Here is a 72,089-nt window from a genome sequence, read left to right on the forward strand (position 1 = left end):
ATCAGCCAGGCATGAACCCAGGCTGGGAAGGCAAATGCAACGGGGCTTGTCAGAGGTGAGGAGTGGCACATTCCAGGTATCTGCCAGGTACATACCGGGTATTTGCTCGAATAAAGTGTGTCGGTGCAGTATAAGCCTGACCTGTCCTGGCATCAATATCTCAGCAGCGCCTCCAAATGTAACCCTTGTCCCCCCCCCTAGACTCAACTGATGTATCTAGGGTGCGTGAGGGCGGAATACATGGTGATGTTTGGTGCATACCTGTTGGTACAGGAGTGCCTGAGCTTCCCGCGATGTTATGGGGGAGACAGGACCAGGCTTCTGAGGTATTGGCCTCCATGTGGTCTTAATGTTGCAGCGCCTCCATCTCCTATAATTCCCAGGGATGTGGGAAGAGACCATTATAGAAGAACCCCCTTTGGTCCCGGGGTGAATACTCCAGAATCACTCGGCACAAGGTTGAAATCTCAGAGTCTTCATTGTACTCACTGTCGGCAGATCAGTAATAGCAGCACAGCACTACACGTACACGATATGCCTCCTCCTCCTCTCCCGCCAGATTGTTCTCCGCAGGATGATCTGAAGGGTATCTTTCTCCCTGCCTCCACCCGCAATCAAGGGCGCTATGGGTGGGGCTAGCTCTTCCCTCACCCCCTAAGTAGGGTGAGAGGCATGGATCCACCTCTAAACCACTAGGCCCTACTCCTCAGGAACATAGCAACACTCTCTCTGCTACTATCTGACTGTCCAGCAAGACACTCCAACCTTTCATCGGACCTCATGGACATCCCTCTCCTGACTCTCTACTCTCACTCCTGAACAACACTCTCTCTCTTAGACTTAGAACCGCTACTAAGTTTGGTCAGCCCCGCCCCTCATGACATCAACAAGATCTCCCCTCTGCACAGGCCAGCAGCAGAGACAGGCTTGTATTAATCAAGCAGGCAGGGCTTTGCAAGGGGAAAAACCCATGATTACTACTGGGGCCTGCCTTTAACAGGGCTTACCACAGTAGTAGGAAGATTTAGTAGCCCGTGCTGTTTACAGGGGGCTACATAATATTAGCAAATTTGCTTCTGTGCAGGAAGACTCACCTCTTGGTTACTGGGGAATATCAACAATATCAACAATGTTATCATTTGAGCCATGCCAATGCTCTGCAGCAATCACTGATTCACTCCTCGGTTTCAGGGACCTGAAACTAATGGTATAAAATCATATTCACATTCTGGAGTCTAGCACATGAAATTGTGTTTTAAATTGTAATCAGGGCTTAAGGAGAGGGGCAGGGAGACTTGTTTTGGTAATGGTTCAATTTTATTTTAAATTCAGAGAAGAGTAGAACAGCATGAACATTATGTAAATTCTATACAGTAAGTATGTGGATTACTGCTACCTCTGTATATTAGTTCTATGTACATATCAGATAGATGTGTGAGTAGCAATGTTGGTTATTACAGAATCTATTAAACACTTTATTACAGGTGATGTGGCACGTGACTATATAGCTAAAGGCTGCACCTCTCCCATGGCCTGTGATATCGGCTTCGGTGCAATGGCTGGAGTTGAAGAAATATTCCAGGTTTATTTCAACTGCACCTAATCACAAGGAACAAAACAAAATACAGGTATTTTTATAAGAACATTTGCAAACGATTAAATTACAATAAAAGGCAAATAACTCACTGTTATGTATTTTGCACCATTTCACTGTGTCACTGTTCTGGTTAGCTAGTCCCCATTTATTTTAGATACTCAATAAAAACTTTAATATTATCCTATATTTGCATAATTTCACAACTATAGCCTTTGTTGGGGCCATAATCTAGGCAGTTATTCCTGTTTCCAGTTACTGGTATCTAATACTTCTCCACACTTCTCCCTTCTTAATTCGATCCTGTTATTATTCATTGATAGAATTGTGAGGGCATTCTGTACAATTGCTTGGGGGCTTTATCCTACCTATTTTTCCCTAGAGAGATCCCTATGTGTGAACATGTGCATTCCAGAGGTGAGAAAGGTTTTAGGCAGGAGATGGCTTTTTACAGGTATACAAAAGGGATAGACCGAACTCCAGAGTCAGACAGCTGTCTAGTGAGAAATTATTGCTGAGATATAAGTAGAGGCAGAAGAGTGTATAGCCTTAAAAAAGGAGGATCATTTTGTAAGTAATACAGGATTTGATAGGAAGCCAGGAGAGGGATTTAAGAAGGAGAGACCCTGAGACAGATTTAGGAGAGTGTAATGGGATTCTAGCAGAAGAGTTTAGGATAATTGTAGGGGAGAAAGGTTAAAGGCAGGAAGGTCAAACAGTAGAAATTTATAATAGTCGATACGGGAGAGAATGAGGACCAGAGTTAGAGTTTTAGCAGTAGGGCAACAGAGGAAATGGCGTATCTTTGCAATGTTACAGAGGAAATTTGGACAGGTTTAAACTACAGTACATTATGAATATGAGATGAAAATGTGAGCAGAGAGAGACACAGGCACACAGTCTTAGGCAAAGAGGATTTAATGTGCTAAATATAGACCAACGTTTCGGCAGTATCACGCTGCCTTTGTCAAGGTGAGGTCTACACATAGTAAAAAAAACAATACATATTTATACACAGGCACTGACCCCATGCTGCTCAGATCACCAGGCTAGCTATCCAGGATGATATGGGGGAGAGACTTTCAGAGATTTTGGTCTGTACAGAAGGTGTAAGGCCAGGGGTTGAAAAGTAAATGTGTTTTGTGTCTTTAGCATAGAGGTGATATTTGAAAACAAGAGATGTGATAAGGTCACCTATAGAGAAAGTGTAAAGAAAAAAGAGAAGAGGTCCCAGGATAGACCCCTTAGGTACGCCCTCAGAAATATTGACAGAGGAGGCGGTGTTAGCAAACAAGACACTGAAAGTACGATGGGCGAGGTAAGAGGAGATCCAAGATAGGGATTTCTTATGGAATACAAGAGTTCAGAGAATGTGAAGGAGTAATATCAGCAGGAGGTCAGGAATTATAAGCAATGTTTAATGAGATTTGTCTTTGGAAGCATAGAGGTCATTCATTTTTTGATGGGGACAATTTGGCTGGAGTGAGAAATGCTGAAGCCAGATGGTAGAGGATCTAGGAGAGGTTATGAGGTGAGAAAACAGGGCATTCAATGAATTAAGAGACAAAAAACAGGAGGGAGACAGGACGATAGTTAAATAGGGTCGAGCTTGATGTTTTTGAGTAATGGTATAACTGTTGCATGCTTGAAAGAGGAGTTGAAAATATGTGTGACTATAGGGATTAGAGGTGGAGCTAGAGATTTGCGGAGGTGGGAAGGAAAGAGCAGGAGCTTTTCTCCAGAGGCATTCAGAAGAGCGAGTGCATGAACGGAGTATGGATTTATGGCAGTTTAGCCAAGGTCTGGGGTTAGAAGGGCAAGAATGGAAGAGAGCAAGAATAACATGTAGATGAAGATAGGAGAATAGCATATTGTGTGAGGTATATGTCAATGGGCATGCTACTGAACTGGCCTCTGTATTAAGGTACAGTAAGTGGTGCAATTCTGGGGCAAAAATACTGCACCATATGTGTCAAAGATCCCACTACTTATGTAAAGAAGGTGCAATATGAGAGTGTACTTTATACTGCACAAAATTAAATATACTGTACATTGGTTAAACCAGAAAATGCCAGGTGCCTGTGCTTCCAATATCAATGGAAACAGTGTCATTGTCCCAGAGAGATTAGAAGCACACTAGTGGCAAACAATAAAAAATATTTAACTGTACTGTATATACAGTACTTGTAGCCCCATATTGCATGGCTACTGTTTCTATAAGGGGGTTAACTGCCTTAAAGGGGTAACTGGAATGGATGAGTCAGGCTTTTTCCCCTCCCCTTTTATATGCCATGACCTGTGATGTCACCATAAGAATCACAGAGGTTATATATAGCCCCACCTTCTGTTCCGGAAGCAAGTTCTTCAAAGATTCAACCAGGGTCCTCACAGTAAGTCCTGTATATAGAGTCTCTATGTGTTAGTGGTATGTATTAAGCTAGTTATGTCTCCAATCACTGTTTTTTATTTTCCATGTAGTAATGTGCCCAATTATTAGAAAGCATCTTTTAAAGAATCACGAAGCCTAAGTTTGCAGATAAAGGATATAGCTGGTGTTCATACTTGTTCTCCCCAACCAGAAGGTTCAGAGAGCCACTGTCCTGTTCTCATAGGGTTTCCAATACTGCGATATGTGCTCCCATTTAATTGTCCAAATTAGCCAATTAATTTCTTGCATCACTGTCTGCAGAAGTTGCCCAACTTACTGTCTGTCCTCAGTGCTGCGTTCACGTGTGGCCGCCGGACCACTGTGCAGTTGTGTGCCATCATGGCCACAAAAATAGAAAGCCTGGGAGGGATAACTCTGTGGGGGTCCCCGCTTCAGAATTGGACCACTGCAGTGTTAATTCTACAAAGTCAGCCACCAGCCTGTAAGAGCTGCATAGAGTAGCCCCAAAGAGAAGCAGTCACTCTCTGTGTCTCCCTCCAGCAGCTCTTAAAGCAGCAATTCATACTTTAGGCTTTTTATTATTATTGTTAACATAGGATTGAAGCAGGGGGTCTCCAGAGCTGAACACCATTCATTTCAGACTCCCTGCTTCAAACCTATGTAAAAAAAATGATTACGTACCTCCATCAGCAGAAACAAGATTACCAGACTACCAGGGACCAATGTCAAATATCCATATTAGTCAAATGTGGCCAAAAGTAATGTTGATTAATAACCAAAAAAATAAACATGTTCCTGAAAGCTATTTCAGTAAGTCCTAATGTAACTGGTAATGAAGCCACTGTACAGTAGCTTCTCTGGGAAGGACCAAAGCCTAGCGGGAAAGGATTTCTCACAAGATTTTATTTTTGCAACATGTATTGAGTCCTGAAAGTATAAGTGCACAGTTTTTGGACGGCTGCTCAATAAAAACCTTTTCCTTTTATAAAAGCTCCTGGCCCCTATCTCTAATTTAACACTTTGATCCATGCCCGGCCAGCACTTCACAAAATTAGTTCACAAAATCTTTCTAATGTACAGTACAGAATACAAATGTTTGTGTGAGAAGCAATGTTGTTCTTACAGAATATTGAAACACTTTATTACAGATGGTGCGGAAGGCGACTATAGAGTAATAGGCGAACCATCTGCCATGTCCTGTGATCTGGGCTGCGGTGCCATCGTTGGAAAGGAAGGCATAGTCCATGTTGTTTTAAACTGTACCTAATTACAACGGAAAAAAAAGACATACAGGACGTTTTCTAAGGACCTTTGCCAACTAATAAATGACAATAAAACATTAATTAACATTATAACCGTGTCTTCTGAATAATATGTGATGTCACTTTTAATGTGACACAATCCTTTAGCATCTCCTAATATTTAACTGTATGATATGCAGGGAACATTTTATGATCAAATACAGCAAGATTTCCAAAAGGGAAAATACTCATTTAAGGATAAATAGTGAGTGTTTGTACATCTCAAAAATGCTGTTCATAAAAAGGTATATTCATCCACATCACACAAACACAAAGTAAAATAGGTATTTTCCTAATATCTTCCCCCGTGAAAATGCCCCAAATATTGTAGTAACATTAATGACATTTATCTCTTCACATGCTGTATAGATGAGTTTTGTGGGAAATATATAAGTCAATGAGTACTCTGTAAATATAAAAGTCCATATGAAGAATGGTGCTCAGGGGTACAGGGGCATGGAAAAAGTCACTAACAATAACATTTGATAATACATAAGTAATCTCAGGTGCTCCCTCATATCAGTAATGAGGATGAAAGGGTCATCTGTCTTGTAGATGGAGAATAGCGTCTACTGGAATTTATTGATTAAGTGCTGTGTTTTACCACCATGTGAGGCAACCAGATATTAGAGGGCAATAAACATCTTACATAGTGTGAGAATAATCCAGGACATGCAAAACAGAAAACCTTTACACCCAGAACAGTTCAGGGGAGTAAATCCCAAAGCACTCATCTCATATACTCCAGAGTCGTTCATGATGTTCGTAGTGGAGCACATTTGGGTGCAAAGTTGGTAGCTGGAGCAGTAAAAAGAGGAAGTTGTGCGGAGCACTTCCAGCCATAAATGAGGAGTAGAGAGGTGAACTCCAATAACAAATCTGATAACATGGATGAAAAAAGAAACACAAAGGTAAGTACCACCCACGCATTTCATGCATCCGCTCTTTATCCAGGTGTACAGACATGTAAAAAACGAGCACATATATAGTCTACATGTTGGTGACATCACGCACCAGCGTCGCACGACCGCCACATGCGCAGATGCCCCGCGATGACCATCATCAAACATTTGTGGCTTTGTTTAACTGAGCAATCATTCAAATAGACAGTATGAGAACTAAGGCTAGAAAGTTCTAAAATCATTCAAACAATAGTACAATATACAAATATCGCTATTGATTTGCATCTGGAAACTTAGACATTGTTAATTAATTTACAAAATGTGTCCCATAAAATAACACTAACAACATCACATAATCTATTGTATATTAATATATAAAATATATATCAAAAAGGAAAAGATAACATTATATATGTAGTCCGCCAATTGGCATGTTTATAATGGATGCATTATGTAGAAAGGTGGAATAATGTGATCAATTATGGGAACACCTTTCACACTGAGGGAGTAGGAGATGATACAGATAATCCCCCTGCCCATCCCCACCCACCACCTATTTCAACATACATTATACTGGGTATAGAACAGGACGAGTCCCATGTACTGTATGTGCTTCAAGATAAGATGCAATGCAGGTCATGTGGATATAATATGTGGTTGAAAGTAGAGGAACAAGGTGCAATCCATAAGTCCTAAAGTGGGAGTGATGCCAAAGCTGGGTAATAATAGAGGTACATGACAGGTCACCAATGTCCAGAATGCAGAGTAAGTGATAACAGAGGTCCGTCTGTGAGTGTCCCCGTCTGTGGAGCTATGAGAGCCTATCCTGCCTCTCCGTAATGATGAGTGAAAAACAAACTTATCAATAGTGGCGCTCAAATTATCAATGTGCAACAAATAATTAGTGCAATAGTGATAATCAGTGATACAAAATACAAACACATTTGATGGATGCGGCTGTGACCCAGTGTGGGATTGCTCTCTCCATCCCGTGTGAAATGGATGAAGAGTTGATCGTCGGGAAGCGCAAACATGTGGAAACAGAAAAAATATCCTGATGGTGCAATATTGTTATAATAAAGTGAATACGTTTGTTCTAGAATCGATGTGCAGAATACTCACAAATGTGAGAAGCGATATGTACACATAATGGTATCTTTGGATGATGATCCGCCAGTTGCGGTGTAGATGGGTAGATTCTTAGTGCGGATAAACACTCTGGTAACCTTAGTATTAGACAAAAGAGCCGAACATAGCGCAGACTGAATGCGAATTTTAGAAAAAGTAAGTATAATGCAATGCACTCACATGGTAAAAGATTGTAACAAGCATTTAGATCTCACAAATAGGATCTCGGCAGCAGGATCAGAAGTCTCTCTGCTTCCCCTGTGGGATGCCTGCGTCTCACGGATGCGTGTCAGCGAAACCGGAAATGACATCATCCAACTTCAGAGGTTCCGGTCTGCCGTGGGGTTGGTAGATCAGCGTCACTCTACGCGTTTCAGCGTCCTTGGTTTCAGCAGGAGTGACTCTGACTGGATCTTGGGAACTTAAATACTCTAACCTTAAATCTCATAGGTTACAAACTAATTAGGTGGTGGTGAGTATACTAATACAATGAGTGAGATAATTGGCCAAAAGCCGATCATGAGTTTAGATAATCTCTACATCAACACATACGTAGAGCTCAAATATAAACAGTTGACTTTTATTAAAAGCATAGTATCATGTTTAAAGTGATATGATACAGTAAATTTAAAAAAAGATTAAATAATATAATATCAATAGGCGAAAATATCTGGAAGGTATATACCTATTCTAACAATAAACTCTAGCTAGTACACATAGTAATATATCATGGGCAACATCTAGGAGAAGGACAAGAAAAGATATATGTGAGGTTATACAATCACCAGGAAGCATTATAGGAACGGCTTAATATCAAATTCTAAATTTAAGCCGGAGGGGGAAATAGTTTGGAGTTCGTACATCCAAAATGATTCTCTCTTAATTAGAGCTAAATTTCTATTGCCCCCTCTCCAGTAAGACATAACCTGTACCCTTGAAGGTTAGCTCATCTTGCCTGTAATATTTTAATATGTTCAACAAAGCATTCCATAATAATGTCATATTAATTTATTATCTCGTGTTGCTTCATATATGAAGTTCTGTTTGTGATGCTGCTCTTACACACTCCTCTAAATGAAACCATCCGTAATTGTGACTGTGATCTTTTGTCACTGTGGTTACTTGGTAGATATGCTAACGTTACTGGAACCGTGAGAGACATGCCAGCTACTGCATGTGGCATGCCAGATCCCATAATAACTTACAAGAGGCTTTCTTGAAGGGATATTCTATACATTGAAATTCTGAACATAGTACATTAGGTAAAAAAAAAAAAAAATACATACAGTTGTGTGAAAAAGAAAGAACACCCTCTTTGAATTCTATGGTTTTACATATCAGAACATAATAACAATCATCTGTTCCTTAGCAGGTCTAAAAATTAGTTAAATACAACCTCACATGAACAACAACACATGACATATATATATATACATATACATATATATATACAGTGCTTGAGAAATCACCCAAAAATCTACTCGCTGAACCAAAAAGTCTACTAGCCACCTAGCCCCACCCCCAGCCCCGCCTTTTAAAAGAGAAATTGAATAAATTGCTAGAAATAACTAATAACAAAATTCATTTTTTACATAACAGTTTATTTATTGTATTACATTTATTCTTTACTACAATTAGTCCTTGTTATAAAGTTACATGTGTGTGTGTAAATGTAAATGTCAGATGACCTCACTAATCTCATTGGGAGTGAAGGAGTTAAATGTCTGTGCATTACCATGATGTGTTTTCCCGTGCACCACCTTTGTTGTCCCCATTTTGCAGCCCATTCCCTGGCTGAAGTAATAGGGATATATACAAAACTGTAGTATTGTTTTTCAGACACAAGATGGCGTTGTGAGCGCTGAACCAATCGCTGATTGAAGATGCGTGGCTGTGTATGGGATGGCCGCTTTGAAGTATAGATATCCATTTCCAGGCACTAGACCTCGCAACCGCAAGGTCAATTGAATAAGTGTTTTGCTGTTAAACTAAAGTGGATACTGTCAAAATGTATCTCTCATCTTGTTAACATCCTGAGTTGAAAGGGAGAAAGTCTATTGACGTGGGAACCAGGTTAACCACGAAAACCACAATAGACACCTTTCAATTAAGTACGCTAACTCGAGAACCAAGTGGGCTAGCACTCTAATTTTTGGAGTGCAGCCCAGAATAAAGAAACCATGCACCTACATGTAAAGTTTCTTCCCGTAGCATAAGCAGAACATACTTTATTAATAAAATGTATTTTACTGTAAGTTTTAAATGGACAGGCAGGAAAGGTTTTTTTTCTGCAAACCCGGGAAAAATCCTTTAGTATGTAAATATGCTAAGGGTGAATGAGCTGAGGGTATTTTCCTCCCTGTACTTCAAAGAGCCCCTGTTAAGTGGGAGATTCTGAGTCTAGTGAAGTACAGGGTTGAAAAGCCTCAGAGATTCCAACTGTGAAAATGGCAGGGAAGTTGCCTAGTGCCCGATCCCGATACTCAGCATGAGCCATTGACACCTTGGGACCAAACCCTAGACTGAGGGTCGCCAAGTTAAGGGTTGACCCCCGGTATGGTAAACCGCATAGGTGTCAGGCTGACACATGCACTTTGCAAACCGGAAAGCTCTTTTTGCCCGTTCTGCACACTTCGGGCAGATCGGGGATTGGTGGGTTAAATGTTCCCACGGAGGGGATTGGGCATGCATGTTAGAGATAGGTCTGTAAACCCTATAAATCTGCCTGCCGAGCTATCCCTTGTGTTATTAATGACTTATCGAAGCTTTGCTCAAGATTCTGTTCAAGTACATTGGTAGCGGTTCCAGGATGCAAGGGGTTAACAACATCGTAACTATGTATTTACCCCTAATTCAGGAATTTGTTAGCCCTCGTGACTCCCGAACGAATTCTACTGAACAAGAACGAAATTATTTCATTTTGCGGAGATATTAGGTCGGCAACTTGCGACCTAGCCAGACGGACTTTAAATCAGAGACTTCGTTTCTCCCGCATTCGTTCAAAGGACAATTTATTTTGTTTCCCCATCCCAGTAAGTGTTGTATTAAGTGTATTCTGAGGTTGTCGTGTGTTTGTCTATTAAGGAAATAACTGACAATTAATTTTGCCCACCTTGTTGTGTTCAATCGAAAATCCCAAAAATAAAAAAGTTTTAATAAGCACTGGTCCACCGTGACGAGTACCTTCTACCTACCTGACCTCTCCTACCCTGACCCAGCTATATCACCTCCACTCTGTACACCAGACGTGGCTGCTCTTTTGTTGGTTGGTGGCTATCAACATCCCCACCTCAGCCTCGCGGTCCTGACTTGTTTGTGGTGAGCACTCGTCATACTGAGCTGTTTACCGAGAAGGGGGGGACATTTAAATGGCCGAGTGTGTGCGGGGCTACACTCTGAGGGGGGAAGTATGTAATGGAGTCCTGGGGTTAAAGTCCCTTTACAGGCCTATATACTGCACTGGTGTTGGGTTTCCTACCTGAAATGAGAGGCGGAGATAATTAAACTCCTAATTGAACAGGTATAAAAGGCAGGAAATGAGAACCTGTCACTGTCCCTGTTTGGAGTCTGTTATGAGGATCACAGACAGAGCTCCTGCCCACAGGGCTTCAGGCTGGTTGACCAGAAGATTTTGCCTGGCAACCATGAGAAACCCACAGCCTCACCGAGCAGAGAAGCCTGTACCAGAGATGGGCAAAATGACTTATTGTGAGCAACAAGACTTCAAAGCTTGCAGCTGGAGAAATCGGAGACGCCGGACCAGCATCAATAAGATAAGACTGTATACATTGTTCCCTTGTCTTGCTAATATTGTTTATATGTTTTGGATCGGTAACCAGTTTAGTTGGCCAGCTGTTTTTAGAAAGGGTCACAGTAATGTTTAGTTAGTCTCCTGAAAAGTGTAGGTGTTTATTTTATAATTTTATGTTTTGCCTTAAAGGGACAGTAGCCCAAATATTTTAGTTGTTTTTGTGGACAACAAAATCAATCAACATTTGGGACTCATGCCCCATAACTACACAACATTTGGCTTACCTTAAAAAGTGCACGTGTGGAATCTGATCTGACCTTTCTACTGCACCGACACACTTTATTCGAGCAAATAAGCAGTATGTACCTGGCAGATACCTGGAATGCACCGCTCCTCACCTCTGACAAGCCCCGTTGCGTTTGCCTTCCCAGCCTGGGTTCATGCCTGGCTGACGGGCGGCTGATCTGTTAAATGATAATGATTAGGATTTAATAGGCTGCAATGCTTCGCGTGTCTACCAGATGGCATAAATTCATGAATTGTAATGCAGTATATATATATATACTGTGCAGTATTGCAGCCAGCGGGAATAAAATGCTTCAATCCCTGCCTGGAAAATACCTCAATGCACTCGGGCAGAAAACAGTCATAAACCTCAATACACCCGGGTATACCCGAATTCGTGGGACTAGCCGAGCTCGAATAAAGTGTGTCGCCAGTGTACATCCCGCTTCGCCACACTATTGCAAATGTAAAAGCATGAATTGTCATCCTCAGGCCCATAGGACAGGAGTATTTCTCCCTAAGGGTAGAACAAACATATATTGTAATTAGTTCATTAGGCCATCTGAGATGCTAAAAACGTGGGCATAGATGCTTTGTTGATTCATATTCCCAAACCTTTTACTTATTATTAATTAAGACTGGAATATTTATGCTTGAAGACACTAACTGCCTCCCAGGGGATATTTAATAGTTCAACACTATCCAGGGAAACTATTTTGAATTGTCATTGACCTTGGATATGCACCCCTGCATTCATCGTGTTCATGTTTGTACCCCTTTATTTTAATAATGCCATTAAAATAATTTAAAGTTACTAACTTTACATACATAATTAGGGTATCTGAGTGCTCTCGCTATCTGGGATCTTTTACTTTGGTTCAAGTAAACATTCCAGGCCCTATCTACCACGCTGGCTGGTTTTTCCAGTTCCCAACCCCTAAACATATACCCCAATATTTAGGAACAATATTAAAGTCCTTACTGTATCTTTGTTTTGGGAAGCTCTGTTCCTAGAGAGAGTTCAGGAAATCCTTCTGGATAGGTGTTTGCACAGGACAGCTCTGTAGTTCGAGTCACCACCAACTATAAGCAGTAGCCCCCTTATCAAGCTGCCTGTCAGCAATATCAGCTTACCTCCTGATTGCCCAGGTAATTCTGACTTGGTGAACCTTCTTACTGCTGGATGCAAGACTCAGATGTATGTTTCCCAAACATAATTATCAGTACCTGACTTCAACCTTGGTGGTATGAACCCTCTGCTGGTAGCTCACTGTGTCATGCAGCGGCAGTGAGCATATTCAGGTTCATTGGTTGGTTATACTTTCTGAGCAGGTCCAGGAGTTTACTGTTTATGATTAGTAAAAGGATGTGACCATTTGTTACTTACCAAGGCATCTGTATTTATGTTGGTTGGTTATTAATTTGGATGGGCAAAAGTTGTGAGTACAGGCATCAAAAAAAGCCTGGAATGGACTATAGCCGAGTGTATAAGGGTCATGATATATGAGTTTAACTCACATAGGCTTCTAGAAGGGATTCCTGCTTTAACACAGGTTAAAACAGAGGGACAATGGTTACGTCTCAATGATCCTTTGGTGTATACAGGCTTCTAGTTCTTAATTAGTTTGGCTGGAACGGATATCAATATTTGCTTGTCTACATTGTTAGATGGATGAATATTGCATTGGTGTCTATGTAAAAGAATAAATGGCAAAAGCTATGAAGCAGATAGTGGCTCAAAGTTGAGGTCAAGTTAAAGGTGCCCTCAGTGATCATATGTAACTTTAGCATTGCTTTACAATTGCAAGTACAATACAGTTAGAAAAAAATTAACACCCATTGGTTGACTAACTTGCAAACTAACATTAGTATGTGCATTAAACATCACAAACTTCCAACCCCCATGGAGAATCCAGTATCATCCTCAGGCCCATAAGTCAGGTGCAGGGAGTGCATCACCTTAAGGGTGAACAAACATATATTGCAATTAGTTCATTTGGCCTTTTGAGATGTAAAAACGTGGGCTTAGATTCATTGTTGATTCATATTTCCTCAAACCTTTTGTTTATTGTTCATTAGGACAGGAAGGTGAAACAGTCTAGAATTAATAAAGGAATCGGGCAGATTGGCACATGATACTCGGCATGAGCTGCAAACTTGTTCCTACCACATCATCAACTGTATAAATTTCAGCTCTGGCACCTACAGGTACATTGTCCCAATTAAGAAAATATTTAATCAGAGTCTACAGAATCTAGCTCCAACTTTATTCATTATTACCAAGAAGTATTTTACCATTTCTCTCAGAAGCCCAGATCTACTAAACTTTAATAATTATATCTATGTGTGTTAATGGCACAAAAATAGTTAATTATCCTGGGGTATTTGCTAAAGATTTAACACTTATATAATGCTGCAACAGCTGTGGTAGAAAAGTGTGATACCTCCAACACCTCTCCCCCCCCCCCTCCCGCCACACACAATTTCATCACTAACAATAATTAATGAAGATTTTATGAGTTGTAAATATATTAAATATATATTTGTGTTTGTATTGCTATCGTTATTTAACGCTGAGTTACCTCAAAATTGGTGTATTCAAATGAGATTGAAAAACGCAACACACATACTGTCTGAACACGTAATCCACATTTTAACTGCCCTTACTGTAAAGAACTCTTTCCTTTGTTGCTGGTGAAATCTCCTTTCCTCCAACCTAAAGGTATGACCCTGTGTCCTTGGGATAAATAGTTATTTTGAAATCTCCTTGTACTGTCACCAAATATATTTTTCTAATGTAAATACATCTAATTTAGCTAGCCTCTCCTCATAAGTTAGATTGTCCATCCCCTTTATTAATTTGGTGGCTCTTCTCTGCACTCTCTCTTGTTCCATAATGTCCTTTCTAAGGAATGGTGCCCCAAATTGTACTCCATATTCAAAGTGTGGTCTTACTAATGCTTTGCAAAGAGGCATAATTATGCTTACTTCCCTTCCATCCATTGCCCGCTTAATGCATGATAAGAAAGATCTTGTTTGCCTTTGCAGCTAATGCATGACTTTGGGCACTATTGATAAGTTTGTTGTCTACCAGCACTCCTAAATCCTTCTCTGTCAAGGATTCCCATACTTTATTCCCATTTAACTTATAAGTCGCCTGTTTATTCATAGCCTCTCCGACCTTCAACACATACTTCAGTCTGACTTTTTGAGACTCAAAAACTGGATTTCCCAAAACAAACTGTTTTTAAACACTGACAAGACTGTAACAATGGTATTTGGGACCAAGACTAAATTTTTAAAGCTTTCAGTGACTGAGCTCCATATCAGAACCAACGCTAACACCACCCTAACTCCAGTTACTAGTTTTAAATGGAAACAAAGAAAACAGCGCACAACGCCAAATAGTGAAGCAAATTCAACAATATATTATAGAATTAAAAAGGGGGTAATATATCTGCGTACATGAAAAAAGTTGGTAAAAGGCATGTAGTGTGTATCACACTGTTTACCACTCGGCAGCTGTTAGCTGTAGATTCAGGTGCTTGCTTCCCTCTGCTGCTGCAGCTCAGTTGATTATGGGGCAGGATGTCAGTCTTTTCACTCCCAAGGGGATTTCCCTTCATGCAGCCAGGTTCAGCAGCTGGTACTGGGGCTCGGTGAAATCGCTCCTGCTTCCTGGCCGATATGAAGCTGCTCCTGTACCTCGGCAGGTGTATCCTCTGCACTTCCCTGAAGAAGTAGTTAATTCTACGAAACTAGTTGGATGTAACATTCTATTGCCTTATATCTGCTTACATTGGCCTTTGTCTATGTATTGGCCTGTCCTGTTTTTATTTCATCCTGTGTGCTGTTTTGGACACTTGTGAGAGACTTTGTAAGACTGTTCAAACTTCCCTATTGAATCCACCACTGCTGCATCGTGGCACGCTGAGGGCACCCCAGCAAGCTGCGTTTTAACCTCTGTGCAGAGGATACACCTGCCGAGGTACAGGAGCAGCTTCATATCGGCCAGGAAGCAGGAGCGATTTCACCGAGCCCCAGTACCAGCTGCTGAACCTGGCTGCATGAAGGGAAATCCCCTTGGGAGTGAAAAGACTGACATCCTGCCCCATAATCAACTGAGCTGCAGCAGCAGAGGGAAGCAAGCACCTGAATCTACAGCTAACAGCTGCCGAGTGGTAAACAGTGTGATACACACTACATGCCTTTTACCAACTTTTTTCATGTACGCAGATATATTACCCCCTTTTTAATTCTATAATATATTGTTGAATTTGCTTCACTATTTGGCGTTGTGCGCTGTTTTCTTTTGTTTCCATTCTCTTAGTGTGTGTGGGGTGCTGAGCCACCCCTGCGTTTACAGCTGCAGATGCCATTATCCCCAACACGGTTATGTGGCACTTATTATTTAATGTATAATTATCTCACTGAGGGAGTTGTGGTTTAATTTTTTATAATTTTTTTATCACTAAATTGATGGTATAGTCACTGCACTGTATATATTTATACATTTAAACTTTATAGGTAGTTAGGTAGTAGCGCACAGTTTTGTTTTTTGTGTTTACTAGTTTTAAATACCTGGGCATATGGTTTGACTCCCACTTAACATTCGGGATGCACATTGATACCTGACATCCAAGACCTATGCAAAACTAGGTGTACTTTACAGGAACAAATCCTCCCTAAGTCTGCTAGTCAGAAAGTGTATCGCACAGCAGATGCTAATGCCAATTATCGACTATGGAGACATAGTATATGGCTCAGCACCCCAAACCCACCTTAGCAATCTTGACACCCTCTACAATTCAATATGCCGTTTTTTTCTCCAATGCAACTACAACAAACATCACTGCGAAATGTTCAAAGAACTAGATTGGTCTTCACTCGAGTCGAGGCGCAAAGTTCACCTTTTCAATCTTGCCTTCAAATACTTTCTGGGCAAGATACCGATCTAATTGAACAAGCTCCTCACTCCTACCACATGCAGCACTTATCATCTGAGATCAGACTCTAAAAGACAGTTCATGGTCCCAAGGCTCAACAAAGTATCGGGACGCTCCTCCTTCTCTTACCGTGCACCCCAAGACTGGAACAAATCACGAGTCCACACCAAGTACTCTATCAGAACATGGTGGGCGGGACAGTGACGCACCTTCACAATGACGACATGGGAATGCACTAATAGGAGTCTATCCCTGTCCAATTAGTTGTCTAGTTATCTGACATGTCCCAGGGGTATATATTACATGGGAATCACTTGGTTATTTGCCCCCAATGAAGCCTTGTGGTGAAACGTACGTCGGGTACGTTTGACGTCAGCTAACCAGCGACGTTGGCTGATTCAGAGAGGCAAGGGCGTCCTTTCAGAGCGTTTCGGAGACTGTGGCCGCGGACAACAAAAACGCTCTGACGTTTATATATGTGTGTATCTCCTTGAATGCAGAGTAAATATACTGTCTCCTATATTTACCTTTTAAACAGCCATGGTGCTGAGTACTGGATCTAACACCTTTAAAAATAATATTGTTTGAGGTGTATCTCCTATTACTACCCAACTGAGCAAATAATCTTTATTTTGATCCGTGGTGATTCAATATATACCCTCACTGATGCAATATATACACTCTCGTTCTTATATGTTGTCTGAAAGCCGCAAGGCTCAGGTAGAGGAGGTACAGTACAAGAAATGATCAATTTGGGCGTGATTGAGGAATCATGCAGTGAATGGTGTAGTTCAATAGTCATGGTCCCTAAACCGGATGGTAAGGTTTTGTGTGAACCTCCGAAAGGTAAATGCGGTATCCAGGTTTGATGCATATCCGATGCCAAGGGTGGACAAAATAATTGACGCCCTTGGAAAGGCGGAGTGTATATCCACACTTAACCTCACAAAAGGATACTGGCAAATACCTGTAGAGGAGGAGTCCAAGTGCAAAACCGCCTTCGCCACTCCAATGGGTTTATACCAATTTTTGACGATGCCATTTGGTCTGCATGGAGCCCTGGCCACGTTCCAGAGACTCATGGATAAGGTGCTGAGACATCATAGGGCTTATGCTGCAGCTTATCTAGATGACACTGTCATCTACAGTAAACACTGGTGGGCCCAACTAAGCAGACTGAAAGCTATCCTCAGGTCTCAGTGAGGCAGGTCTCACAGCCAATGCTAAGAAATGTGTCTTGGGTAAGGCTGAAATGAGATGCCATGGTTATGCAGTGGGAAGTGGAAGAGTAAGGTCACTGGCCAACAGGGTAGCTGCCCTGAAAGAGTTCCGACCCCCCGAAAAAAAATGCAGATACGCTCTCTGTTGGGTTTAGCAGGTTACTATCGGCGGTTCATCCCTAACTTTTTCAAGTTAAAGCACCACTTACAGACTTCACCTCAAAGGGTGCCCCTACCCAAGTGCTATTATCTAGGGAGTGCCAGAGAGCCATCAATGAGGTAAAAATGTGTCTATCAGAGGGTCCCACCCATAGATGTCCACATTTTAATAGGCCTTTCATCGTGCAGACAGATGCATCAGATATAGGGCATGGGGCAGTACTGTCACAACAGTTTGAGGGGGTAGAACACCCACTCGTTTTCCTCAGGATGAAACTGATCTGGAGGAAAAAGAATAACTCCGTGATTGAGAAGGTGTGCCTTGCAGTAAAGTTCATGGTCGGGCATCATCTGTGCATGGCCCAAGTCACACACTAACAGGGGAGGAATGTAACAGTGTGAATATAGGATACCAGCCCAATGCCCGGGAGACCTATGTGTAGGTTTGCAGTCCAGCTGTGACCTGGTTAATCTCAGCAGGAAAAATGCTGGGTTAATTAGCCAGGTCCCAGCTGCCTCGTTATGGGGCTGTAAGTAAAAACTTAGTCTTCTCACTTGTGCCTGGGTCTGTCTGAACCATGCAGATACACTGGAATTCTGCAGGGAGAACAGTTTGATTTAAGGTTGGTTTTCTGTGACATTTTTGCTGATGCTAAATTGCTTCTCTGGACTTTGAACAGAAGGGGCACAGCCCTGCTCAGGACTTATATTGCATTACTTTATATAAGCTGAAGAAAAGCGCTGTTATTTTTGTTCCATGTTTTGTTGGCTAAATAAAGAAGCCTATCCAGACAACCCTTGTCTTGTTGCATTGTCCCGGCAACAGGCCCTTTCTGTAAAGAACCCATATCTTTGTATCTGGTGGTCATCTTTCCTTTATGTAAGTATCCGTGATATTCTACAGCGCGCTCAGCACATGGCCACCTATCTCAACATGCGATCGGGTGCTCCATCTCACCTTCTTCCTGTGGCACGTCCCGCGGTGCTGCTGGTGTCGCCCGTCAGCCTCCGGGTCGCACATGGATTCCGTGTTGGGGGAAATACTGCTACCGCTGGCCTCGCCTCCAGGCTACATCCTCGCGGTGACGTCACCAGCACCCAGCACCCACACGCTGTGTACGGACGGAGCGTGCACACGCGGAATCTGTTCCTGGCTTCCGTTTAATACTCTGCAGCTGTTGCTAACTCCTGCTCAGCCTATCACAATGAGGGATACTGGTGGGCTCTTCCTTGCAGCCTCTCTATTGGTCCAGGGCACATTTATATGCTCAGACTGCCCCTTGGCAAGATAGCTGAGCATAAGACTTCTGTCAGTGCGAAAGTGCTTACTGCAATTCCTCCCTCCTTGCTTTGTACCGGTGTTTCCTGTTGCTAGCTCCTTCCAGTCTGACCATACAGTAGCTTCTTCTGGACTCCGTACTTCACCACTCCTGACCCTGGATTTACCAACGACGATCCGCACCTCTCCAACCCCGACCACGGCAAAGTATCTTTGAAGATCCGCAACTCTCCAACCCTGACCTCGGCAAGTACCTTCTACTACTCTGACATATATAACCCCAACCCGTTTACCCACTACATCCCGGACGCGCTTTCCCGGCTGGAGGTTGGTGTTTTTTCAATTCCTACCTTGGCCCGTCGGTCATGCCCTGTTTGTGATGAACACTCTGTTACACTTTAACCTTAATGGATTACCCCGTGTAGTTTGCACTGCTCTTGGGATGAATAATTATTTTGTAAGCTCATTGTACTGTATTGTCCTCAAATATATTTGTATATACTTGTAACGAGTGCTCACCACAAACAAGACGGGACCGCAAGGCTGATGTGGAGATGCTGGAAACCACCGACCTACAACTGGGCAGCCACGTCCAGAGTGCAGAGTGGTAGTCATGTAGCTTGGTCAGGGTAGGAGAAGTCAGAATGGTCGAGGTACTTGCTGTGGTCTAGGATTGGAGAGATCGGCTAGTTGTTATGTGGTGCCGGGGTCCAGGGGTATAGAAGGTAGAAGTCCAAATGCACGCCGAGGTCAAGGGTCAGAGAGGCGAAGGTTCAGATACAAGCCGAGGTCAAAACAGTAACAGGATAAGCAAGACAAGACAGCAACAGGGCAGCAGGGTGTTTGAGGCAACACAAACAGAGGTTTATGCTCAGCCAGTTTGCAGCATGACCGACTGAGCATTTAAAGGACAGACAGCCAATGGTAGGGCAGCACACAGCTGCAAGGTAATGAACAAGAACCGCCCCTAGACATATTCAGTCCACTGGTAAACAGGGGCAGGGAGAAGTGCTGGTGTGGAATAATTGCTGATGCAATTAACCCCCCGTGTGCCCAAGGCAGCGTGGTGCCTGCGCGTAGCTTAGGTGCAGTGCGCCTCACCTGTGACTTCACAAGGGAGAAGCCTGAGCGAGGTCCATGCTGTGTCCCTCAGCCTGGTAGTGCGGCATGCGTCACCCGTCCCATCACGGGGTGCGTCAAAGGGGCGGGACCAATGGAAAATCCTCACAGTACTATAGTTATCATATCCCCTCTGAGACGCCTCTTTTCTAACGTAAACAAATCAAAATTAGCTAGCTTCTTCTCCTTACGTCGGATTTTTCATCCCCTTAATTTTGTGGCTCATTTCTGCACTTTTTATTCTTGTTCCATTATTTCTTTTTACGGAGTGGCGTCTGACATTGGTTACCAATTTATTTTTATTTAAAAATGTTAATGTCTATGAAACAATTCTAGCAAATTATCTGAAAATGTAATACAAGTTGCAAAATAATATATTCGTGTCGAGCCCAGTTGATGAGATGTACCGTTTATGTTTATTTTTATCCCTTCAACAAAACAAAATATGAAGTGCAAGATGGGGGCTGCAGTAATTTGGTTGAAACTCCCGGCAGATCTAAGTTACAATGGCAGAAAGGTATCCTAAGAAATTGTCAATGCGTTTGGCCTGTGGAGAGAGAACACACAAACAGAAACACAACACACAACCAAAGAGGTCACAAAGGCTAGTTGAAGTCTTCACTTCTGTCGCTTCACTCACACATCCATTAGACCTCTGTCAGTGTTAATGGAAGAGTGAATTTTGAAATAAGGAAAGTCCACATGGAAGAGTTACGTAATCCAGAGTGACATGAAGAAAGTTTCTGTTGAAGATTCTGTTGTCGCAATAATGTGCAATAGGATAAATAGAGCCATGGGGTTCTATTCTATAATGTGTGATTGTCGTGTTTCAGGGATACCACACGCAAAGTCTAATTCACTTTAATGCAGCTTTCCTTGCATTAGCGTCATATGGGTGCTATGGCACTTTGTAGAATAACACCTCTAAATAGGGAGATTATACGATGGATGGATAGATGGATAGATGGATTCAGTAGATGGATAGACTGTATTGATCGATACATGTAACACAATGAATGAATGTGATATTATATTTATAGTGTCTGACAGACCGAGACACATTTCTGGTGAATATTATAACTAGGTTTCAAAAGACACATACCAGGATTGTCACCTCTAGGGCTGAACAAAGTTATTTGGCATGGAGTTCATTTTGCTGAAGAAATCATAAACAATTTATCCTATTGATTCAAATCTTTTGTTTATTATAAACACACACACACACAAAATGATGACACAGTGCAATTAATAAATAAATCAGGCATACTGGTACCGATGACTCTATGTACATAAAGTTATGTACATGACGTTCACATGAAAATTAAACCTTTCCCCACCCCATTTTTAGTAAGAATATAAATACCAGGACTGGAAGTAGAGCTTCTCTCATCACAAGAAGAGGAAATCACATTTGAGGCTAAATCCTCCTTCCATCAACATTAAGTGTTTAATCTTCTGTTACCTATTCCTCTGTGTTCTCACACCCACAGGTACGTTGACTCCTTAGCTAATATCAGTCAGTGCTTCAATATTTTGTATTTTCTATACTACTTTGCAAATTCAACTCCCCTGGTAATTTGAACACATGGCAGAGAAGAGATTGTACAGATTGCAACACTGTACTATCCATGAATTACCTAGCAATATACAGTAGACCCTGAGAAGTGGGGAAGAAGTTTTCTGCCAAGTCATTGGAAATTAATGTACTTACAATACTGTAATATTACTGTGACGGTGAATGGATAACCAGGTTCAACAATAAAGGTTCAGCCCGTCTGGTTACCTCTGATCCTTGTATTAGGGTTCAGGAGTATCAGCTCTTGAGCCCAGTGATTATCAATGTGAAGTAAAGAATGTTTGTGTTTTTACCTTTCCAGGCGTGCCATCAAGCAGAGATTGCTAGGCTGTGAGTTTCAAGTGGGGGGGGGGGATTACGGAGAAAGTCTTGTCAGAATGTGTCTAGGTAGCGGTGTTCCAGAATTGCTGGAGAACCCAAAAATGTACCCGGGAATAAGATCAGATTCTCGGATACATTGATGTACAATGCTCTAGCAAAATCTCCGCTTGAAAGTGAATGCGTGACTCACCGCTAGGATTCCCTTCTTCAGCACAGACCAGAAAGGTAAATGGGGCATTTAGGGGAGTGCCAAATTTCAGTTCTAAATGCACATTCAATATTTTTCTTCTCCCAGCCTTTGCTGGCAGCTGCCGTCACTGCCACCAGCGGAACTCTAACACTTGCAAAGAAGAAGGAAGTGTGGATTGTGAGGGAGATTCCAAATGCATTGTGATTTCAGAATACAGTGAAGTTGGTAAGTAACCAGAAATAACCTGTCAGTTCTGCTTTAGATGTGCTTACATTTTGCCTCAAAAGCAGAACAGTTACAATTAACTAATATCACAAGGATCAGTATTTTTTAATGTCAAATATATATATATATATATATATATATATATATATATATATATATCCTTTATTAAAATAATTTATCATTTAAATAAAAAAAGAGAAAAATAAAGAAATACATTCTAGTAAAATGATTCATGTTGCATGTATTGTATTGTATGTCTTTATTTATATAGCGCCAAAAGTGTACTCAGCGCTTCTCAAAGAATACAGTACAGGGAATTATAATTATACAATAAGTGCAGCGAAATCAGACAATAGGAAAGGAAATCCCTGCCCCAAAGAGCTTACAATCTAAGAGGTTTAATGGGAAACTTACAGAGACAGCAGGTGAGGGAGTAAGTGCTGTAGATGGCAGTGCTTGGTCACAATGGGTGGTAGGAGTGACTGAGTGTGGGACATTAGCCATGAGGGCAGGCTATTGGAATGCTTGATTTGTGGGGTAAAATTTAAGGAAGGTCAGTGTTAAATGAAAAGGTTAACACCATTTACAGGGTAAGAGGTGGCAGGGAGGCATGAGTGAGATCAGGTGTTTGTGTCTGGCTTCAGGCTTAGGGGAGATCCCCAGCAGCAGGAAGGAGTAGTTTGAGGGTGTGAATAGAGGATTTGTGTGGGTGTTTTTTATTGAGGGGTAAAGAAGTTGTTGGGAGAGAGGTGTATAAATAATGATGCAGTGGGAAGTGGAGATGTTGTAGAGAACAGAAATGCTCACAAAGGAGTGAGGAAACAGTAAACAGAAAAAGAAATAGGGAGGGCATAGTGAGATGCAGGAGAAGAGAGTTCCAAGGTACTGGAGGATAAAAGTGTACAAATAAATCACACATGTTAAACGTTAATGTCTCACAGTGGCAACGTTGTAATGCAGAGTCCAGATCTTCCTCCAATCTTCACCTCCAGTTTTAACTCCAAAATTAACTCTTGTAGACACTTTTGATGTACACTTTTGACGCTTTTGATATTACACAGCCTTATGGCTAAACAGCCATGCTACAGTGACTTAAGTACCCTATTCCCATGCATTTGACTAACACTTAAGGGAGGGGTTTGTCTAATTAACTCAGACTTACAAAATAGTTAATTAGATTATCATTTCTCTCTCAATTGATAGGAATCAGCTCACAAACATACCTCAAAAGCCAATTAAATCTTAATTTCTCTGGTTGGTAGAATGCAGCTCAATGACACATACCTGTTTGAAGAGATAAATCAGAATGTTTATCCAGATATTCAGAATGCATCCATGATTAAAGATAGAAAGATAGAAATAAAACATTCAGAGATATGAACTCCAAAATTAACTCTTGTAGACACTTTTGATGTACACTTATGATGTGACGCTTTTGATGTTACACAGCCAATGTATACCTTTATTTAAATAGCACCCACAGTGTACTCATCAGTTAACAGAGAGTCAAAACAGTACAGGGAATTTTAATAAAATAAATGGCCCGGAGCGCTTACAATCGAAGTGGTATGTCTGGAGACTTACAGTGATACAGGGGAGAGAATAAGAGTAGTAGATTTCAGTGCTTGGCCACAATGGTTGTTATGGGAGACTGTGGGTGTAGAGACATTGGAATGCTTCATTTAAGAGGTGAGTTTTAAGGTTTGTCTTTAAGGTGGGGAGAGAGGGTGCTTGACGTATACTGAGTGTGATGTGAGGGAGTTCCACAGGTAAGGGGCAGTGAGGGAAAGGGTTTTAAGATGAGAGAGCAGTAGAGGTGAAAGAAGTAGAGAGGAGCAGTTATGGGTAGTGAGCATGAGACGAGCAGGGGCATAACAAGAGATCAAGACTGATATGTAGGAAGGGGCAGATGAGTGTAGAGCCACGAAGGTACAGTAAGGAGGAAAACTTTGTAGGTAGTCTGAATTTTGATAGGAAGCCAGGAGAGGGATATAAGGAGGAGATGAACAGAAACTGTTTTGGGAGAAAGTGAAAACTAGCAGAAAAATGTTGCCAAGGTTTCATGGCTGATTCCAATGAAGAGATGCACTGTTATACTCTCTGCATCCTCTATAGTATACATCTTAGCATTTGGTTGGAATATAGTCACACAAGTTGTCTAGATTCAAAATGAAGAAGGACATTATTGGAAGTTAATTATTAGGTATTGCAGTAGAGTAAGTGGAAGTCAAAGATAAGGGAAGGATAAGTTATTGATAGGGCAAAGAAAAGTGACCTAGAGACATTGGTCGTCAATCCCTGCTAAAACAAGAGCTAATTTTGCACCCAAGAAAATATATATTATGCTCTTTTACCACAATGTTTTGGCTAAAGTCTTCAACATTGAGGTAAACAAATTGCGAAACGATGCTGTAATTAATTCCGCCGATAAATAGGAGTTAAGTAGCTCTAGTGCTGCAATTTGAAAGGAAATCTTATAAACTTGTACTATCACGTCATGTAATAATAGTTATTACAAACCCTGTGACAGAAAATACATGATCCCATGTGATGCGTGAGGCTTATTAAGTGATAAGTAGACATGGACGACCCAGTCAAAATCCACTCCCCGGAATTTCCTTGGATTTCCCTTCCAAATTGCATGGGGTTAAATCAGCAGAACAATTGTATCTACTTCAATCCGTGCAGACTAGTTAAAATCTTTTTTATGTGGCGCAGTTGTGCAAATGTAAAATAACCCCTTGTTGGGAATTAACCTAAATCCATCCCGCGGATTGTATTTATTTTGAATTTGTCGTTATAATGTAAGAAAAAAGTTCAATGTGTTAATCCGTCATAGAAAATGTAAAAAACCCGCCAGCGGGGAAATTGGTCGTTAAAAATGACAACCGGGATAACATAATTTTTGTAATAAATAAATTAACACTGTCTGCAGTTAGTAAATTTGTTTCTGTCATCAAACAAATAAATGTGACTGTTAATTATATAGAGTAGGTGTGCTAGACAAGGAATGTGTGTCAATCATGCTGTACAGTATGCTACCTAGTTTCACTGCTACACCTAGTTTAAAGCCATAATCCAGTGCCACATACCCACATACTAGTGGCCTGGGACTGGGAGGGAGAGTGGGAGTTAAAAAAACAGCTCTATCACATTATGTAATGTATTTAATAAATCATCAGGACTTGGGTCTTTTTTTAAACAAAAACTATGCATACACACATTTTCATGTCTATTGAATGTTTTGATGATACAGATGCTGACTGTCTTTTTTTTACATACTGTACAACATGGACATTATGTAATTGGTGAGTGGTTGACAGATGACAATTGTCAAGTCTGACAGATATTAGTGATGGGTGTAGCACTGCCTGCCTGGCACAGGACAGATGGAACTTATAGTGCTTGTTTGTTTGGGACACCACTACTTCTTGATGTTCAACATTCATATAAGTCTAATATGATGCCAAAATTGCTTGTTTGAACAATAAGAAAATGATGTGGATGATGGTATGGTGGTTTTTGAATCATATGACAGATGGTAAGATCACGTATGTATCCGCAAGCTACATAAGGAGGTATTGAACCCCCATTGTGGGGTGCAAGCAGGTGGCCAGCCACGGTAATTCCAGCTCAGATAGTGTTTATTAAAACTAGGTTCTGTAGTAATTAAATGCTCTGACTCATGTCGCCTGTCCCCAGGAATTACCCTAAATTCCTAAAACAGGTCAGCATTTTAAGAGATGCAAATCGTCATATACACATAAGAACCCATTAATAATATTCATTTTTATGATAATTGAATGAATTGAATGAAGCAATGAATCAATAAACACGTTATTGTTAAGTGGAGTGTCTGCTTATACATTGTTTGTACTGTATGTGTATATGTATATGTATATGTAGTGTTCAACAAATCACCCAAAAATCTACTCGCCAAACAAAAAATCTACTCGCCCCCTAGTCCCGCCCCTAGTCGCGCTTTTAAAAATAAATAAATGAATAAATTCCTACTTAGAACAACATTCGTTTTTGACATTAGTTTATTTATTGTATTTCATTATACTACAATTAGTCCTTGTTACGTGTGTGTGTGTGTGTGTGTGTGTGTGTGTGTGTGTGTGTGTGTGTGTGTGTGTGTGCATGTCGGTGTGTGTAAGTAAATGTCGGATTTAGACATAAAAGCCAGATGTGAATAACTAGTTTCCTGAACCCCATAACTAGAGGCTGGATGCCCCAACATCACAATATGTAAAGCAGCAATCCCGCCTGGGATCTTACCTGATCTGCAGTCCCTCAATGTCCAGGTACCTCATTCCCGCAATGTTATACATTGGAGGGGAGGTGTTCCTTACCTGTCTTCTGGGTTAGGGGGGATTCCGATGTCTTCTGTGTGAAGCTCGAGAGTTAGATCTGGAAGAAAGCAGTATAGGTTATTTCGGTGTAGGTATAGGGCAGTTAATATATATAGGGTAAATTAAAGATCCAGAGTGTGAGAGAGAGAGAGAGAGAGAGAGAGAGTGTTGGTGAGAGAGAGACATAGAGAGAGAGAGAGAGAGAGAGAGAGACAGAGAGAGATAGAGAGACAGAGAGAGACAGAGAGAGACAGAGAGAGATAGAGAGACAGAGAGAGACAGAGAGAGAGAGAGAGAGAGACAGAGAGAGAGACAGACAGAGAGAGACACAAAGAGAGAGAGAGACACACAGAGAGAGAGATACAGAGAGAGACACAGAGAGAGAGAGAGAAAGAGAGGGAGACAGAGAGAGAGAGAGAGAGAGAGAGAGAGACATACATAGAGAGAGAGAGTGTGATGATCCAGGGGATTCCTTCCCCTTCCTTCTCTCCCCCTGTCCCATCTCCTGTTAACCCTTTTACCCTTTCCCACTCCTGTCCCGTTCCTGCTACCTCTCTCCCACTCCCTCAGCGCATGCCCAGCAGAACTCGCGCGGTCCCTGAGCTCCTGCAATGATGATCCCCACTCCCAGACACCCGCTATGATCCCCACTCCCAGACACCCGCTGTGACGTGGCCTGTGCGCGTGCCCCCTCCGCTCACGCAGGGCGCTTGCACACGCTCTTCCTTCGGTCTCTGTCCACCCTCTGCGTCCTCCTCCCAGTCCCTGCGGGCCATCTCGCTCTCACAGCCTCCACTTACAGAGGGCGCGCGCACACACTCCTTTTCTCTACCCTGCCACGTTCCTGACTCCTCCTCTCAATCCTTACTGGTCACTCCTCTGACTTCCTCTCCTGTCTCCTCCTCTCTTCTGTCACTTCTCTCTCTGCTCCTCCCCTCTTTGTCATTGGTGCACCTTCCGTTATAATCCCTGTCTGTCCACTTCTTCCTCGCTCTGCATAGTTCCTGTTTCCCTGTGTGCTGACCTATGCTGTGCTCCCTCTGTGTCCCTGCTGTATCCTGCTCCTGTGCTTACCTTTGGATTTCCCTGGCTTTGACCCCTGCTTATTCTGGACTACTCTGCTCTCTGTACCCCTTTGAACCTTGTTACGCTCTCGACCACGCTGCTCTCTGGAACCCTTGGACCGGGCTTTGTACCCCTACGACACTACTCTCTGGACCCCTCGGACATTGGCACATGGACACGACTATCCATTCGCATACTCCTAAAGATGTTGCAAGTATCGTTAACCACCTTTCCAACAGGCCCAGCAACGCTATACCACACTCCGGGCTTGCTCCCACTGCTGTGGGTGTGCGGTGCAATACCGTTCCCACCTCAGTACTGGGGTCTTGTCAGGTCTGCGGACATAAAGGCGTGACAGAGAGAGACACAGAGAGAGAGAGAGGCACACACACACAGATAGAGAGAGAGAGAGAACACACACACAGAGAGAATGAGAGACAAAGACAGAGAGAGAAAAAGAGGCAAAGACAGAGAGCGACAGAGAGAGGGAGAGGGCGACAGAGAGAGGGAGAGGGCGACATAGAGAGGGAGAGGGCGACAGAGAGAGGGAGAGGGTGACAGAGAGAGGGAGAGGGCGACAGAGAAAGGGAGAGGGTGACATAGAGAGGGAGAGGGCGACAGAGAGAGGGAAAGGGTGAGGGCGACAGGGAAAAGGGTGACGGAATGGGTGACACAGGGAGAGGGTGAGGGCGACAGGGAAAGGGTGAGGGTGACAGGGAAAGGGTGAGGGCAACGGAAAGGGTGAGGGCGACAGGGAAAGGGAGAGGGTGACAGGGAAAGGGTGAGGGCAACAGTGAAAGGGAGAGGACGACAGTGAAAGGGAGAGGACGACAGGGAAAGGGAGAGGGCGACAGGGAAAGGGAGAGGGCGACAGGGAAAGGGAGAGGGCGACAGGGAAAGGGAGAGGGTGACAGGGAAAGGGAGAGGGCGACAGGGAAAGGGAGAGGGTGACACCGGGAGAGGGAGAGGGCAACACAGAGAGAGGGTGACAGAGGGAGAGGGCAACACAGGGTGACACACTCAAAGACTCACAGATACACTCTCACAGACACACACTCACAAACACACACTCACAGACACACACTCACAGACTCACAGATACACTCTCACAGACACACTCACAAACACACACTCACAGACACACACTCACAGACACACACACTCACTAACAGACACACACACACACTCACTAACACACACACACACACACACACACACACACACACACACACACACACACACACACACACACACACACACACACACACACACACACACACACACACACACACACACACACACACACACACACACACACAGACACTCAGTCAGTCACACACACATAGTCACTCAGTCACACACACAACAGTCCCTCAGTCACACACACACAGTCACTCAGTCACACACACACAGTCACTGTCTCACACTGTAACACACTCACACACTGTCACTCTCACACTGTCACTCACCCGCAAGGCAGGGGGTCGCACATGGCAGCAGTGGGCCCTCCACATGGCAGGAGGGCCTCTGCAAGGCAGGGGGGGCGCCCCCCCTCCAGAGGCGGACACCGCTGCAGCACCCCCCCACCCGAGGCGCTCTCTCTCACACCCCCCCTCCTCCCCCACCCCCCCTCCTCCACCAATCTCTGGCCCCGCCAAGGGAGTGTCGGGAACCGAAGGGGGGTGTAAGGAATACCCCCGCTACCACCTCCCGTCCAGCGGGGGCAGCGAGGTGGGTGGACGGGGAAAAACTGCAGCCAGCCACGGGGACCGGAGAAGAAACACCCCCGCTATCACCTCCCGTCCGGGCAGTGGGGCGGGGGGGGACATCGCGGCAGGCAGCAGAGGGAGTGTGATAGGCATGGGGAGGCAGCAGAGGGAGTGCGATAGGCATGGGGAGGCAGCAGAGGAAGTGCGATAGGCATGGGGAGGCAGCAGAGGGAGTGCGGGAGGCATGGGGAGGCAGCAGAGGGAGTGCGATAGGCATGGGGAGGCAGCAGAGGGAGTGCGGGAGGCATGGGGAGGCAGCAGAGGGAGTGCGATAGGCATGGGGAGGCAGCAGAGGGAGTGCGGGAGGCATGGGAAGGCAGCAAAAGGAATACTTACTTCCAACAAGATCGCCATTGTCAAGCTTGGTGCGCGGGCTCGTATAGAGCCTGGCCACGTGCCCACAAAGCCTAGGAGCGCGTGCCAATCAGCAGTCAGGTAGGTGGAGTATTTTTTTTTTTTTCAGCGCGGGCAGGGAAAATTTAAAAAAACAAACACGTGTGCTTCTTGGGCCAATAGGAGCTCACCCAGATGTTAAATCCACTCGCCCTGGGCGTACAGATGTATAGGATTGTCGAACACTATGTATATGTATGTGCATATGTATGTGTATATGTATGTGTACATGTATGTATGTGTGTATTAATATGTATAGTTATGTGTATATGTATGTGTATACAGTATGTATGTGTGTATGTATGTATGTATAAATGTACTGTATGTATGTGTATATGTATGTGTATATCAGTATATGTATGAATGTATGTATGTATGTATGTATGGGTATGCACTGTATGTACAGTATGTGTATATTAATATGTATATTTATGTGTATATTTATGTGTATATGTATGTATGTATGTCTATATGTACTGTATGTATGTGTATATGTGCAGCGTTGAGAAAATACCTGGACGGTCATTGGGAGTCCATCATCTAACAATGGATCAATAAATGCTGAAGATGATGATATAATATGTATAAATAAAATTATTAATACATATAAGGGGGTTAATTAACCCCTTAAGTGTCCCTGGGGCCTCTTTTATGTAATTAATTAAACTGTTTTTTTATTTTGTATTGTTTTAATTTGGGTGTTTTGGCCGACAACCCTAACTCCCTTCTCCCACCCATCTCTCTCACCACAGTTGGAGATATCCATCCTTCAATTTACAAAGGCTGTGCCCGAGACTTCCCTTGTGACGCGGTGCTCTATAGTAGTAGTGAAAAATTTCATCTAAGGATGAACTTCAAATGCTGCTCTGGGAAAAACTGCAACACAAATAATTATGAGAGTAAGTGTGTCTGTTTAAAATCTAGAAAACAGAATACAGTAAATAGCTTAATTGTAAAACAAAACACGCACCTTGGTCCTTATTCTATATAGTGTGAGAGCACAGATCCAAAGTGCTGTTAATATTCCCATTAAAGTTTATGGGGCGTTATGTGCAATAGTGCAGGATCGGCACTATTGCAGCTTGAAGTTTAAGGGCCATTGTGATCATTGAGATGTTCGCAATAAATCAAAATTTACCACAGTGAAAAGAATAATCACTGCAACCACCTATTGTGTTTATTTCAGTGTAACTGCTAGACATATCTAAATTATTAAACACAGTTTGCAAAACATTCATTTTGCTGTTTTGTGATCCACAATTATTACCACACATTAAATAATTTGTGGTGGGCACAAAAGTGATACAAATCCCTCCACCGTATTGCATATAGCAAATAAACATACCTCTTGTGCGCACATTAAGGCCTCGTCCAGGCTCCTCGCTTGCGTGCTGAGGTGCGCTGAGGCGCAGGGAAATCAGGTGCTTTCCCTGGCTTTGCGGTTGCTTGCCCTGCGCGCCGTCAGGGGGCGGGGCGGGCCGGTGGCGTCACGGAGCTGGTTCGCCCTCATTGGGCAAACCGCTCACGTGACCGGCCCTGCGCTCCGGAAAGCGGGGGAATTTTAAAATCTGCTAAGACCTACGCTTCTGCGCGCTTGCGGAAGCGCAGGTGAGCCCCTACTAAAGCCGCTGTAGGGGCTCAGTGCTGAGCGGGAGCGCGCGTCAGCACGCTTCAGCAAGCAAGCAGTTAACATGGCCGAGGCCTAAGTCTCAGACAGGTCTACAGCCCTGCTCTTCCCCATTTACTTGTAGCATACAGTGCTCCCATTGCAGCCAGGGATTGGAGCTTGAAATCTATCCCAGCTTCAAACTTGGTGCTCATTTGCATCTTATTTCCCAGAATCCCAAGCTCCAGTGGAGGCACTGAGAGAATGGTGAAAAGCCGGGCTGCAGAACTTTCTGACAAGTGAATGTGCTCACAAGTGATATCTTCATTTGCTTTATAATATACAGGAGGATGTTTTTTTGTCACTTTTTAACCCACCATAACCAGATATTTTAAGTCAAATATTAGTTCTACCATTAACTCTGAGTCTCAGTCTACTTACATTTTGACTGAGGGGTGAATAGTATATACTACTGTATACAGTATGCTGAAGCGATTAATCATGCTTTTAGGATGGAATCCTCTTTTGAAGTCAGTGGGGAAGTTTGTCTGAATATGTTCTGATGGGCCACTCCAGCATCTATATATAGAGTAAGACTTATATTTGTTATATTTAATAATAACTGCCAGGCTGAATCAGGACATTTTATAAAATAATCAGAAAACTGTCGGAATTCACTAAGCCGTATTTTTTAGCGTTGTACATTTTTTGGAGAAGGTGTGAGATTATTTAGACATTGAGCTGAGGTCATGTTACACTTCTGGCCAAAACAAGAATCCCGGAAATGACTCATTCTGCCAAAGAGCAACTACTGACATCTCATTAAACCCATGTACAGTAAGATTCCTGTTATCCTGGGAGAATTCACTACACACTTCGGACCCCTGCTCTGTCACAGCATGGCAAGATTTGCAAATGTTTGTGAACTTTAATCACGAAAAAAGGAACAATTTTTGTGAAATTTCTAAAATGAATTGAGCATTTATTTTGCAAAGAAAATTGTAACAATTTCATGAAATAAAATTATAAAAAGCTAAATAATTAGTCACAACCTTTTTACACATCATTAGTTACAGTACATCATGATTAGGTTTATTGAGGTCTGTTCACTAAATATTCTAGTCACTAAATATAGTAATATTTTATTCCACTAATGGCTGTTCACTAACAAAATACGAACATTAAAAAGCAGAAATGGCTTAATCACAAATAATTCTGCACTATTATCTACTGTAAATATCTTCTGCATTTAATAATATCCTCTACTGCACCAACTTCATTTAGGAGTGAGCATTTGCTATAAAGCGACCAAATACCTAATCATTAATATTCATTGATTGGAGAACTTCAGTGACATGCGAGTGCCAAATATCTAACAGTAATTACACCTTTAATGGAGAAATAGGAAAGTATCAATAGGTATTTAGGAATCTAACTCTGCTAATACTTTTGGTCATTAGTGGCTGCCGACCCCGGCGAGCCGAACGGAAGAGTGTGTCCATCCTGCTTTAACAATACTATGGAGGCGTGTACCAGTGAGAAGCAGATAATGTGCAGAGGTCCGGAGGACAAATGTTTTGAATACAGAGGGAGAGTAAAAACCCCAGGTAACTATTCTCAATCTACTAAATTGCAGCTCACATAAGGATGCAGGTATTAGGTAATTCCTTAATATTTATTTCTTCTAATTAATAAATAGTATTGATTTGAAGCTAATTTCCCCTTAACCTATTATACCCCTATACGGTACATCAAGTTAAATAGTGGCATTTCTGCAGAAAACAGATAAGGAGGAGTTAACTGGAAGAAACACATTATTGCAGAGAGATTTTTTAGGGGGAGTGAAGAGTGCATGCTTGAACAATGTAATTTGGTATTGTTATGAGTGAGGTTGGATTGGTGAGTTATGGTTCTGTCAGTATTATAGTAGTGTAACTGGAAGATAAATAAAGGATGAGGGAAAAACAAGTGAATTTTTAATGATGTGACACAAAATTGGGGATAGGTTAAAAGCCGGTATTCAACGATTTACTGCTAAAAATGAAAGGAGTCCAACATCATAAAAAGGTAATTTCTTTCTTTTAACTAAAAATGTTTAACTTCTTATTCACATTATTGAATCACTTCCAATAAATTAAGGTTTCTGAGCCTCCAGCTTTCCAATAATACCTTCTGATTCCTCCATATATTATCACATTGTCTTCATTGAACACAGAGGGAAAGCAAAATACACAGGTAGCCATTCCCAATCTACTACAGTGCAGCTCACACGAGGAAGCAGGTATTTGGTCATTACGAAATATCATGCGCAGAAGTAGTTGAGTCAGTGCACTACTCAAAGAATGGACCGGATCTTTGGAATGTACAAATGTTTATTTATTCTATCGACAGGGATAAAGTTCCTGCATGGCACGAAATGCGTTAGAAGATTTTGTATACAGACATACCCCGGTTTAAGGACACTCACTTTAAGTACATTCGCGAGTAAGGACATATCGCCCAATAGGCAAACGGCAGCTCACGCATGCGCCTGTCAGCACATCCTGAACAGCAATACCGGCTCCCTAGCTGTACCAAAGCTGTGCACAAGCGGGGAGACTATAGAGCCGGTTACAAATGTGTTATTTACATCAGTTATGCACGTATATGACGATTGCAGTACAGTACATGCATCGAGAGGTGGGGAAAAGATAGTGCTTCACTTTAAGTACATTTTCGCTTAACATACATGCTCCGGTCTCATTGTGTAAGTTAATGCGGGGTATGCCTGTACATCCTTTTTTATCCATGTCGAGAAAATAAAGAAAAATGTATACAGTACTTTCTAAAGACCCGATCCATTCTTTGAGCTGTGCGCTGCCTCAACTACTGTACTTCTGTGCTTGGGATTCTGCAACTGGCAGCTGCTCACACTGTGGCACATCCCCTCAGTGACTGTGAAAAAAGAAGATAATGTGAGTAAGTATATATTTCTCTTTTGGATAGTGTCATAGTGAAGACAGTCAATTGGGATCATCTGATGAGGTTATAGGGGGAAGAATTCGGACACCGTTCTCTGCGCTATACCTACATATCAACATTAAGCGAAGATTAAAACCTAACATTATATAGTATATAAGCCCTGCCACCTGCATCCACAAAATATTGCTAGGATACACCCTTTTCTCACTCATGTCGCAACCAAAATCCTAATTCACTCACTTACACTGTCCCACCTTGACTACTGCAACATTCTCCTAGTTGGCATTTCCTCCATCTCCATATAATATTGGCATATTTGTTTCTGTGCAGGAAGACTCACCTCTTGGTTTCTGGGGAAGGTTATAGATCAGTGGCAGAGAATATCCACAAAATTGTAATTTGAGCCATGCCAATGCTCTGCGGCAGATCACTGATTCACCCCTCGGTTTCAGGGACCTGAAACTAATGGTATAAAATCATATTCACATTCAGGAGTCTAGCACATGGAATTGTGTTTTAAATTGTAATCAGGGCTTAAGGAGAGGGGCAGGGAGACTTGTTTTGGTAATGGTTCAATTTTATTTTAAATTCAGAGAAGAGTAGAACAGCATGAACATTATGTAAATTCTATACAGTAAGTATGTGGATAACTGCTACCTCTGTATATTGGTTCTATGTACATATCAGATAGATGTGTGAGTAGCAATGTTGGTTATTACAGAATCTATTAAACACTTTATTACAGATGGCGTGACAGATGACTATGTAACTAAAGGCTGCGCCTCTCACATTGCCTGTGATCTGGGCTACGGTGCATTAATTGGAGTTCAAGAAATATTCCAGGTTTTTTTCAACTGCACCTGATCACAAGGAACAAAACGAAATACGGGCATTTTTTTAAGAACATTTGCAAAATAATAAAATACAATCGAATGTTAATAACTCAGTGTTATGTATTCACACCATTTCACTGTGTCACTGTTCTGTATAGTTAGTCCCCATTTATTTTAGATGGACTCAATAAAAACTTACATGTTATCATCTATTTGCATTATTTCACAACCATAGCCTTTTTTTGGGGCCATAATCTAGGCAGTTATTCCTGTTTCCATTTACTGGTATCTAATACTTCTCCCTTCTTAATTCGATCCTGTTATTCTTCATTGATTGAATTGTGAGTGCATTCTGTACAATTCTGTACAATTGCTTGGGGGCTTTATCCTACCAGAGAGAGATCCCTATGTGTGGACTTTTGCATTCCAGAGATGAGAAAGGTTTTAGGCAGGAGAGAGCTTTATATACAAAAGGGGTAGACCGAATGCCAAAGTCTAGCAGGTGTATAGTGAGAAATTAGTGCTAAGATTTAAGTAGAGGCAGAAGAGTGTATAGCCTTAAAAACGAAGGAGAATTTTGTAAGTAATACAGGATTTGATTGGAAGCCAGGAGAGGGATTTCAGCAGAGGAGAAGCTGAAACAGATTTAGGAAAGAGTAATGGGATTCTATCAGCAGTGTTTATGATAGATTGTAGGGGAGACAGGTGAGAGGCAGGAATGATGGACAGCAGGAGGTTACAATAGTTGAGACGGGAGAGAATGAGGATCTGTGTTAGAGTTTTAGCAGTAGTGTGACCGTGGAAAGGGCAAATCTTTGCTACTGTATGTTATGTTGGAAATGTTGACAGGTCTACCTTGTGAATGTTAGATGAAACTGCGATGCAGGAGCCAAATGTGACACATAGGCAGCGTAATTGTGATGCTGGGTGTATGATACTACTGCCAACAGTAGAAGGGGGCAGTAGGTCCAGGCATGGGAGGCAGTTTGACGAGCTCTGTCATTTATATATTTGAGTCAGTGGAAGGCCATCCAGGATGATATGGTGAAGAGACATTCAGAGATTTCAGTCTGGACAGCAGGTGTAAGGCCAGCGGTTGAAAGGTAAATTTGTTTTGTGTCTTCAGCATAGAGGTGATATTTGAACCCAAGAGATGTGATAAGGTCACCTAGAGAGAATGTGAAAAGAGAGAAGAGGTCTCAGGATTGATTCTTCGGGTACCCCCACAGCGAGATCGACTGAGGAGGAGGTGTTAGCAAACGAGACACTGAAATTATTATGGGTGAGGTAAGAGGAGATCCAGGATAGAGATTTCTTATGGATACCAAGAGTACAGAGGATGTGAAGGAGAAGAGGATTGTATAAAATATCAAATGCTGCAGTCAGGTAATATAAGCAGGGCGCAATGACCTTGGTCTTTGGTAGCATGGAGGTCATTCGTTATTTGATGAGGACTGTTTGGGTGGAGTTAGCAATGTGGAAGCCAGAATATATAGATGATCAGAGGAAGTGAGAAAAAATGGGGCATTCAAATAATTAAGAGGCAGGAGAGAGACAGAATGATAGCTAGAGACAGGTAGGGTCAAGCTTGCTGTATTTAAGTAATGGTACTCAAAATGGTATAACTGCTTTTTGTTGTGAAAACCAGGTATAAGTAGTGGCAATCCTTGTGGGTGCTGTCTGCAGTCCATTGGTGAAAGTCAAAAGAAATGGCTAGAGGGAGAAAGTGAGAAGCCCAAAGGAGAGAGGGGTCCTCAGTATGTCAATTAAACTCCCCTAGCAGAAGAGTAACAGAATCATAGGAGAGAAGGGAGAGTCATGATTCAAAGCAGAGTGAAAGACAGAAGGGGGATGAGAAATGGTCGGTGAGCAATAGATGACCGCCAGCTGCAAATGGGAGATGAGGAAAAAGCTGTACAGTGTGAGCCTCAAAGGATGGAAAAGAATGAGTGGGAGATAAAGGATGGTCTTGGTAGGGGCAAATTGAGGAGAGGAGCCCCACGCTTCCACCCCTGGCATCAGGGAACAGTGTGGTGAAAATCAATGGCCATTTCTCACGCTGCCTCATTGCGCATGTCCCACTGAATCGCACCAAATATTGCAATAACACATATATGCCTCCCACAACATTCATCTATATACTGTAAGTCAATGGGTATGCTACTGAACAGGCCTTTGTATTATGGTACAAGTGGCGCAATTTTGGGGAAAGATAGAGCACCGTATGGGACAAAGATCCCACCACTTATATAGAGAATATACAAGATGGGAGTGTACTTTATACTGCACAAAATGAAATATACACTGGTTAAACCAGAAAATGCAAGATCAATACAAGGGTGAGTGATATGGATGAAGATATTCAGTGTGCCATATGCAGACACATACTAAATTGAAATTACGTAAATAGACCCCATAAATAATCCTTCTGACTGACCTTGCGTTTAACAAAGTGTTCTAATCTCGCAACTCTAATCTCGCACTTTGTTACAGTACCGCAAACAGTACCGTAAATCTGAGTATATCTCTGGCAAGACATGCTGTCTTCTGTACAATGCACGAGACTCCACCCAAAGGAACACTGTGTGCTGCGATCCCACCGCAGTAAGCCAATGGAAACACATCACACGGTTTGGTGGGATTTTTCTTAAAGGAAATTCAAATTATGTTACACTGTTGCAACCTTTGTGCATTCTAAAATTCAATATAATGTTGCAAATGTACTATATATGGGGGTGTTTTGGCAGGTTCAAGTTGTCAACTAAAGTGTGTCTGCACACATTTAAAAGAATAAAACCCAACTCCTCCAACTCTGTCATGTATATTCAATATTAAAATAAATTACTTGGCCTAATATTGTGTTTGTGTGGGGGGGAGGGGAGGCAGCTCCAACACTATACTGTATATGTGACCCAAAAAAAGGACAGTAGAAGTTGAATAAGAAACATTTATTACGTGTGGTAAGATACTGTAGTAGTTTCTTTAACTGCAAGGTAAATATCATTTAATAATTGTAGAAAAATGCATTGGAACATCACAGGGTTTAACACAATTGGGCTAAAACAGGTTATCACTTGTAATGTAGCCCCCCTCCCCAAATCTTTACAAGAGACCACCAGGGAAAGTTGGCAGAAGAATATTGTATTGTTCTTCCCAAGTATATGTTATTTCTGCTATTGTATAAAGTAATAAATATGTTCATAAATCTTACACCGATGTACAGTACAATATATACAATATAGTAACTGTCTTGCCTTCAAATACTTTCTGCTACTCATCTACTGTATATGAACAAGCTCCTCACCCCTGCCACATGTAGCACTTATCATCTGAGATCTGACTCCAAAAGACTGTTCATGGTCCCAAGGTTCAGCAAAGTATCCGGCCGCTCCTCCTTCTCTTACCGTGCACGTTGTTAACTGAAACAGTCTACCGGAGACCCTCACAGCCGCCACCAGTCTAAGTTCTTTCAAAACTAAAGCTGTCTCACCTTTTAATCTGGTCTGTAACTGTTACATAAGCATATGATATATATTATTTTTAACTGTGCATGCAATGTCTTTTATATGATGTTTACCCTGTTCACTTAATGTAACTATGTATTTCTAACCATGTATTTGTCATCATAACTCTGTGCCCAGGACATACTTGGAAACGAGAGGTAACTCTCAATGTATTACTTCCTGGTAAGACATTTAATAAATACATAAATATATGTTTCTCTCATTTACTTTAATAAATATGTCAACATTTATAAAGAGTGTGGGGCCTATTCAGGTAGCTCCGATAAGATCGCTGCCATATCGATCAGGTTGGCATGTTCCTACCTCACAGTCTGACATTTGTGTTCACACAGTATTTAGAAAGATTTATCGCAAGCCAAATACTGTTCTCTAGGAAATTGCAAATACCGCTCGAGTTTACAGTTTCTTTATCCTAAGTCTACCCGTGCGGTCTGCCTGCAGTCTGTAAGAGCTGTGCAGAGAGAGCTGTATCTCCCGGCACAGCTCTTACAGGCGATCTCCCTACACAGAGAGAGCTGTATCTCCCGGCACAGCTCTTACAGGCGATCTCCCTGCACAGAGAGAGCTGCATCTCCCTGCACAGCTCTTACAGGCGATCTCCCTGCACAGACAGAGCTGTATCTCCCCGCACAGCCCTTACAGGCGATCTCCCTGCACAGAGAGAGCCGCCTCTCCCTGCACAGCTCTTACAGGCGATCTCCCTGCACGGAGAGAGCTGCATCTCCCTGCACAGAGAGAGCTGCATCTCCCTGCACAGAGAGAGCTGCATCTCCCTGCACAGCTCTTACAGGCAATCTCCCTGAACAGAGAGAGCAGCATCTCCCTGCACAGAGAGAGCTGCATCTCCCTGCACAGAGAGAGCTGCATCTCCCTGCACAGCTCTTACAGGAGATCTCCCAACACAGAGAGAGCTGCATCTCCCTGCACAGAGAGAGCTGCATCTCCCTGCACAGAGAGAGCTGCATCTCACTGCACAGCTCTTACAGGCGATCTCCCTGCACAGAGAGAGCAGCATCTCCCTGCACAGCTCTTACAGACGATCTCCCTGCACAGAGAGCTGCATCTCCCTGCACAGCTCTTACAGGCGATCTCCTTGCACAGAGAGAGAAGCATCTCCTTGCACGGCTCTTACAGGCGATCTCCCTGCACAGAGAGAGTTGCATGTCCCTGCACAGCTCTTACAGGCGATCTCCCTGCACAGCTCTTACAGGCGATCTCCCTGCACAGAGAGAGCTGCATCTCCCTGCACAGCTCTTACAGGCGATCTCCCTGCACAGAGAGAGCTGCATCACCCTGCACAGCTCTTACAGGCAATCTCCTTGCACAGAGAGAGAAGCATCTCCATGTACAGCTCTTACAGGCGATCTCCCTGCACAGCTCTTACAGGTGATCTCTGTACACAGAGAGAGCTGCATCTCCCTGCACAGCTCATACAGGTGATCTCCCTACGCAGAGAGAGCTGCATCTCCCCGCACAGCTCTTACAGGAGATCTCCCTGCACAGAGAGAGCCGCCTCTCCCTGCACAGCTCTTACAGGCGATCTCTGTACACAGAGAGAGCTGCATCTCCCTGCACAGCTCTTACAGGCGATCTCCCTGCACAGATAGAGCTGCATCCCCCTGCACAGCTCTTACAGGCGATTTCCCTGCACAGAGAGAACTGCATCTCCCCGCACAGCTCTTACAGGCGATCTCCCTGCACAGAGAGAGCTGCATCCCCCTGCACATCTCTTACAGGCGATTTCCCTGCACAGAGAGAACTGCATCTCCCCGCACAGCTCTTACAGATGATCTCCCTGCACAGCTCTTACAGGCGATCTCCCTGCACAGAGAGAGCTGCATCCCCCTGCACAGCTCTTACAGGCGATTTCCCTGCACAGAGAGAACTGCATCTCCCCGCACAGCTCTTACAGATGATCTCCCTGCACAGAGAGAGCTGCATCTCCCTGCACAGCTCTTACAGGCGATCTCCCTGCACAGAGAGCGCTGCATCACCCTGCACAGCTCTTACAGGCGATCTCCCTGCACAGAGAGAGCTGCATCTCCCTGCACAGAGAGAGCTGCATCTCCCTGCACAGCTCTTACAGGCGATCTCCCTGCACAGAGAGAGCTGCATCTCCCTGCACAGCTCTTACAGGAGATCTCCCTGCACAGAGAGAGCTGCATCTCCCTGCACAGCTCTTACAGGCAATCTCCCTGCACAGAGAGAGCTGCATCTCCCTGCACAGCTCTTACAGGCGATCTCCCTGCACAGAAAAAGCTGCATCTCCCCGCACAGAGAGAGCTGCATCTCCCTGCACAGCTCTTACAGGCGATCTCCCTGCACAGAGAGAGCTGCATCTCCCTGCACAGCTCTTACAGGCGATCTCCCTGCACAGAGAGAGCTGCATCTCCCTGCACAGCTCTTACAGGCGATCTTCCTGCACAGAGAGAGCTGCATCTCCTTGCACGGCTCTTACAGGCGATCTCCCTGCACAGAGAGAGCTGCATCTCCCTGCACAGCTCTTACAGGCGATCTCCCTGCACAGAAAAAGCTGCATCTCCCCGCACAGATCTTACAGGCGATTGTCATGTTTTTATTTTAATTTTAATAACATATTGTTGAAGCAGGGCGCCTCTGGAGCTGAAATTAATGGGTTCAGGTCCAGGGACCCCCTGCTTCAATAATCTGTTAATAAAATGTAAATAAAAACAGAGCCTTATTACCTTAGCGGCTAACCGCTAATGAAATGAAGTGGTTAACCGTCACTACCTAAATTGCTGGTGGAAGAGGGGGTGGATGAAGGTTACAGTTACCTCAGGGTAGGCTGTTATGGCGCCTGGGAGGTATTAACCCCTCCCTAACCTTTGAACTCTGTTTAGGAACAGGAAGGAAGGAAGGAGTTGAACTTTATGTGAAAAAGAAGATAAAGACTACTTCAGGATGTATGTCTTTATTTATATAGCGCCATTAGTGTACATAGCGCTTCACATTAGTAATACACGTGACTATCATATAAATAACAAATAACAGATCATGGGAATAAGTGCTTCAAACATAAAAGTAACATTTCGGAAGAGGAGTCCCTGCTCCGGGGAGGTTACAATCTAGTTGGTGGGGAGAATGTACAGAGACAGTAGGAGGGAGTTCTGGTAAGTGCGTCTGCAGGGGGCCAAGCTTTATGTATCATGTATGCTTCTTTAAGCAGATGTGTCTTAAGGTGGATCTTAAAGGTGTATAGAGAGGGTGCAAGTCGGGTATTGAGGAGAAGGGCATTCCAGAGGTGTGGGGCAGAAAGTGAGAAAGGTTTAAGGCGGGAGAGGGCTTTAGATAAAAAGGGGGTAGAGGGAAGACATCCTTGAGCAGAACGCAAAAGTCGGGAGGGTGCATAGCGAGAAATTAGGGCTGAGATGTAAGGAGGGGCAGAAGAGTGTAAAGCTTGAGGCTAGTGATTTGTAGGGGGGATTTACATGACAGCCAGGGGACAGGATACATTAAAAGATTCACCCTGCTAGTTTATGACTCACCATTCCAGGGGCAAGTAAGCATAACCGAAGGCCTGGCTTATAAGGGACCCTGGGGAGAGGCCCTCCAGGATGTATGCAAAATTTAGAGCTTCAAAGGGGTTAAACAGCTGGCCAGCAACTGGGGGGATTCTTTGGCCAGAACCAGATATTCTGTCACTGAGCACAGGGGTTTGGGCCAGGCATGCTAAGCGGGGGACGTGGGTGAAACTTGTTGCCCGGTTACCAGGACTACTGGCAATCCTGCAATAGGGCAGAATTTGGCTCCCAAGTCAAGATTGGTTCCGCATTACCCAGATAGGGTTTTGAAGCTATGATAAGCTGATGCCGGCCATGGGGAAGGTGTTCTCTGCTGTAACATCAAGGAGGGGGTGGGGGTGAAGAGGAGTTTTATCACCATCACAGATTTGAACCCCGCTCAAGATGCATCAGTTCTAAGAGATCCATCTAAGTTTTTCATGCGTCCATCAGTTCCATCTTGTGTGATTCACCTGAAATTCAGTCCCATTGGAGAAGTAAATCGTCTACATTTCTCAGAGGATAAGTGACCCGAATTCAACTGCCAGAGGCTAAAGGACGGAGGGGTAGCCTGGAATATTTGGTTATGTGTTTGCAATTAGGAAAGATTCGTTTTGTTATCCCAGTTTCCAAAGTAAGTGTGTCTTTTTACTGTATTTTTGTGTAACAGTTGTGTGCGTTCATTAGGTGAATTAACGCAATTTATTTTTATCTCTCTGCTTGCTCAATCAATGATCCCGGTAATTAAAAGTCGTAATAAGCTGGGTCCATCGTGACAGCTGTAACATTGTTTATTATTATTAAAATAGAGAGTATTTGTTATGGGAAGATGAGTGGAGCAGAGTACACCAGTACCCCCTTCCTCATAATGGCCCAAATTCACAAAATGGTGCTAAGCATTAACATTATTCCTATTGAGATAATCCTTCTATGAATCTGGGCCAAGGTGCCTTAGGCTTGTCAATATAGGCTGTATGGAAATCCTTTTAGAAAGTAAGGGTTGGGAGACATTTCAATATACTTTTCATATCTCCCAGTTATTGAGCACAGGATCCTCTCCATCTGTTACTGGGAGGATTAAGGGGTGTAGAGTACTGTAAAGTATATAGTGCTTGAGACTCTAGTAAAATATCTCTCCCTTCCCTCCCTCCTTCTCTATCCCCTTCCCTCTCTTCTTCCATACCACCTTCCCTCCCTCCTTCCCTCTTACCTTCCCTCTCACTTACCCTCCCTCCTTCCCTCTCACCTTCCCTCCCTCCTTCCCTCTCACCTTCCCTCCCCCCTTCCCTCTCACCTTCCCTCTCAACTTCCCTCCCACCTTCCCTCTCACCTACCCTCCCTCCTTCCCTCTCACCTACCCTCCCTCCTTCCCTCCCTCCTTCGCTATCCCCTTTCCCTCTCTCCTTCCATCCCCCCTTCCCCCTCACCATCCCTCTCACCTACCCTCCCTCCTTCCATCCCACCTTCCCTCCTTCTCTATCCCCTTTCCCTCCCTCCTTTCATCCCTCCTTCCTTCCCTCTCTCCTTCAATCCCATCTTCCCTCCCTCCTTCCCTCCCACCTTCCCTCCCCCTTCCCTCTCACCTTACCTCTCACCTACCCTCCCTCCTTCCATCCCACCTTCCCTCCTTCTCTATCCCCTTTCTCTCTCTCCTTCCATCCCACCTTCCCTCCTTCCTTCCCTCTCCTTCCCTCCCACCTTCCCTCTCAACTTCCCTCTCACCTACCCTCCCTCCTTCCATCCCACCTTCCCTCCTTCTCTATCCCCTTTCCCTCCCTCCTTTCATCCCTCCTTCCTTCCCTCTCTCCTTCAATCCCATATTCCCTCCCTCCTTCCCTCCCACCTTCCCTCCCCCTTCCCTCTCACCTTACCTCTCACCTACCCTCCCTCCTTCCATCCCACCTTCCCTCCTTCTCTATCCCCTTTCCCTCTCTCCTTCCATCCCACCTTCCCTCCTTCAATCCCATCTTCCCTCCCTCCTTCCCTCTCACCTTCCCTCCCTCCTTCCCTCTCACCTTCCCTCTCACCTACCCTCCCTCCTTCCATCCCACCTTTCCTCCCTCCCTCCTTTTCTATCCCCTTTCTCTATCCCCTTTCCCTCTCTCCTTCCCTCCCACCTTCCCTCCCCCCTTTCTTCTCACCTTCCCTCCCTCCTTCCCTCTCCCCTTCCACCCCCTTCCCTCCCTTCTTCCCTCTACCTCCCTTCTTCTCTCTCACCTTCCCTCTCTTCTTCCCTCCCCACAAAATCCAGACAGAACATAGCTGATGGTTACCCAGACATTTTTTTTTGTGCCCAAACCACTTTTGGATTTTTGTGATTTTTCAGTTTTGCCCATCTCTTCTCAGGACAGCTCCCCCGTTCAAAGAAGGAAGGGGAGGCAGGTGGAGGACTCAATTAGAGAAATATTGCTGTGAGTTAGAGTAGATCTATAATTCCGGTTGCAAGTTGATAAATTTTGTGGTATAAACTTAGACAGAGCTGTGTTAATGGAAGAGTGAATTTGCAATAAGGAAAGTGGGAGTTTTATATAACCCATAGTGACAGGAAGAAGGTTTCTAGAGAACATTCTGTGGTCACACAATGTGCAGAAGGATAGATAGGGATATCGGGCCATCTTATACTATATTTGTGAAAGCACTGTATGCCTGTCTGCATGGCCTGTGTCCCTCAAGCCAATGAGATTGCTCCCTTGGGCCGGCCGCCCCCGCACACCTCTCATTGGCCTGAGGCGGAGTGACGGGCCAAAGGTACACACGCACACGCACGCACGCACGCACGCACGCACGCACACACACACACACACACACACACACACACACACACACACACTTAGGGGTAGGGGGGGGGGTGTTACATACATTAGCAGCATGTATAACCCGGGGCGTGGGGCTCACAGTGTTAGCAGCACATCTCCCGGTCTCTTACCCGCCGGTCCTGGAGGCTCCGCCGCTTCCTCCCCGAACATCAGCCTGGAATCCAACTCATCACAGCCACAGTGCGCGGCGCTCATCGGGACCCCCGCGCACCTCCTTCTATTCCGGTTTCCCATGCTTTTTCCTCCCTCCCCCCCCCCGGCGCCGCTACAGTCAGCGGGGGAGTGGAGCGAGCGCCCGGGACACAGCGGGGGACTCTCACCTCACCACGGCTCTCACCACCCATAGGCCACTCCCTCACCCGGCGCTCTTCCTCACACCCACCCACACACACAGAGCACGCACTCTGCGCAGCTCTCCCCTCACACAGGCCGCTCCCCATCCCAGAGGGTGCTCCTCCGTCTGTCTCCGTCTCTCCCCGCAAAAGGCACAGCAGCTCCTCACCCGAGGTGGAGGAGGAGGGCGGCCGGTACCCGGACGAAGAGGAGATCGGCCGTGTGCAAGGTGAGTAAACGCAGGGGAATGGGTTATTTAACGCGTCCCTCACTCCCCCTGCCCTTTGCCCCCCCCTACCCTCCCTGGCCCCCTGCCCTTTGCCCCTCCCTGCCCTTTTCCCTCCTGCCCCTCCCTGCCCCCCTGCCCTTTGCCCCTCCCTGCCCTTTGCCCCCCCCCTGCCATTTTCCCCCCTGCCCTTCCCTGCCCTTTGCCCCCCGCCCCTCCCTGCCCTTTGCCCCCCCGCCCCTCCCTGCCCTTTGCCCCCCCGCCCCTCCCTGCCCTTTGCACCCCTGCCCCTCCCTGCCCTTTGCCCCCCTGCCCTTTGGCCTCCCCGCCCTTCCACGCTCCTTGGTCCCCTTCCACACCCCTCCCCCCCCCTTCCACTCCATGCCCCCTGCCCTTCCACGCCCGGGCAACGCTGGGTATATCAGCTAGTATTCTATAAAGTGTGATAGTGGCAATTCAGGGTTACCACACAGAAAGCCTCATTCACTTCAATGCAGCTTTCCATGCGGTAGCGTCATATGGGCGCTATGGCATAATGTAGAATAAAACCAATAAGTAGAGATATGATACTGTAGATAGCTAGTTAGATAGATACAATTTATTGATCAATATATTTAATACAATGAATCAATACACTATTACATTTACAGTGTCTGACAGATGAAGACACATTTATGGTGCACATTATCGCTATGTTTAGGAGACAGGAACCAGGATTGTCACCTCTAGGGCTGAACAATGATATTTGGCATGTACTTCATTTGGCAGCTGTGATCATGAACAATTTAGTCTATTTATTCAAATCTTTTGTTTATTATATATACACACACACACACACACACACACACACAATGATGATGATAGATTGCAATGAATAAATAAATCAGGCATACAGGTAAAGATGACTCTGAACATAAAGTTATGTACATTAAATTCACATGAAAATTAAACTTGTCTCCACCCCATTTGTATAAAAGGATATAAATACCAGGACTGAAAGTTGAGCCTCACTAACCACAAGAAGAGGAAATCCCATTAGAGGCTAAATTCTCCTTCCATCAACATGAAGTATTTCATCTCCGGTTTCTTCCTCCTCTGTGTTCTCACACCCACAGGTAAGTTGACTCCTCAACTAATGTCAGTCAGTGCTGCAATATGTTGTATTTTCTATAATACTGGCTAACTCAACTCTACCGTTAGTTTGAACACATGGATTGTACAGATTTGAATTCTGTAATAGCCATGAATTATCCAGTAATGTACAGTAGGACCTTACAGGAGTCAGTGGGGAAGATCTGGTAGAAGTTTGCTGCAGTCATCGGAAAATAATTTACTTATATTACAACATTTTCTTTCCCCATCACAACTGAAACAAACTATCTTTTTTACTACCACTCACTAATTGTTGTTGCTCCTTAATTCCCCATATCAGGCAACCCACCATAAAATATCCTTTATGAACTGGCCAAAAGCATTCTCACTACTAAAGATAACATATTACAAATCTTAAATATAAAATTGCAATAACTGCCCAACTATCCTACATTACTTTCTTGATTTAACATCATTTTATACATATTTCTGTATTTATTAAATTATTTTCTCTTCCCAGCCTTTGCTGGCAGCTGCTATCACTGCCACCAGCGGAACTCTGACACTTGTAAGGAAGAAGGTTTTGATTGTGAGGGAGATTCCAAGTGCATTGTGATTTCAGATTACACCGAAATTGGTAAGTAACCAGAAATAACCTGTCAGTTCTGTCCAAAACAGAATTTTGTCCCATTCCTCCATACAGAACTGATTCAACTCAGTGACATTTGAGGGGTTCCTTGCATGGACAGCTCGCATCAAGTCCTGCCAAAATATTTTGATGAGGTTTAGGTCCGGACATCGACTAGTCCATTCTAAAAAACTGAATTTCTTCATCTGAAGCCATTCTTTTGTAGATTTGCTTGTATGTTTAGGATTATTGTCTTGCTGCATGATCCACTTTGGCTTCAACTCACAGATGGATAGCCTGACATTCTCCCCTAGAATCTTCTGATACAATGCAGAATTCATGGCTGTCAATGATGGCAAGCCTTCTAGATCTTGAGGCAGCAAATCAGCCCATGACCATCACACTCCCACCACCATGCTTGATGGTTGGGATTAAGTTTTTCTGTTCAAACAAAGTTTTGATTTTTGCCAAACATAATGCTTCTCAGCGAGGCCAAAAAATTCTACCTTTGACTCGTCTATCTAGAGAACATTATTCCAGAAGTCTTGTGGGTCATCTACTGTATGTGCTATTTGGCAAACTGCAGACAAGCAGCAATGTTCTTTTTAGAGAGCAGTGGATTCCTGCTGGCTATACTTCCATCCCAACCATTCTTGGTCACTCTTTTTCTGATAGTTGAGTCATGAACATTCATATTAGCCAAGATGAGACTGTCCTGCAGATCCTTGGATATTAATCTGGGGTTCATTGTGTCTTCCTGGATGATTTGCCAGTTTGTTCTTGGAGATATTTTGGTAGGATGACCGCTCCTGCGTAGAGGGACTGTAGTCTTGATCTTTCTCCATTTGTAGACTGTCTAACAATGGATTGGTGGAGCTCCAAATCCTTAGAAATAGTTGTGTAACCCTTTCTAGACTGATGAGCAATAATAACTGTTTTCTGAGGTCCTCAGATCATTAGAGATCGATCTTTTGATCATGGCATCACATGTTTCCACACTCCTGTATGGGGAAGACAAAACTCACAATGTTTTTGATCTGTATATAGGGTGGGACCTCTCACACTCACACCTGAAAATCAACCTAATTATTTAAACACCTGATTCTAAATATCCCTTTTAATTTAGCTGATAAAACCAGCGTTTCACTTACATTTTCACATGCCCTGACTCTTAATTATTAAATTGTTTGTCTAATTCATACAGTACATCATTCTGTTTTCAATAGACATATAATTTGTTAATATAAACCCTATTTGGATATCTTAGAAAATACTGGTTTTGATTCAAGAAGGTTATCCTGGAAAAACTATAGCATTTCTGTAATTATCATTTGGGTTCACAAACGACTTCACGCCATTGTGTATATATATAACCAACACAAAATTATGTAGCGCTCAGGTGGATAACAGCAGCCCATCCACGGGCCCCAGACATGCCCTGATGAATGTCACCTTTGTGTGATGAAACGCGTAGGTTTGGTGACGTCATCGCGTTGTGAGTGTGTCTACACGGAGTCCTGGGCGTCCCTGCGATCTTACTAGCTGCATTTTCAAGCGCTGGCAACTATCCTATGCAGGAGCAGAGGACTTGGAGGCACTTATGGACTCAGTCTCCTGGCGCCAATTTGTGACAGGAGTTGGTGGTGGCTACAAGCGGTACAGTTATACTTTGCCCACCTGGGACCCCTTCACCCCTGCAGATGACTACAAACAGAGAGTTCTCTCCCACTTATGGTTGCTTTTTTTAATCCTGTAATTTCATTTCCTTTGGGCTTCAGTTTTTTAATAAATGTACTCTTTTATTTAAACAGTTATGTGCTATGGTGCATGTGCTTCTGTTTGTTTTTTGTTTATATATATATATTTATATATATATATATATATATATATATATATATATATATATATATACAAGATTCATTAGGACTAACACCAACCTAGACAGGCAATACAAATAAAAGTTGACTTATACTGTACCACCAGTTACCAGAACTGGATGACTAACATGAAATTGAGTACAATTTCATTATTTCATCATTCTTATGCTCGGTTCTGATATTTTGGACTTGCTTTGTTAAATTTGCGTTAAGCGGAAACAGGTCAACGACTTGCTCACTAAAAATACCTCTAATCTTTAAGCTGTTATTCCACATTTTTTACCTACTGTATCACAGTTTGATACTCTCAGCCTTGCTCTCAGTCATCTAGTGAAGCATTTAAGAATTTACTTGGGAGAAATGTAATTATTATTGGTATAGATGGGATATGAAGGATAAGAAATTATGACAAATTACCTGTAATTCTTCTTAAATTCTTTATAATTTTCAGAGTTTGTTTATTTTATGTTTCATATCACTACCCATTTTATTTTCAAAACTCTCAACGAAACTGCGCCCTTATAACTCACCGCCCTCATCCCCACACATATCCCTAAAGGCCCCCTCCATTCTGCCCATGACATCCACCTCTCCTCCTACCGTATTACTTCCTCCTCCACTTCCACCTACAAGACTTCCCCGTCTTGCCCCTTCTCGCTGGAATTCCCTATTACACTCTTCCCCAGTACTCAGACATTTAAAAACTCTCTTCAACTCACCTCAAGGAAGCAAATGTGGTAAACTTCTAACATCCACCCACTCCCCCAATCCTATTGGTACCAGTCAGTCAAACGGACCAAACTCCATGCTATGTGAACCCTACTAGATCCAGCTGTGCATTTGGATCACACTCCATCTAACATTGAGCTGTCACTTCACCTTTTGTTTCAACATTGTCCCTCATTCCCTCCAGACTGTAAGCTCTCACAAACAGAGCCCTCATTACCTCCTGTATCTGTTTGTACTTATTTGCCTTTATTTCTATGTCATTCTGTTTCTGTAATTGATGTCACTCAGTACCCCCACTGTACCATGAGGCAGAATATGTTAGTGCTTAGCTTATTAACTCTATATGGTTCTTATGTCAATTATTTTAGGAGGTTTTGGGATGTGAGTCATCATGTGACTCATTTTAATATACTTTGCATATCCATTAGCATATCTCCCAGGGTGCCTCAGGTGAGCCCCTACTTGAGCAGAGGCACTAAGTTATTTGGAAGCAGGTTTGAGATGATATATACAGTATACAGCTGGAGACACTACTCAATTGAAGTCATCAATCTCCCGATTTTTGATTTAACAGAGGATTTGAACTACGGACGCTGAAGTATCCTCTCAGATTTTGCAATCCGTCTCTCGGAATGTTGTGGTAATGCTTGTGAGAAGGGGGTGAGCTCTTCCAACAGATGCAGCATATTATTATTACTGATTACTCCCCTCTCCTACCCAACTCTCTCACCACAGGTTCAAGTATTCATCACTGAATTTACAAAGGTTGCGCCCGAGACTTACCTTGTGACGCGGTGCTCTACGCCACTACTGACAAATCCCATATACGGGTGAACTACCAATGCTGCTCTGGGAATAACTGCAACACCAATAATTATGAGAGTAAGTGTGTCTGTTTGAAATCTAGAAAAAAGAGATATACAATACACAGTATAAATAGCTCAATTGTAAAAATAAAATAATTTTACAAAGCATGGAAAAAACCATTCAAGTTTTTTACGGTTAGGGTTTTACGTTCGATAATGCAGGATCAGCACTATTGCAGCTTGTAGAGTGAGGGCCATTACTATAATTGAGATGGAAAAAAGTACCAAAGTTAAAAGAAAAATCACTGCAACAACCTGTCTCTTATTTAATGCAATGCAATTATTGGACATATCTGAACACAGTGTGCATAACATAACATTTAAAGAGATTGGAATTCAAATCTTATTCTACCTTTATCTCTCAGCCTACTTACTTTTTGTCTCAGGTGTGAATTCTATGTATGTCAGAGCGGTTGATTGTGCAGTTTTCGAACAATGTTCTCTATTGAAGTCAGTGGGGAATTTCATCTGAAAACGTTCTGATTGGCCACTCCAGCATATACAGAAAAGGTCCTTCATTTTGTTATTTAAAAATTACTGTCATCATCCTTCAGAATATTTTCATAAAATAATCAGAAAACTGTTGGAATTCACAGTATTTTTTTGAATAGAATGTGCAAGATTATTTAGACATTGAGCTATGGTCATGTTACAGTTCTGGCTAAAACACATATCCCGGCAATAGTCATTCTGCCAAAGAGCAACTATTGACATTTTATTAATCCCATCCTGTAATCCAGGGAGAATTCAGAATACTTTGAACCAATACGACTTAGGAGAGAGAAGAACCTGTATGTGAGAGCACTCAGTATGTAGGTTTTAGAGACTAGAGAGACACTTGAGTCCTGAGGCTCAGGGTAGGTACAGTACCTGAGACACAGTATGGTTTATGTATAATTAGTTGTATTAAAATGTAAACTTTATTCCGAGCTATGCTCTAATTTAAAATAAAGTTGTTGTGAGGAAAACGACGAATGGTCCTCAATGTGTAAGTTTATAAACCTTGACTAAATAAGCGAATTTTAAAAAACAAAGAAATAGGGCCTTATTTAGTAAAGGTTGATAAAAATTATCTTCATGGCTTTTAAATCGCCGTTTTTTTGAGCGTCGCTATCACGGTATTCAGCAAGCCCTCATTACCGTTCATAGCAAAATTCCCAAAATGAGCGATTTGCTGCCAGCGATAGCATCGACCCTCTAAAAAGGCCTGACCCGGCGATACATTTCTGTTGAAGAGAGAGCCGCCTCTGCCAGTGAAAATCTCGCCTGCAAATTATGTTTTTTAGTATACATTTCTTTCATAGTATAGATGTGCAGGGGGTCTTCGGAGCTGAACCGCGTTGGTTTTATGTCCAGGGACCCCCTGCTTCCCGAGATACAGGCCTCTTTATGGGGTGCCAGTATCTCCTCTGCTTTGAAATGCAGAGGGATACCGGAACCCATAATGGGGCCTGTATCTTGGGAAGCAGGGGGTCCCCGGACATAAAACCAACGCAGTTCAGCTCCGGAGACCCCCTGCACATCTACACTATGAAAGAAATGTATATATAAAAAAAATATTTAAGAAACATCAATACATGTCCTCCCGGGTCCCCATACAATGTAAAACCATTATTTATTTTTTAACATAAATGATTCATACCCCAGACCTACGGAAGTCCCCGGTGGTCCCGACGGGTGTCCGCAGGCCCCACAGTGCACCAGAGGAGGGAGCACACAGTGTCTGGAGGCCTACGGGTGGTCACCGTAAGGCACCATGGTCCTCCAGGTGGTCTCTGCGGGTCACCGTGGGCCCCAAATGGGGACTCCACGGGTGGGACCGCGGGTGTCTGGGGGGCCCTGTGTCAGCCCCACAGGTGTCTGAGGGTCCTCGGATTATTCCCACAGGGATCTGGTTGTCCCTACGGTTCACGGGGCCCTCATAGCTGTGGGGCCACCGGTTCATCCCCGCAGGTGTCCCCCATGGGTCCCCAGCCTTATACCCATGGGCATCCGGGGAGTCCTCAGGTGGTCTCCAGAGGTCCCCGCAGACCTAAGGTACCAACCCTGTATGTTAACAATTAAACATGGCCAACATTTCAATCCCCCCTCCGCCCACACAGTAATGGGCAATGGGCAAAATAACTACAGGTAAACCCCGTTATAGCGCGGTGCTCGGGGTCCACCCCGAGACCACCGCGTTAGTAACGGGAACGCGCTAATTTTTTTAAAAAATGGCCGCCGCGCGCCTGATCGGGAGTGTCCAATGCCCGGGGTGTCCTCTGAAGGGGTTTCCGCCACCTTGGATGTGGGAGATGGGCGTGCGTGGGGGGAAAGGAGGGTTGTATTGCGCGGCTGTGCACGTGGGTGGGGTGGTGGTGGTTCCCGTGCTTGCCCGCTCGATGCGAGCGGACTGCGAGGGGGAAGCTGACGGGCACGAACGGGCGGGGAGGCTTGAGAGCCGAGTCTTGGTGCTTCCCCCCTTACTCCACTGTGTGTGTGTGTGGAGGGGGCTTCCCACTCCCCCCTCCCTACAAACGCGACCAACAGCCGCAGGAAGAGGCTTCAATCCGGGGCAAGTCGGGAGCAAGATGGCCGACACTGCTCCGTGAGGGAGGGTGAGGTGGCGCCTACATTGCCTGCCAACAGCTCAGGGGAACCCCAAGGAGAGGCATCAGCCGAAGAGATCTGCTCCGGAGATAGCGGGAAACTGGGTGAGTGATGTCATCAGCACAGTGTGTGTGTGTGTGTGTGTGTGTGTGTGTGTGTGTGTGTGTGTGTGTGTGTGTGTGTGTGTGTGTGTGTGTGTGTGTGTGTGTGTGTGTGTGTGTGTGTGTGTGTGTGGGCTGCTGACATGTGAGGGGGGTGGGCTGCTGACATTTGAGGGGGGGTGGGCTGCTGACATGTGAGGGGGGGTGGGCTGCTGACATGTGAGGGGGGGGTGGGCTGCTGACATGTGAGGGGGGGTGAGCTGCTGACAGGTGAGGGGGGTTGGGCTGCTGACATGTGAGGGGGGGTGGGCTGCTGACATGGGAGGAGGGGGGTGGGGGGCTGCTGACATATGGGGGGGACTGCTGAAATGGAATGGGCTGGGGGGGCTTCTGAAATGGGCTGTGGGGCCCGACTCTGTTTTCTTTGTGAGGGGGGAGCGTGGTGTGAGTTGCAGGGGGGGGGGGGTGGGAGTGATGTGAGGTGCATTGTGTGCAGTGTAGAGTGTGTGCAGTGGGTGCAGTGAGCAGTGTGTGCAGTGAGCAGTGTGTGCAGTGAACAGTGTGTGCAGTGAACAGTGTGTGCAGTGAGCAGTGTGTGCAGTGTGCAGTGTGTGCAGTGAGAGTGTGTGCTGTGTGCAGTGTGCAGTGTGAGCAGTGTGAAGTGTGAGCAGTGAGCAGTGTGTGTGCAGTGGTTGCAGTGAGAGTGTGTGCGGGAGCCATGGGAAAACCGCGTTATAACCGAATCGCATTATAACGGGTCGCGTTATAACGGGGTTTACATGTATTATCCAGATATGGATAATAGATTATTTGCCCATTATTAAACACAACATTAGAATGCATCAATAAAGTAAATAAATAAAGTTCTACTTACCACACCAGCAGGTCCCTCTGTCCTCCATTGCCAGAAAGCATACATACATAATAAAGACATTCTAATGGCCCCTAACCCCTTAAACATTTTAGCGGTTAATAACCGCTACAGTAATTAAGGGGTTAACCCACCCTGCCCCCACCCTGCCCCGCTACCCACCCGGCACTGAGAACTTTTCCTTTATGGGAATTGAGAGAATCATACCAAAAATGAGGGGCGGTGACTTGGTAAAACGGTTAGATTGTAGAGAGTCATTCTGGATCTTCATGCTTAAAACCCGGTTTCCAGATGGAATCAACATTGAATGGAGCATTAATCATTTTTTGAAGTGAATCATTGTTAGATATCTTAGTACTATCTTTAGTCATACCTCTCCTGAGTTTACCATTGCCTTGTGTTTAACAATAATAATCTTGTATTCATGTTTTGACTAAACAGGTTTATAGAAAATGAACATCCAAATAAGGGTTCGGATTGAGTGAAATTATTGCATTTGTAATTTTTATTCATGGTAACACAAACAATATCTAGTGCAATGTGAACACATTTCTCCAAGTAGAACCACATTATTGTTTATGGATAAGTTAAATATGCATTACTGTATATGGCTCTTCTTTCTTCTTTTTTCATGATTTGTTAAACAAATTATATGTACAATTAATTAAGTACTCATCCTCTGTACTTCAGGTAGGCTGCTCATATGTTTTTAATATAGGTATAAGTTAGTTTCAAAAAATGTTTTATTTTGTTTGATTATTATAAAAAAAAATAGTTTTTAAATTCACAATTTATGTATGTTTTTGTATATATTGGGTACAGTCTGCCTGATCAGGCTCTCAATCTAGACCTTAAATATATCTCAGGGTTGGTGTGTTTTTTCCCCATTCCTCTTCCCTTCTTCTTTCACCCCCCCCCCTCCTTTCCCTCCCTTTCCCCCCCTTTTTCCCTTCTCTTCCCCTCTCTTTCCTTCCCTCTCCCGCCTCCCTCCTTCTTCTCCCTTCTCTTTCCCCTTTTTCCTCCTTTTCCCTCCTTCTTCTCCCTTCTCTTTCCCCTTTTTCCTCCTTTTCCATCCCTTTTTCCTTTCACTCCCCCCCCCCCCTCAGTGGGGCATGTCAATGGGTGTCTGTATAGGTTTATGAGGCATTCCCATGGACATCCCCGTTGTGTGGGTGGTCACACCTTATTTTCAATATGTTCAAGATTCACTTAGAGCATGTTGGCGCATGCGCGAGTACTTAGGACCTTAGTGGCATCAATCCGCGGGATCTGAGTCTGTTTATTGAGAAATATCGATCTGCGCATGCGCAGAAAAACGTGGCTTGCTTGAGGCGCATCTCGCGAGATTTTGCCCTCCATTGCCCTGCGGTGCGTGTCACCGAGCAGGTGGGTTTGGAGGCTCTTTTTTCGCAGTGTGAACAGGTATTCAGCCGCTTTTATATGATGCTCACACAGCTATATGTTATATCCTTAATTAACATGAGGTTACCAATTAGTGATTTGGGCGCCAAATCGGCAGACTGTCCCTATTTATAGGGTGATGTATACCATGTTAACACACTTCTTGATAAAGTGCAATTTACCTGCACCAAACGCGTAGAAGGTTGCAGCCTTCCGTTTTTTATGTCCCTGCAATAAAGAAATATTTTGCCAGACCTGCCATCACCTTTTTTGCTTTGCGTTGCACCAACCTACATTGACTGGATTTCTACCCACCCAGGAGGCCTAAGCACCCACCCCGGGCTGACTATACCCAACCTGTACCTATTGAGTAGTATAGTGGTACATCATACCCATAAAATAATAATATGTGCATGATAAGCCTCTATAGCACTCAATGGGTACCCTGATCACAATACATTAATGCACCAAACACACAATAATAAAACATTTAAAAAATCCAAAAAAACACACTTCATTAAATAAAAACAGTAGCCAGCTAATCGAATGAATACAAGCAATAACAAGATCACCAATTAATTAATAAAACCATTAGCCAATCAAAACAATTAATTCCTATAACAATTCAGAATTATTTCAAACAGTAACCAATCAAACCAATTAATTACTAAACCAACTTGAAATTAATAGTAACAATAACCAATGAAACCGATTAATACAAAATTAATGAATTAATTGAAACATTAAACTACAAAAGAAATAAAATAAAAACATATCAGAAACAACCATTAAACGCATTAGCCAATACAATTCATCCTTCATTAAAAAAGAAAACAATTGCCAACATTTTATTTCAATCAAGCTGAAAAATATCAAACAATTACATCCACATAATAAACTAACATTGCAAAAAACAGCAGCAATATCAAGCCACAAATGCCCCCCAAATATTGTCCTAATAATGTATTGATCTGTAACCTAAAGTGGTATCGATTAGTATATTATCAGTTAATGTTTCCCCCCCCCTCCAAAAAAAACAAAAAAAAACACATCCAATGGAAAACCTGTAAAAAAAGACATTTACAAACATTCAATATATTACTTACCATTAGAAGCGCTTGCCCTCCGACTCTTGGGGAAACAGGAAGCTCACGTACCTTGAAGGCCTCAAACAGCATCCGATGCCATCCGCCATGAAGATCCGGATCAGGTACCCAAATCTTCTTTCTTTAATCACCTTCTTCTACCTTCATCTGTCACCATTTCTTGATCTTCTTTATCTTATATCTTCATCTGTCAATCCAAAAGGCCCCATGGCAGATCCCAACCGATGTTGTCTCGTCATCTTCTTGGGCTCAAATGATTCATCACGGCCTTAAATAGGGCTTGTGACGTCACATTTTGCCTCAAAATGGTTTAACAGCCACCTGATTGGCTGTTAAAACCATGTGTCGACTTTAATTTTTTTTTTTTAAAATGACGTCACTTAAAGGGAATTATGCCAGCCAATCAGAATGGCTGGGCTTCATTCGCCTTTAAGATGACGTCACTAAATCCAAGATGGCCGGCATCTAATGGTATTTCAGCAAATCAGATTGTGGAAATGGTTGTGATTGGCTGAAATACCATGTGACGCCGGCTTCTTGAGCCAATCAGGTGGCTGTTAAACCATTTTGAGGCATAATGTGACGTCACAAGCCCTATAGAAGGCCTTGACGCCTCATTTGAGCCATAGAAGACGACAAGACAACATCGGTTGGATCTACCATGGGGCTTTTTGGATTACAAGAAGAAGATGTGAAGATAGAAGAAGGTGATTAAAGAAAGAAAAAAGAAAATTTGGGTACCTGATCCGGATCTTCATGGCAGATAGCATCGGATGCTGTTTGAGGCCTTCAAGGTACGTGAGTTTCCTGTTTCCCCGGGAGTCGGAGGGCCAGCGCTTCTAATGGTAAGTAATATATTGAATGTTTGTAAATGTCTTTTTTTTTTTTACAGGTTTTTCATTGGATGTTTTTTTTTTTTTAATTTTTTGGGGGGGAACATTGACTGATAATATATTAATCGGTACCATCATCAAACCTATGCAGGAAAAAGGCCACATTTTTTCGAAGTCCCCACTTATCGCTGCTCATCGACGCATCTCCCCACCAATCTGCCAAAATTTTGAGGCGTATTGATTTGGGGATAAGATCACCTTTTAAGGGCGGTGATAGGCGGCGATTGACGGCGATAGGCGAATCGCGGCTACTAGAATCGCGTGAGTTTATGATCATTCCGAAAATTGTTGATAAGTGGCTTATCGCCGCTCAATTGGGGATTTGATTTTGGTCATAAGATTTTTCGGCGATGCAGGCCGTTATCGCCCACTTATCGAGGCTTACTGTATATGAGTAGCTGTTTTGGCCGATAAGTGGACTATAAGTGCCTTATCGACGCTTACTGAATAGGCCCCATAGTCTCTGCATGTAGGTGTAGGTAAAGTCTAATCCTCAGTTAGTACTGAGTCTAACCGTTACAGAACAGTTTTCTACCATCACTCATGTGCTTGTGACTGGTGGAGTGAGACCAAGGAGATATTCCTGCTAGGCTCCGTGTATCTGATAAAGCAGTACGAGTGTACACAGGTACGTGTATAGACCACTGTGTGAGCCAAGAATGTGGTTCACACTGGGTTTATAAAGACACGTTTTGCAAGGTAAGTATCTGTTTATGCAATGTGAGCCTGTGTATGTGCATGCACTGGCTCGGTGTTCCGATCTTCTGCACTGCTTGTTGCCCGAATGCTGACTCTTATATCATCAGATCCTATAACGAGATAGTTACACTACTCGCTTAACTTATGTATACATATGTTTTTGGACCCTGGGTGAGTCTAAAATATGGCTCCCTCAGGGTTTCTAGTAACACGATTGGCACAGCTGGGTGCTTATCTGTTCGGATGTGAGCCTGTATAGGAATACACACTTGCTCAGCGTTCCTGTCCAGTGGAACAACTGTCTGCTCACGAGCTAATTGTTACTTAGTAGACAGGTTAATTACCCTTACTCTGTGTTCTGTTATATGAACTGCTGTTCGCCCGACTGATAACTCTGGATACTGGACAAGGTAATATTAGTACTCTTTTCCTTCATATATGTGAGTGTTGGACCCCGAGTGAGCTTAGTATATGGTTCGCTCAGGGTCACTGATTACACGACTTCAGCAGCTGACTGACTGTCCGCTCGCTTACTAAGTGTTCTGATCAGATAGACAATGGTCTGCTCAAACACTGGCTGTTCTTATAACGGTTTGATAACTTTGTAGAGAGGTTCTCAATTCACCCTGCATTGGTGTTCCGTTATGTGAACAGCTGTTTGCCCGACTGGTAGCTCGTATACCCGTGGGTACTGGAAAAGGTATAAGTGATACTCCTTTCCCTCATATATATGCGTGTTGGACCCCGAGTGAGCCTAGTATATGGTTCGCTCAGGGTCACTGATTATACGACGTAAGCAGCTGACTGGCTGTCCGTTCGCTACCTTAGCATTCCGATCCAATAAACAACTGTCTACTCTACCGCTTACTATTCTTATAACGGTTTATAGAAGGTTGGTCATTTACCTGCAGTAAGGGTGCCAAAAACCAGCAAAATTGCTGTACATTCCCCCATGGATGGCACCGATGAGGATTGCTGCTTATAATAAGTTTGTGAGGTCTAAAAAGTGGTATTATATTGATCCACTGCCGCTTAGTAGTTAAAGAAACGGGTTTACTCAGATCAGCGATCTGAGACACTTCCTAGTGACGTCATCACGTCCACCGCCGATGTATGTTTCGATCATAGCTTTCTCAAGGCTGGACTTTGGCTATACTTTGAACCAATAAGATTATAGTAAGTATTGTGCAAATATGATGCACGTTACATCTAGAAATATGAAAAAAAGTCTTTGCCAAATTTCTAAAATTATTTGTTAATTTTTTTTTTCAAACAAATTGCAACAATTTCATGAAATAATAATAATAATAATAATAATAATAATAATAATTATTATTATTTAAACCAACCAACCATGTTATACATTATTAATTATATCATGATTAGAATTAGTCTATTCACTTAATAGTATAGCTATTTTAGTCATTAAAACACTACAGTATATGAATATTAAAAAGCAGAAATGCTTGACCACATAATTCTACACTATTATCTGCTGTAAATATCTTCTGCATTTAATAGTGTTCTGTACTGACCAACTTCATTTTTGAGTGAGAATTTGCTATAAAACCTGCAAAATACCTTATCATTAATATATATATTAATTGGAGAACTTTAGTAATATATGAGTGCCAAATAACTACCCATAATTACACATTTATTAGAGAAATGTAATATAAGTTGTAGGCATTTAGGAATATAACTCTGCTAATACTGTTGGTTATTAGTGCCTCCTGACACCGGGGAGCCGAGCGGAAGACTATGTCCATCCTGCTTTAGCAATACTTTGGAGACATGTACCAGTGACAGGCAGATCATGTGCAGAGGTCCGGAGGACAGATGTTTTGCATTCAGGGGGAGAGGAAAAGACCCAGGTAACTATTCTCAATCTACTAATGTGCAGCTCACATGAGGAAGCAGGTATTGGGTCAGTCTTTTACATCTCCTACTTTCCACTAATGAAAAATAATTAAACTGTAGCAACTTTTTTTAACCTGTTAAACCCCTATATAATTATGGACAAAGGAATGAGACAAAGAGATCTCTCCTTGATCAAATCGTAAAGCAATTAAGAAATGTCCATACACGCGATTGCATAGAAATAGTTCTTAGGAATTGAACAATTGTATCATGCTCCAGACTGCTTGCACACTTTAGTGAGCTTTTATCTACTGTATGATGCACTGAAATGTCACCATGAAGAGAGAATTAGTATTCAGTAGTGAGTACTCACTAAGTAACAACTGAAGCCGCCACTTCATCAAAGGCCCAGCACAGTCATCTCTCAAGTCCTGGATTCTTCAAAACTACAATCAGATAAATAGAGGTGCACTCAGAGACACGCTGGTACTCACTAACATAGGATCTTTATTACTTAACACTATTGAGGGGGTCTCCGAAGCATGAAGAAAGAGTACGCATATAGCACAGATCAGATAATTCAAACCATTTATAAAACTCTTAAAAATGCACACTTACAGTGTTGCCAAATAATATTCCCTTTTATTTTGTACATCTGCACTTACAGTAGATTTGTTCTTTTTTTAATGTTTTATCCCCCATGCTCCCCCTGTATCGTGAGAAAACAGTTCTACATTTTGGGGAAGAGTGAAGACAACCCCACTGGAGGGTAGAAGCAGGGGGGTGACACTTTAATATTGATTTTACACTTGCTTTTTTATATTTTTGCACCATTATCACTATAAGTCACAATTTGTTTAATAAGCACTGTTTAGGGTGTTAGCGCCTTCTATATTCACCACATTTGGCACAATTTTAAATGTCCTTAGTCACGTGACCATGGAAATAAAATGCATAGGAGATACCGGAACCCCATAACGGGGCCTGTATCTCTGCAAATAGGGGGTCCCCAGACCTCAATTCAACGAGATTCTGCTTCGGAGACCCACTGCTAGAATACTGTACACTAGTATTACATTTTATATTAAAAAAAAATTGATCTCTGGCGAGATTTGAGCAGGGAGAGGTGGCTCTCTCTCTGCAGCAGAAATAAATTGTCAGGTGAGGCCTTTTCAGAGAGGAGATCATCACGTCGCTGGCTATTGGCCAGTTTTGTAAATGTTGCTATCACAGGAACTCTGGCTTTGTGAATACTGTGATAGCAACGTTGTCAAAACTGGAGATTTTTTCCCCGGAGCTTAGATCATAGGCCCCATAGTATTGAACTAAAGAAATTCCCATATTGGATATTGTATTGTATTGAATGTCTTTATTTATATAGCGCCATTAGTGTACATAGCGTTTCACATTAGTAATACACATGACAATCATATAAATAACAAATAATAAAAATAACAGATCATGGGAATAAGTGCTTCAGACATAAAAGTAACATTTCGGAAGAGGAGTCCCTGCTCCGGGGAGCTTACAATCTAATTGGTGGGGAGAATGTACAGAGACAGTAGGAGGGCGTTCAGGTAAGTGCGTCTGCAGGGGGCAAAGCTTTATGTATCGTGTATAGTATTAGCCACGGTGTTACTCATATGCGTCTTTAAGCAAGTGTGTCTTAAGGTGGGTCTTAATGCATTGGATGCATTGGGGCTTCTCTGTTTCTTGTATTTCACTCTTTTACCCCTTGTTTTAGTGACCTGAAATTAATTGTATAACGTCTTATTCACATTCAGGAGTCTTATACAGGAAATGCTGTTTTACTTTGTAACTAATGGGAGGGGCAGGGAGACTTGTTTGATCATGGGTCAATGTTATTTTTGATTAATAAGAAGAGTAGAACTATATGACCATGATGTCAATTCTATACATTAGGTATGTGGACAACTGCTACCTCTGTATACTGTGTCTATGTGCATAGCAGAATATTCTCTACACTATCACTGTGTAGGTATCAATATTTGTTATTACAGAATATATTAAACACTTTATTACAGATGGTGTGGAAGACGACTATGCAGCCAAAGGCTGCACCTCTCCCATCGCCTGTGATATGGGCTTCGGTGCATTGGCTGGAGTTCAAGAAATGTTTCATGTGGCTTTCAACTGCACCTAATCACATGGGGAATAAAATAAATGCAGAAGGTTTTCTAAGGACTTATGCAAATTAATAAATGTCAATAAAATGTTAATAAACATTATTACTGTTTCTTCTGAGTAATATGTGATGTCTATTTTAATGTAACACAGTCATTTAGCATCTCCTAATATTTAACTATAGGATATACAGTTAATGATCAAATATAGCAAGATTAACAAAAAAAAGAGGGGGGGGGAGAAGGATACATAGTGAGTGCGTGTACCTCTCAGAAATGCTGTTCATAGAAAGTTATACTCATCCACATTACACAAATACAAAGTAAAATAGGTATTGTTCTAATATCTTTCCCCATGAAAAATGTTTCTTTGTGGACCTGAATGTTGGGTAATTTGAATAAAATGTGTTGACCTGAGCACTTTATTTAAATGCCCTGCATCCTTCTTCTTACCAAATAGAGGCTAAATAAATGATCAGAAGCAGAGATGGACAGAACAGTGCCCAATAATTACAGAGCCAAGAATTCCTTCCCAATCCCAAACAGAAACACCCATGGGCCAATATACAGACTGTTAGAGAGGCTTTAATAAGCAATGTCTGTTACTAACGAATATCAGCTCCAGCAGCACATCACATTATAACACAGACAATCACAGACTTTCTGTTTCATTCAATAGCGGTGATAAATAACTAGTGATATTTTATGTTTACATTTTTTGTGTGGTTTTTTTTAGCAATAAAAAGGTCTAAGAGAATTACAAAATTACAAAATCAGTCTTAGATGTTGGAGGAATCTGTAAAACATGCTAAATTATATTATTATAATTTCTTATTTGCGCTCACAGGTAGAGATGTTACAGAGTTAACGATTTGCAAAATTTGTCGCTCTCCCCCAAGTGAAATGGTGTGATAGATGCTGTATGCTTCTGCAGATTGTCTGGTAAAGATTAATTGGACCCTAACAGCACCTTTGGCATTACGCCTGGGAGTATTTCAAGGATGCCCCCTATCCAGGCAACTGTACATACTGGCCATTGAGCCCTTCATCTGCATGTGGAAGAGGTTCACTGGGCTGGTGTTGCAGGAGCCTGACATGTGGGTAACCTTAAAAGAAAAGAAAATAATTGTGCCAATCGTGTTTAAGTGAATTCTAGACTTCAGTCCCACACAAAATGTAAACCTGCTGCCAGAGTTTCTTAGAGGTGATTCACCAACCTCTATATGTGACAGTCTCAAGCAAAAAGGGGATCCTCCGGCGGGTGATTCCACTTGTGACTCCGGGACACATGCAATATAAATAGAGAGAGGGACCACAATCAGGAGTGGTTAGGGTACAATAACAAATGCATAGGTTTCTATTGGGAACACACTTACATTGGGATAGCATATCTTCCGTGGGGATAAGGAGGACCTCTTGATGATACCTCAAATTAGGGAAGAGAAGGGAACATAGTATAACACTGTTTTATTAACAAAAAAATTTAAAAAGAGATTGGAATCTCACAAACGGCCAACAAATAATGGCATAGAGAGGAGGTGTCTCCAGACTCCACAGACCGTCTTCCAGAGTCTTTGACTGTCGATGTGGATTCTGCTCCAGTTGGTTAGATGTTATTGCAAGGGTTTAGTAAACAGCAGGGGGTCTTCCGGTGCTCATGCACAGACCGGATTTCCTCCCGTTTGTCACTCTCCGTGCCGCAGCTCCCGCCTTCTGCGCATGCGCTCCGGTCGCAGTGCTGACCAAACTGGAATTGTGCTCTCACTCTTCTGTACGGTGGCCTGTGATGTCCAAAGTTCGTCAGACGCGTTTCGCAAATTAGCTTCCTCAGTGACGTAGAACCATACAGGGTAAGAGCACTATCACACACAGATCACACAGATTATAACAGCTGCAGAATTTACGTAACCTCACACAGACCCAGAAGACCACAAATGGCGAAATTTAATTTAGCGCTGCTCTCTGCATGAGGCCCTTAGGGCCTCATGCAGAGAGCAGCGCTATTAACAATCTCGCCATTTTCCGGCGAAAATTGCGCTAAAAACAGCCGAAAATGGCGAGGTATGAAAAAAGCGCCATTTTTTTTTTCTATTTATAAATCTCGCCGCACGGCTGGCGAGAACCTACATCTCGCCAGTCTGAAAAATATCCAAATTCAGAAAGGCGCGCTCGCCATCTAGCGGCTGTTTTTGGCGCGATTTTCGTCAATTTTCTCCGCCAACTAAAGTTGGCAAGAAGCAGGAGCTCGCCGGCTATAGGGGAAAAAAAAAATGCGCGATTTTTTTTTCCCCTTTCAGCTGCGCGCATCTCCTCATTTACAATTCTCCACATGCAGTAATGCTAAAAATAGCGGATTTCGCCCATTTCTGCATATGGAGAATAAAACTCTCAATTAAACCTACTTTTTATTCCCCTCTCCAATTTTAAAAATCGCTGCTCTCTGCATAGGCCCCACAGTCTGTACTTGCGTCCCAATTTCTGCATGTAAACCTTTCACAAAAGCCGCCACTATATAAGGAGCCTGTCCCATCATATTATAATTTGGCGTAAATTTTTCGCCACCCTCCTTTTCCTCAACAGAATTCTATTGGCCCATTTCAACCACCACACAGACCACACAGATCAGACAGATTATAACAGCTGCAGAATTTACTTAACCTCACACAGACCCAGAAGACCACCAAGACAACGAAGACCACCAAGACCACGAAGAACACCAAAACCACAAAGACCACCAAAACCACTAAGACAACCAAGACCACTAAGTTTTTATCAATTTATTCTTATAATAATTGTTCTCCGAGTTTCGTCATCAAGAAACCAAACACTCCAAGCGTGGTATTTAAATAAGGCCAGTTTATCCTGTCAAACGCTTTTCAGCATCTAGACTCAAAACCATCACCCGAATCTTTTTAGGTTTAGCCATTTCAATCAGATCAACTATTCCCCTTGTATTATCGGACGCTTGTCTCTCCATCATGAATACTACTTGATCTGGGTGAATCAGTCTAGGCAGGACAGGACTGTCCATTGGCTAACTATATATATATATATATATATATATATATATATATATATATATATATATATGCAAATACAACTGTGTGCTCATCTGCATGTCTTAGGCAGGTCTGCAACCCCGCCTTTCACCATTATCACCCAGCACACAGCACTTCCACTGCAGCAAGGGATTCTGGGAAATGACATGCAAATGAGCACACAGTGACACCTTTTGCTTCAAAAACCATTTTGAACATAGTTCCCTACAGGCTTAAGCATGCTACATGGTCACAGCCTTGAGCACAGCCATGGTTAAGGTGCATACCCAGAAAACCACCCACAGACAGCTGTTTCGACCTTAATGGGTCTCATCAGTGTGGGGTTGATTAACTGGGTATGCAAAGAAGCTAAGGGATGGGCCAACCATAATACTGAGTTAAGTTATGGTGAGTAAAAAAAGTGACAAAAACCCTCCACAGGAAAGCAAATATGCAAATACAACTGTGTGCTCATCTGCATGTCTTAGGCAGGTCTGCAAGGCGGGGTTGCAGACCTGCCTAAGACATGCAGATGAGCACACAGTTGTATTTGCATATTTGCTTTCCTGTGGAGGGTTTTTGTCACTTTTTATATATATATATATATATATATATATATATATATATATATATATATATATATATATATATATATCTATATATCTATATATATATCTATATATAGATATATATAGATATATAGATATATATATATATGTAGCCAGGTCCCCCTCTGCATTGCTGGCCCCCCCTCTGGGCACTCACCGCGGCGGTTGGGAGGTTAGCAGCCGTTCGTGAGAGGTGCGGGGGCGTGTGCGCGCATCGCGCGCCTCTCTCGCGGAGTGCAGGTTGCCATGGAAGCTTGCGGTAGTGTTGCTAGGGCTCCGGCGGGTCCCGGTGCAGGGCGCCGCCATAGCGAATTGCGCACGCATGCGCAGTGAACATTTCAGCGAGGGGAACCGGCAGGGAAGTTCGCGCATGCGCAGGACAAGCGCGCGAACGCTAGCCTACCAGGGAAAGCTCTTGGAAGGGACTACAAGTCCCATGAGCCTCGGGAGCGGCCCTCTGACGCCAGGGAGCCAATAGGGTTGCAGGAGCTCCCTGCTTGCAGGGAATTGATACTTTTCGCGCGCTGAGCCACGCTAGTCAGTGCTGGACCGGGAGAGCTAGGGGAAGGAGGTGAGTGCAGGGGTCTGTGACCCACTGCAATAGGCCATAAAACCCCATAGGCCCCAGATAGGTCCTGAACTTCCGCAGCTTGTGGTGCATAGGGACTGGCCCTAAGTTAGGGACTATCCCATTAGTGTCAGTGATAGACAGGGACACAGCGGACGCTGCGCACCCTGAATGGAGGCTTGGGCTCAGGCCTACACGACAGAGAGTATCTCCAGGGTGGGATCGCCCCTGGCGCACCCCGTGCGAGGAGACCCGGGATCAGAAAGAATCACCAAGCGACTGATCCTTTGCGAAGTTGTTTGCAGGCCCGAGTGCAGGAGCGCTCGGCAGGTACCCTCATAAGTGCACCAACCTATACCATCCTAACATTATCTATTCACATAGTGGCAGCGCTGACCACGGGACAAAAGGGGGTAGGCTGTGGACACGGTGTGGGGATACACGGTGGTGGGCGGGTATATTCCTAGTGGAGTAAGAGACACTGAGAGGACTGAGTTACATGGTGAAGATACCCCCTCGGGGGGAGTGTTAGACGTGTACGTTATAAGAGTGTGTTATTGCCTGCATATATATTCTGCGTTACAGTAAACTGGTTACATATATCCCTGAGTACGTGGTTATTGTATATGTGGGTCCTGTGTAGACAAACTTCTATATCCCTAGAACCCTACACAGGTGGAGGAGCTGAAACCGAGAAAGATCCAGAGGATTCACCCCAGGCTCTCACTGGCGGAGGCTCAGACCTCCTGTGAGCCTGACAGGTATAACGCACCACACCTGGTAACATATAGGTTCCCCCCACAGTCAATATATATATATACAGTATATATATGCGATTGGGCGGGGTGGAACACCCGTTACATATATATATCTATATATATATATATCTATATATATATATATATATATATATATAGATATATAGATATATATATACACATACACATATACATATATCAATGAAATGGAAGCTTGTAGCATCTGTTCCGGGACTGCTGCACCCGCCAGCACTGCATTGAACATCCGGAGAAGGTAAGGGGCTAGAATGTTGATAAATGTTTTGTAGTATAAGTTAGAAAACCACCAGGGCCTGGCGCCTTGGGTGCTTTAAAGTGCTTCACCCCCTGTGCCAGCTCTTCCATTGTAAAATCCTGCTGCAGAACCTCTCTCTCCTCTCTACTCAGTCTAGGCAAATTTGATTACGCCAGGAACTCACCTAGGGTTTTACATTTTTTAACATTATGGGTGACTTTTCCCCCATTATAAAGCTGTTCGTAATAATTTTTACATTCTTGCACAATTACTGTAGTGTGGGGTTTGACATCACCGTTCCTGACTTTAGACGACTGGCTTGAATGTTGTAATTAAACTGCTTATTTCTAATTTTGTTTGCTAATAGAGTATCTGGCTTTTTTGCTTTTTCATAAAACTTCCTCTTTGACCAACTCATTGTGTGCTCAGCCTAGGAGGTTAGGAGCATGTTTAATTCTTTTCTGACATCTTTCAGCTCTTTTAACGTGTCAGGTTTACCCTGTCATTTGTGTAAATCACAGAGATCTTTGAGCTTTGCTTGTAGCTTAAGTTGCCTTGTGTCCCTTTCTTTTTTGCAACCCACACAAAATACCTTGCTTTTAGGATGAGCATGGGAAGGAAAGTGGGGCAAAACTTAGGGGGGAAAAGTGCGGGAGAAACAATAAGTGAAATGAGCCATCTATGATCAAATTGGACCAAGGCTCCTCTGCCCTTGGGTAAAAACCCAACACCAGACCCTGATAAAAATAGGTCCAGCCCCCTGAGTCACTCCACCACTCAGAGTCCCAAGGGACTTGCGTGGTCACATGGGTTGGTCCCATGTCACCTCGAACCAGAAGGGTGCGGACAACTGGGGTCTCACCACTCCTATTCCTCCCCCAGCGTATTACATCAACCACTATCAAATAAGTAAAACAGCACTAACATGACATAACATTACATGACTAACTTGACATGACAATAAACTGGCAAAACTCACAGAAATCAAATTCAAACTTCTTCATTATATTAGGCTAGATCAGAGGCCTATAGATTAATTCTAAACATGTGTTGTCACACTGCTAATTATGCAATTACTGCTAACATTCCCATCTTTCTCCTTCTGTTAGGAATTCTTGTAACTCAATGTAGACCTTGCTCTAATAATTTATAATCTTTACCCGTTAACTTTAAACTGAACTTTAGAACTCATCCTACTCCTGCTCTATATTAACATGAATTTTCCTAGGAATTAAACCACAAATAAACCAGGTAACAAACTGTAATGCAATAACAGAAATCCATATAAAAGAAGTTGTACATTTCAGCATACCGTACTTTGAAGCCTCTTCTCCCCCCGTCCCACACCCAGAACCAAAAAACTTGTCTCTGACTAACCCCTACAAAGCTTTTAACTAATGAGCAGCTGTCTCTATGCTGTTATTTCTCCTTGTGCTCTGTATTCCCCAGCCCACTCTGCCCGTAGATGTTCATTCCCTCTCTGACCGGGGGGAGGGGAGGAAGAGACCTCATCCCTGCAGCATTGTCAGGCAACAGGGGGGAGCAGGAGCACCTGCAGTTGAGTAACTCAGTTGGTCCCAAATGCCGAAACTTCTCTACCCACCATCGCCACCCAAGAACAATCCCGTTTCCGCCAACTCCCCTCAAAGGCCCATACAACCACCACAAACCTCCACCCCAATCGGAACCATCAGCCAAGATGAAAAAATAAATGAAGCCCTCCGCCCACTGCATCTTCGCTCCGGGCCCTCCATCTCCATCCCTCACCCCTCAATGCATGGCGAGACCTCATCCTCCCAATTCCCCGGGGCAGTAGTTGTTTTTGATGAATCTACGTAGCTTAAAATCGACCAAATCCGTTTGTGTATTTTACACCTGAAATGGATTATGGGTGTAAAAGATGCAAAAATCCAGAAAACGGATTCGGGCTGATTTGCCCATCTCTACTCCCAGATATACACTTTCCACCTCCAATTCCGGCAGATACCTTTTCGCAGGTGGTGCCAGTTTTTTTTGCCAGTTGCATGATACGGACTATACTTCAAAGGAACAACCCTACAGCGTAAGGAAACATAAAGATAAAAGAACATAGAGTATTCTTTAAAATGTAAGTTAGAGTCCTGCTGTAGTGATTCACACCTACGGAATTGTTGTCAAAATCAGGCAGGAGAAAATAATTCTTGATCCACTTTGTACTGTCTGGGAGGGAAACAAATGTGGTGCAGGGCTCAGCTGGGCTCACACCTCATCCAGAGGTTTCAGCTCAGGCATGAACATATGAGGGGACAGCAAAAGTACCATCGCAAAACAAATTTTAATAAAAATTGAAAACATTAAAATATACACATCGCACTCACAATGTATTGGTATGGTTTAGGCAATGGGAACAATCCAAAATGTGTTTGCTGCCACCCGAGATTTGTCCAGGCTCTGTCTTGCTCCAGTCCAAGGAGCGTCCTGTGCCTCTCACACCCGGGCTCTCTGTTCACTACCGTGTTACATGGGAGCTGGTCTCGTCTCACAAGATTTCATCACACAAGATTACAGTGAATGAAGTTTTGGGTCCCGAGGCTCAGTATGGCATGTTCTCCATCCTACTAGTTTTGCCAAGATTTGTTGGAAGGGTTGTAATGAAGCGGCACACACTATCCCTATCTATACAAAGCACGTAATAATAACAAATCACTAACATGATCTGGAATACATATCACACTATACATTATAACAAAATATACATGTTAATTGCAAGGGTATTGTATATGTAAGTGAATAAAAATATTTTTAGATGTGACATATTATTAAGGGTTAATTGCATTATAAATCTTGTATTGATAATGGGCTTGGGTAATATAATCAATATCAATTGAGCAGATAGAAACACAACTTTCACTGGGATGGACCGTAGTTTGCTTCCCAGTGAGTGCCAGGTGGGGTATTCTGCTCGGTATCCCCCCGTATGGATTTGTTTATATTAACCCTCCACTTTATTTATTTTTTCACACTGCACTTGCTATTGGTTTATTTTGATAATGTTTTTTTTTTGTCCTATTTTATTCTAGAAAAAAGTAGGATAGCAGTTCAACTGATTGCCCAGAAAAGCCGGTCAATCAGGTAAACCAGAACAAAATAGACAGTCTCTTCCTCTAAAGATCCCTGTGAACATTCCTGAGATATCCAAGAAAAAAACAAATTATAACATGCAAAGTATATTCAAATTGTTCAAATTAGCCTATATTCACAGGCATCACAGTTATGTTCAGATGCATCTCTCCATGTATTAAATTAGAGGAATGTTTTAGGAGGTACAATACAGTATATACTTCAATATGTAGTTCACAAATGCAGTAGAGTTCTCCTCATCCCCAAAGAAAAGGTTCCATCTCCTGCTGTGTCTCCATTTCCTTTGATCATAAAAAATGTAACCTTCATTGCCTGCAATATCTACCACTTACAGATGCAGGGCCATTATTCAAACATTTCACGCGTTGTATACCTGGGTATACCCATGTCATGGCGCGTGATTTCTTCCAACCGTACCGCCTTAAGACGCGTGTTGACTCGTGTTTTTATCGAGTGCAGAAAATGGCATTTTAGCGTTGTCTGCAATACCGTCGATAAACTCAAGTGGGCGATCACGAGTTGTTGTCTTAAAAATCTAATAGCAATTCAACCTGTCTTTTATTTCCGTACAGTACTTCAAGCGTCTTTAATTGTAATTTGAAGATTAACGTTACGAGTGGGAAAATGTCCTTTCTGAGGCTCCTTAGCCATGCACAAATCCTCTAACTGTAGAAGATTAAAAATATGAGCACACATAACAAAAGTATTTTTTACGAATTAAGTGTTGTAAGTGTTGTAAAAAGGAGTAATACAAAAATACAACGCCGCTTCTTCCGAATGTAAAATATTTTTTTCCGCTCATTTGTGGATGTCTAATTGGAACCTTGTTGAAACGCATATGTGTGTCATCACATTTATGTGCATGCGTGCATGTCTTGGAACTACAGGTACAGGTATAATCATGCACACCCGGATGAGTGTGACACTGTACTGTAAGTCCTTTTTGGGGATTTGGCGAGAATGACTTCCCATTCCATGTGAATTTGAAGTCTGGGACAAAAGAAAAAGAGACATCCCTTTTTTTCTCTCGACATGGGCTTATTGAAGGACTAATATTAATAAACCATTTATGTGAATCAT

General features: G+C 43.1%; 1 protein-coding gene and 1 long non-coding RNA gene across 2 annotated transcripts; both read left to right on the forward strand.

Moving 5' to 3' along the window:
* The first annotated feature begins 21,501 nt into the window (after window positions 1–21,501).
* On the forward strand, window positions 21,502–35,546 carry LOC142496601 (phospholipase A2 inhibitor and Ly6/PLAUR domain-containing protein-like). The gene is made up of 5 exons (XM_075603266.1): window positions 21,502–21,563; window positions 22,266–22,385; window positions 30,720–30,866; window positions 33,034–33,180; window positions 35,280–35,546. The coding sequence occupies exons 3-5, from the start codon at window positions 30,815–30,817 to the stop codon at window positions 35,396–35,398; spliced, it is 318 nt and encodes a 105-aa protein (XP_075459381.1). The 5' UTR covers window positions 21,502–21,563; window positions 22,266–22,385; window positions 30,720–30,814; the 3' UTR covers window positions 35,399–35,546.
* Window positions 35,547–50,853: 15,307 nt separating this feature from the next.
* LOC142496602 (uncharacterized) lies at window positions 50,854–62,683 on the forward strand. The gene is made up of 3 exons (XR_012802066.1): window positions 50,854–50,995; window positions 60,367–60,513; window positions 62,545–62,683. It is a non-coding gene; the product is annotated as an uncharacterized LOC142496602 (long non-coding RNA).
* Window positions 62,684–72,089: the final 9,406 nt, after the last annotated feature.

This window comes from Ascaphus truei, chromosome 6, assembly GCF_040206685.1.
Source record: "Ascaphus truei isolate aAscTru1 chromosome 6, aAscTru1.hap1, whole genome shotgun sequence".
NCBI classification, from domain to species: domain Eukaryota; kingdom Metazoa; phylum Chordata; class Amphibia; order Anura; family Ascaphidae; genus Ascaphus; species Ascaphus truei.

Coding starts and splice junctions, on each gene's coding strand:
- LOC142496601 (XM_075603266.1), top strand. CDS start 30,815: ATGAACTTCAAATGCTGCTCTGGGAAAAACTGCAACACAAATAATTAT. Junction 30,867..33,033: donor CAACACAAATAATTATGAGA/GTAAGTGTGTCT, acceptor TTTGGTCATTAG/TGGCTGCCGACCCCGGCGAG. Junction 33,181..35,279: donor AGGGAGAGTAAAAACCCCAG/GTAACTATTCTC, acceptor ACTTTATTACAG/ATGGCGTGACAGATGACTAT.